The sequence below is a fragment of the Furipterus horrens genome, unplaced genomic scaffold, assembly GCF_987537825.1.
Source record: "Furipterus horrens unplaced genomic scaffold, mFurHor1.1.pri manual_scaffold_13, whole genome shotgun sequence".
Classification (NCBI taxonomy): Eukaryota; Metazoa; Chordata; class Mammalia; order Chiroptera; family Furipteridae; genus Furipterus; species Furipterus horrens.
Window position 1 is genome coordinate 40163211 of NW_028327183.1, and position 72089 is coordinate 40235299.

General features: G+C 42.7%; 1 protein-coding gene and 3 pseudogenes across 1 annotated transcript; 3 read left to right on the top strand and 1 right to left on the bottom strand.

Annotated features, from left to right (window-relative positions):
* Positions 1 to 20242: 20242 nt before the first annotated feature.
* Positions 20243 to 22649, top strand: LOC149994667 (galectin-10-like). Its single transcript, XM_090259082.1, has 2 exons — positions 20243 to 20719; positions 22410 to 22649. Exons 1-2 carry the CDS (start codon positions 20486 to 20488, stop codon positions 22521 to 22523), a joined length of 348 nt encoding a protein of 115 aa, XP_090115208.1. The 5' UTR covers positions 20243 to 20485; the 3' UTR covers positions 22524 to 22649.
* A 13579-nt stretch (positions 22650 to 36228) lies between these two features.
* LOC149994668 (four and a half LIM domains protein 1 pseudogene) lies at positions 36229 to 37066 on the top strand (annotated as a pseudogene).
* Positions 37067 to 38916: 1850 nt separating this feature from the next.
* On the top strand, positions 38917 to 42420 carry LOC149994669 (axin interactor, dorsalization-associated protein pseudogene; annotated as a pseudogene).
* A 678-nt stretch (positions 42421 to 43098) lies between these two features.
* On the bottom strand, positions 43099 to 43872 carry LOC149994670 (small ribosomal subunit protein eS4, X isoform-like; annotated as a pseudogene).
* Positions 43873 to 72089: the final 28217 nt, after the last annotated feature.

Below are 72089 nucleotides of genomic sequence, written 5' to 3' on the forward strand. Positions count from 1 at the left end.
TAGGAACAGTGTTCTCAGCTCGCTCCTGTTAAGGAGACAATCCAGGAGGAACAAACTCGGGGAGGAATGACTGAGTGAGTGGGAATATCTGATAACGTGAAAGGGGAGGAGATCGTGGGAGCAGCGTGGAGGGGGGTGGAGGGGGTTTATCACAAACTGCAGGCTGAGTCATTCTGAGACTCCGTGCGTTTGCAGTATCAAGCCGGAGAGCTCACTAGCCGGGAGTGAATTCTTGTAGGGAGTTAGGGAGAGGATTTGGCCGAAAAAGCCAGAGGAGGGAGAGAACAGTGAACAACCAGGACTGGGAAAAACTGTGTGACCTGTGTCTAGAGAGAAACATCCTCAGCTGCAACCTCCGACGGAAAGCTCGGCATCCCGGGCGCGCCCAGCACTAGCGCTAGGGCCCTACAGAACAAAGGAGCAGTTTTGGGGCAAAGAGAACAGCAGCACAGAAAAGCTGCTGCGGAACTCCGGACCGGGGGAGAACTGTGTTCTTGAAATCAGTGTTTGCTCTTTAGTCGCGCTAGAATCCCACAGAACAAAAGGCGGGTTTGGGGCTAAGAGAGAAATAGGACGTGCAGGGTGTGTAAGTAGGGAAGAGAGCGGAGGCGGAGGTTCTGGAGGGGAGACGGTTTTAGGGCAAGGAGAAGGGCCCGCAGGGAAGGGCTGCTGCGGAGCTCCAGACCGGCAGAGAGCTCCGGGGAAGGAGAGTGCTGCGCTGACCGACCACACTAGAGTCCCACAGAACAAAGGGACGGTGCTGTGGCGGGAAGAAAGATAGAGCGTGCAGGCCGATAGACAGGGAAGCCAGCGGAAGCGGTACCTCGGAATAGAGAAAGTTTTGGGGCAAGGAGAAGAGCACAGGCAGGAAAGCCACTGCAAAGCTCCAGACTAGGGGAGAGGCCCTGGGCAGGAAAGGGCCACTGGGCCCGGCACTTTGACCGACTGTGCCAGAGTCCTGCAGAACAAAAGGACGATCTTGAGACAGGGAGAGAGGTGGGGTGCGCAGGCATATAGACAGGAAAGAGAGCAGAAGCTGTAGCCTGGGAATAGAGACAGGACTGGAGGCAGGGCGGGGATTGCTGGCAGGCACAGGCTGGACCAACAGAGGAAAGGAGTAGCTGGACAAGCCTGAGGAGGGCTGAGGCTGCCTCGGGAGGGGACAACTAAAGGCAGCTCACAGCAGAGTGGTGGTAGGCCCACGGATAAAAGACTAGCAACCCCAGAATCAAGCAGAACCCTCCCACAGCCAGCCAACCAACCAGAAAAGATTTGAAACTCATGGAATTTTGAATAGGAGCAGACTCAGGAAGGAAGCAAGGAAAAACCAAAAAACAAACAAACCAAAAATACCCAGAGACTGTGCATAAAAGTTGAATTGAGTTAAAATCCTCATTCTTTTATCTCTCACTCTCTCTCTAACTACCCCTACCGTCAGTCCCTTCTTATTCTCGCTCCTTTTCTCCCCTCCCCTTCCCCTCTTCTCTCCCCTTAACATTCTCCCCTGCGTCCTATTCTCAGTTAATTTTATAATTTTAAGTTCTCTCCCTTTCTCACCCTCTCCTTTCTCTGCGCTACACACCTTCAACTTTATTAAATTTCTTTCTTTATTTTGTCCCCCTTCAGTCTACATTCATTTTTCTTTCATCTCTTGTCCTTATTTTCCTTCTCTCCCTATACATAATCTCTCTCCCTCCCTATTACACTTTATATTCTAATCTCTTAATATTCAAATTATAATTCTAATCTATCCCCCTCTCCCTTTACTCTCCCATTCTTACCCCTTCTCTTTTTCTACCCCATCCCCCCACTTCTTTCCCTACCTCTTGTATTTCTCTCCTTCATCCTATCTTTTGCCAACTCTTCAATTTCAATCCTCCCCTCCCTAATATCTCCTCTTCCTCCTGATTCCCTTCCCTCCTCTGAGCTCTTTTCCTCCCAAATCCTCTTGCTTTCCTATCTCCTATTCCTCTCTCTCTATATTCACTTTTTCTCTCTATCTTGCAACTTTATATCATGTTTTAATCTCCTAATTTTTTTATAACATATAATTTAAAAAAGAATTTTAATCCAGTCCCCTCTCTTCTACCTCCCCTTCTTCTTTTGTTCTCTCTCCTACCCTTCTCTTCTCTACTTTCTCTCTTTCTTTCCTCTCTCCCTTCCTGTCTTGCTATTTTCTACTCTGTATTTTTATCCTTAAAAAATTCTCTCTCAATCTATTTCCTACCTTCTAACCTCCCCAGCCCTCTCTTTCAATTTCTGGCTGTCTGTCTACCTGGATGTCTGTTGTGTCTACCCTACCTCCCACGCTAATCATATAGTATATACCGATTATATAATCCTAATACTATACACTTCCACTTTCTCTCTCCACACTGTAACCCTCCCCTCCTTTTCAAACAGACAATGTAAGTGTTAATTGCTCTCTTACATAACCTTGATCCCAATTGCTAATATTAATACTCTATCAACTTCCAGCTCAAAAATTACCCTTCCTTCATTTAAAACAACTCCTTTCTGTTTCTCCTACGAAATAAGAGTCCCAGTATCTCCACAAGTATATTAACACGGGCTCATTTGCAGCCTATAGTGGGATTGTATTTGGGGGAGACATTGGAGGGTGTGGGTTTCTTGCCTGAGTTGTGTAATTATGTTTTAGCAGCACCTTCACAAAAGATCTCAAGACAAGGTGGGCAGAGTGACTCTCAATCAACTAACCAGAGAAAAAGATCCACCAAAAAGTAGCTGAAATACAACCAGACAGATTAAAGAAATATCATCAAGGACAACACAGACGGAGATCCAGGAGGGCGGAGGAGTAAGTGGAAGCTACACTAACCCCCTCCCAGGACCAGCCAGTGCTGACTCAGCCCCAGTACAGCAGACAGACCATCCCCCTCCAAGTGGTGTCATACTAAGGGGAAATAAAAGCCCTGCCTACAGGAATTAAGTTGCCACACCCACGGTCCTTAAGCCTGACGGCTGATCACAGATTGAGTATAGTAACAACTAAAGAAGAGAGACAAAGGCAGTAGATCCCTGGAAGTCTCCAACAGGCTGCCTAGGGCCAGTCTGGTACATGATCTGACGCTACCAGAGGCAGATCCAGGAAGAACTGATCATTCTAAGAAGCACCAACAAAAGGAATCACAAAAATGGGGAGACAGAGAAACAACCCCCCATCAAAAGGAAAGGTAGAATCCCCAGAAAGAGTGCTAAATGAAATAGAGGGGAGCAAAATATCAGATACAGAATTTAAAACATGGATTATGGAGAAGCTAAATGAGCTCAGCGGAAACTACAAAGAACTCCAGAAAAACTACAGTGAACTCCAGAAGAACTATAAGGAACTTACTGAGAATTATACCAGCATCAAAAAGGACATGGAAGCTATCAATAAGAGCCAGGAGGAAATGAAGAATACAATCTCTGAATTGAAGAACACAGTAGAAGGAATTAAAAGCAGGCTAGAGGAAGCAGAAGATCGGATCAGCGAGCTGGAGGACAACGTACACAAAAACTCCCAGACAATGCAACAAAATGAAAAAAGACTGAACAAGACTGAAGAGGTTCTAAGACAGCTGCAGGACAACATGAAATGTAACAATATCCGTATCATTGGAATTCCAGAAGGAGAAGGAGAAGAGCAAGGGATAGAAAACCTCTTTGAAAAACTAATGACAGAAAACTTCCCTCACATGAGGAGAGAAAGAGTCACGCAAATCCAGGAGGCACAGAGGGTCCCAATGAAGATGAACCCCAACAGGCCCACCTCAAGACACATCATAATTAAAATGGCAACATCCAAAGACAAAGAGAGAATCCTAAAAGCAGCAAGAGGGAAACAACTAATAACATACAAGGGAGCTCCAATAAGGCTATCCTCAGATTTCTCAGCAGAAACACTACAAGCAAGAAGGGAATGGCAAAAAATATTCCAAGCAATGAAAAACAAAGGCCTACAACCAAGAATACTCTACCCAGCAAGGCTCTCATTCAAAATGGAAGGCGAAATAAGGAGTTTCTCAGACAAAGGAAGAGTAAAAGAATACATCTCCACCAAACCAGCAATGCAAGAGATGCTAAAGGGTCTGCTCTAAAAAGATAAAGAAACAGAGAGAAACAGAGAAGAACACGAGTACAAAGGGGGAAAATGACAATGAATAAGTACTTATCAGTAATAACCTTAAACGTAAATGGATTAAACGCTCCAATTAAAAGACATAGGGTAGCTGAATGGATTAGAAAGAATGACCCACATATATGCTGTCTACAAGAGACCCACCTTAGAACAAAAGATCTACACAGACTGAAAGTAAAGGGATGGAAAAATGTATTCCAAGCAAATGGACATGAAAAAAAAGCCGGGGTAGCAATACTTATATCAGACAAAACAGATTTCACAGCAAAGTCCATAAAAAGAGACAAAGAAGGGCATTTCATAATACTTAAGGGAAAAATCCATCAAGAAGATATAACCCTTATAAATATATATGCACCCAACTTAGGAGCACCCAAATATGTAAGGAAAATTTTGAAAGACTCCAAGAAAGATATAGGCAGCAACACACTCATCGTAGGGGACTTTAACACCCCATTGTCGACAATGGACAGATCTTCAAAGCAAAGAAACACCAAAGATATTGAGGCACTGAACAACACTTTAGATCAAATGGACTTAGTCGATATATATAGAAGTTTACACCCCAAAGAAGCAAAATATACATATTTCTCAAGTGCACATGGAACATTTTCAAAGATAGACCACATGGTAGGACACAAAACAAGCCTCAATAAATTCAAGAAAATTGAAATTATATCAAGCATCTTCTCAGATCACAATGCCTTAAAATTGGAAATCAACCTCAAGGAAAAAACTCAAAAACATTCAAACTCATGGAGAATGAATAACATGCTATTAAATAATGAACGGGTTAACAATGACATCAAGGAAGAAATCAAAAAGTTCCTGGAAACCAATGATAATGAACACACAACAACCCAAAACCTATGGGATACAGCGAAAGCAGTCTTAAGAGGAAAGTTCATAGCAATACAAGCCTACCTAAAAAAGCTAGAAGAATCTCTAATAAAAAATTTAACCCTACAGCTACAAGAACTAGAGGAAGAACAACAAGCAAAACCCAGATCAAGTAGAAGGAAGGAAATCATCAAGATCAGAGCAGAATTAAATGACATAGAGTCTAAAGTAACAATTCAAAAGATCAACAAGAGTAGAAGCTGGTTCTTTGAAAAGATAAACAAAATTGACAAGCCTTTAGCCAGGCTCATCAAGAAAAAAAGAGAGAGAACCCAAATAAATAAAATCAGAAATGAAAGAGGAGAAATCACAACTGATACCACAGAAATACAAAGAATTATAAGAAATTATTACAAACAACTGTATGGCAAGAAATTTGACAACCTAGAGGAAATGGACAGATTCCTGGAAAACTATAGTCTGCCCAAACTGAATCAAGAAGAAGCAGAAAGTCTGAATAGACCAATAACAGCTAGCGAAATTGAAGCAGTAATCAAAAAACTCCCAGCACACAAAAGCCCAGGACCAGATGGCTTCACAAGTGAATTCTACAAAACATTTAGGAAAGAACTAACTCCTATCCTCCTCAGACTATTCCAAAAGATACAAGAAGAGGGAAGACTCCCAAACTCGTTCTATGAAGCCAGTATAACCCTAATTCCAAAACCAGGTCAAGACACAACAAAGAAAGAAAACTACAGGCCAATATCGCTGATGAACATAGATGCTAAAATCCTCAACAAAATATTGGCAAACCGGATCCAGCAACACATTAGAAAGATCATACACCACGATCAAGTAGGATTCATCCCAGGGATGCAAGGATGGTTTAATATTCGCAAATCAATAAACGTGATACACCACATAAACAAAATGAAAGACAAAAACCACATGATCATATCAATAGATGCGGAAAAAGCATTTGATAAAGTACAACACCCATTTATGATAAAAACTCTCAGCAAAATGGGAATAGAGGGAGCATACCTAAACATAATAAAGGCCATATATGAGAAACCTGAAGCCAACATCATACTCAATGGGCAAAAACTGAGAGCATTCCCCCTGAGATCAGGAACAAGACAAGGATGTCCGCTCTCTCCACTCCTATTCAACATAGTCTTGGAAGTTCTAGCCACAGCAATCAGACAAGAAAGAGAAATAAAAGGCATCCAAATTGGAAAAGAGGAAGTAAAACTGTCATTATTTGCAGATGACATGATAGTGTACATAGAAAATCCTTTAGACTCCACAAAAAAACTACTCAATCTAATAAGTGAATTCGGCAAAATAGCAGGATACAAAGTCGATATTAAGAAATCGAAGGCATTTTTATACACCAACAATAAAAACTCAGAGATAGAAACTGAAAGAAAAACCCCATTTACCATAGCAACAAGAAAAATAAAATACCTAGGAATAAACTTAACCAAAGAGGTAAAAGACCTGTACACAGAAAACTACATAACACTGAAGAAAGAAATTAAAGAAGATACAAATAAATGGAAGTGTATACCATGCTCATGGATGGGAAGAATCAACATCATTAAAATGTCCATACTACCCAAAGCAATTTATAGATTCAATGCAATCCCTATTAAAATACCAGCAACATATCTCACAGACCTAGAACAAATACTTCAAAAATTTATATGGAACCAAAAAAGAGCCCGAATAGACACAGCAATTTTGAGGCAGAACACAGTAGGAGGAATCACAATACCCGATATCAAACTATACTACAAGGCCACGGTAATCAAAACAGTCTGGTACTGGCATAAAAACAGACATATAGATCAATGGAACAGAATAGAGAGCCCAGAAATAAGCCCAGGTTCATATGGTCAACTAATATTTGACAAAGGGGGAAAGAACATCAAATGGAGTGAAAAGAGCCTCTTCAACAAATGGTGTTGGGAGAACTGGACAGGGACATGCAAAAAAATGAAACTAGACCACCAGCTCACACCATACACCAGAATAAACTCAAAATGGATCAAAGACTTAAATGTAAGCCGTGACACCATAAAAGTCCTAGAGGAAAAAATAGGCAGGAAAATTTCAGATATCCCACGTAGCAACATTTTCACTGATATATCTCCTAAGGCAAGGGAAATAAAGGAAAGAATAAACAAATGGGACTACATCAAACTAAAAAGTTTCTGCTCAGCTAAAGAAAACATCAGCAAGATGCAAAGGAAACCAACCATATGGGAAAATATATTCGCCAATGACATCTCAGACAAGGGATTGATCTCCAAAATATATAAAGAACTCATACGACTCGACACCAAGAAGACAGACAACCCAATTAAAAAATGGGCAAAGGACCTGAACAAACACTTCTCCAAAGAAGACATACAGAGGGCCCATAGACATATGAAAGTATGCTCAACATCACTAGCCATCAGAGAGATGCAAATTAAAACCACAATGAGATACCACCTCACACCAGTCAGAATGGCAATCATCAACAAATCAACAAACAACTTGTGCTGGAGAGGATGCGGAGAAACGGGAACCCTGGTGCATTGCTGGTGGGAATGCAGATTGGTGCAGCCACTGTGGAAAACAGTTTGGAATTTCCTTAAAAAACTAAAAATGGAACTGCCTTTTGAACCAGCAATTCCATTGCTAGGATTATATCCAAAAAATCCCGAAACACCAATTCAAAAGAACCTATGCACTCCAATGTTCATAGCAGCACTATTTACAATAGCCAAGTGCTGGAAACAACCTAAGTGCCCATCTGTAGATGAGTGGATCAAAAAACTGTGGTACATTTACACAATGGAATTCTATGTAGCAGAAAGAAAGAAGGAACTTCTACCGTTTGCAACAACATGGATGGAACTAGAGAAAATTATGCTTAGTGAAATAAGCCAGGCAACAAAAGAAAAATACCTTATGCTGTCACCTATTACAGGAAACTAATGAACAACACAAACAAATGAGCAAAATTGAACCAGAGATATGTAAACAAGAAGTAGACTAACAGTAACAAGGGGGGCGGGGGGGAGGAAAAGAAAGGTGTAAGGGGATGGGTCAAGTTAAAAAATATATATATATATGAATGACCCACAGACAGGTGCAACTGAGTGGGGACTAAATGTGGGGGAGGGGAGGGACAGGGTGCAGGGAAACAAGAGGGCTAAAAAAGTGAGACAACTGTAATGGAAAAACAAACCAAAATTTTTTAGTGGGGGAAAAAATGAAAATATGAAGAATGGAAATGCCAGTTCAGTGAATATTAGGACAAAGATTTTCCTTCACGTTGTATATTTTTCTCCCTATTTGATCCCTCCGGAGTTTGGCATTCTAAACAAGTAAGTAATGACATAAGTTCCTTTGCATAGAACTAATAAGACCAGTTGTCAACAGAGGTTCTTTTTTTTTTTTTTTTTTTTTTTTTTTGACCAAGTCTTTGACTGGAATGTCAAGCCTAAAGGAAACATACTTGGGCTCAGATTGTTACCAGAAAGCCCTGAGGAACTGGGAATGACTTTCAAAGGTAATAAAAGCCCGTGAGATAAAAGGCCTGGTACCATGGTTGGTTGTGCGGTCCACAGCAATCTTTCCAGGGAAGGAACGAAGGTTGTTTTCCTGAAAGATGGCTAGAAGGGACCTTAAGGCACAAGGAAAGACCAGAAAGACTTGGAAAAAACAGGTGTGTACAGGCAAGGATGAATGCCAGATATGTAGCACAGCTTCTGTGCCCTGAAGAACAGACTGAAGGTCACCCCAAATATTCCTTGGTTAAGTTCCAGCAAAGCAGAACTAAAGATCATAAGTGATCATTTGCTGCTCTTGTTATGTTTATGCAAAAGAACAGGATAAATTAAAAATGGACTTAATGTAGTCCCTTTAAAGACAAGGAGGGTAACCTTAGGGAGAAAAATTATTATTCAAGGAAAATCACAATATCAGTAGTAGAGTATAAAACAGGGCAACTAACCGTCTTAAAAGTTTCTTCTCCAGATTTAGAGACTTGTTTGCGGGTTATGTTACATAAATTAACACGTGTTTTTTGTTTTCAAAGGACATAAGCCTATGATCGCATTACCTGAGTGATTATCTGTACGCATAAGCCTCACTTAATCCTCTCTGCAGCGCTGCCTCCTGAGACTCAACGGTTTGGCTGAACTAAATGGCTGGGTTGGGGAAGAATGGGGTGGTCTGTGGGCTTCACTTTAAAACGGGTTTCTCTTTTCTATCCTAATGGCTTGGACAGAAAAGGCCCAGAGGTCTGAGAGGGGGAAAAACCTAAACTATTTACCTCAGCCCAAACTAAGTATAATGGGCAAAAGGGTTTTGGACAGGCGAGATGTGCCTAGCACACCTTCTTACAAAGAAGCCTTTTTTTTTTTTTTCCCTAATATGGAACATTGAAAAATTAATCCCTGCCTTTTGTCATCTAGTAGTTATGGATTGAATGGTGTCTTTTAACCCTTTTCGCCAAATCTGTTGCCCTCAGAACACAACAAGGACACCAGCCTGTTAAACCAAGCACGCCGTTGACCGGAGGCAGCCAACTGACCTGGAGTCTGCACGATCCTTCCCCATGTGGGAAGGCCACCCTCCCCTCCACACCCCCACTCTTATTAGGATTTTCTGGACCCAAGGGTAGGTAGGACGACGACCATGTCCAGCTTGAAGCAGCTAGAGGAGCTTGAGACCTTCGCCCATTGTCCTTTACAAGATTACAAAGGGTCCTAATATTTGAGAGGGGGGGGATAGTTAATTTTTACGAACCAGGGGTATGGACTTGGGGGGGATTGCTGGGGGAGGGAGGTGCTGGGTGGAGGGGAACAAGGGGGAGAAAATTGGAACTGTTGTAACAATATAATCAATAAAAAACATTAAAAAAAAGAAAAAAAAAGTTTATGTGATAGAGAAACGCTGGGGTCATTTTTGGATTCAGATGCCAAAAGTTAGTAAAAAGCAAGTGTCAGATCTAACTCAATGAAATTTGTGTTTCCAGTGATAATTGATAGATACAAAACAGACAGGGGAATGTTAAAAATACTATAATAAACAGAGAAGCCAAAAAATTACATGCATGACCCACAGACATGAACTAAGGTGGGAGATTGCTGGAGAGAAGGGGGTACTGAGCGGAGGAGGGCAAAAGTGAAGAAAATTGGGATAACTGTAACAGCATAATCAATAAAATATACTTAAATAAGAAGAGGAAGGAAGAAGGGAAGATGGAGTGAGAAAAGGGAGGAGTAAAATTTACAATTTGAAATGAACTTAAAAAAAGTGAAATACAGGTAAAAGGAAAAAAACTAGAAGAACAAGAAAAATATTAAAAAGCTATGCAGGAGAAAACATAACACAAATAATGAAGAAGACCATGGTGGAATTTGTCTCAGCACAGCCTAGCGTTTGCCACTGTCTTATATGTCTGGATCCACCACCCCAAGTAATGTCACATGGTGTCCTAGTATAACCCTAGGCAGCCTGTTTGAGACTACAAGCGATCCACTGTCTGTGGCTGTCTTCTTCAGGCTTGGCTGGTCCCCACTCTTCTGTCCCACGGGCTTTCCATCGGCACAAGGCCCAGGCGTGTTCATCTAATGCCCAAGAGCACTGCCAGTACCACTTCACCTGCCTCCAGAGGGGGCCTCTGGTGCATTTTCAGGGAAGATGGTAGGAGTGTTTCCCCACCCCTTCGCCACTGGTCTTGGTCTGTCCCAAGATCACTTCCAATAATGTATAGCTCCTGGTGAATTACCTGTCCATTTTCTGTGAGGGGCCAATCTGTGTAAAAGGAGCAGCTTTTTCCTGCTTTGTGCAAACAGCAGCTCTGTATATGAGCTGAGGCTGGGTGGGGCCCTGGTCACCCCTTGTGGCACCTGTCTCTAATCTCTGCTCCACTGGTTTCTCAGGATCAAGGCCCGAGGAACAGTGTAGCTCCTACTATCTGGAGAACAGTGCCCTTTCAGAGATTTTCCTTCTTTCTCCAGTGGATAAGCACCCAGCAGGGGGCTCCTGAACCTGGCCTCACTGGTCTGCAGAGCCTGCAATCCCGCAGGTGGGGGTCGGGCACTCCTGCGTGTGGGGGGAGCTGCCTGGCTGCAGCCAATCTCAGTTGCTCAGCTCCTGGCCGTCCAGTCCCCAGCCTGCCACTCTTACAGGGAGCCAGGCCTGAACTCTGGGCTCTACACAGCCCTCTGCTCATCAGTGATGCCGGGTCAGGACCCACAGTCCCTTCAGTGTGACACTTTTTGTTCTTCCTGTGTAACTGGGCTCTAGTGGGATCATACTGCACTTCTACTCTGGTGTCTTTGTTCGCAGAGCCACTGCACATGTGCACAGGGTCCCTGCCAAGTCTCGCCTCAGCTCCTGTTTTAAGAGTCTCTGTGTGGCACCCACACTGCAGCACCAAGCCCTGGGCCAGTCTTCATGTGCTCCACCTCCTCAGAAAGCACAGAGTCTCTCTCGGTCAGGGCTGACCGCAGCCTGCCCGTGCCTCCCGCAGTTTTAGAGATAGTTTCTCTCTGGCACTCTCCCAGTTGGCGCAGCAGCTATGGACATGCTGCCCCCTGTGTGTGTGGAGCCTAAGTCTCCCAGACTTTGTATATCCTTCCAAGCCTCTCCCAGTCAGTGTTGGGGGGGTTTCCCTGTGTGGGACCAGGGCCCGCTCCAGGAGGGGAGAGAGAGCCACTGAGCTGCATTTTTTGTCTAATCTCTCCCCTGCTGCAGGCACCTCACACAGGGCATTTCCCCAACTTATAAAATCTCTTACCAAACGGTGCAAAGCATCCTCTGTACTCCTTGGCTTCAGAACTGCTATCAGTTGAGATTCCATTGATTGTTCAGGTCACTGGTCAGAAGATCAGTCTAAAACCCGTGCTCGGGGCACAAGCAAGTGGGCTGGGCTTGCACCTACTTGGCAGCCATCTTCCGAATCTCCTGCTCATATATTTGAAAACATGCATTTGTACCATGTGATTAAGATTTTAAGTTAACATGTGAAACAATTTTTGATCTCTTCACCAAAAGTTTTTGTCCCCCTCTATTCATTGTAAATTACTTCTACACAGCTGTTGAAGACATTAAGGCTGCCATTTTTCTGATTTTCTCCCTTACCCATTCTCAGTTCAAATCCAGCAAATAATCCTCTAAGTCTTAATACATATTTGCCCTCCTTCTGCTATTTTTTCTAACTTTCCACATACATTCTTTGCCTCAAAGGTGGTGAGCTATATGATCATTTAAATTTTAATTGTTTCTTCAAAAATACCGCCAAGAAGCCTGTGCTATTTATCACACCCTCCTTGTATGAACAACCTAATAAATATATGTTAAGCATACTCAGAGTAAGTCAGGGAGCTTTGCTTAGAAATAAGCAATAAAGATTTACTCAAGAACCTTAGGACTTGCAGACCAGAAACATAACTAGGCAATACCCAGACTGTTCTGAAAAAGAAAGAAATGCCATGCGTGTTTGTTAATAACAAGTACATTTTTTTAAAAGAATCAACTCTGTGTTTAGGCTATGGATAGGTTTGAGATGGTAATTTTCTAGACGACCGGTGTTTTGGAGAGTGGATGTTACTTGGTCTGGATACTTGAACATTTTTTTCTTACTTTTTCTGGGGGTAATCAGATGGCTACCTGGAGGTTTGATGTATATCTAGGCAATAATGGAGAACTGGAAAGTTCAAAAGTTTAAGTTCCCAGCCTAATGAAAACAAGAATAGAATTATTTGCTCTTTAACAGCTGCCTTTATGTTTGTAATTCAGCAACTTCACTGTAGTGGTTCCATTTTATTTCTTCATCCTAATCCTCACATAACATATTAGTCACTTCTCTAGAAAATGAGGTAATCATCATCACTTATTATTTGCAATTTAGTCTTCCTAGTGAGATTAAGCATAGTTGCACAACTGATAGAATTGTTAATTCTGGGAACTGGTCTACTTATATATTTTGCCAATTTTTCTCTTGCACAATCTTTTTATAATTTTGTTCAAAGCCTTTATGTATTACACATTTTTTATGTGGTTTTAAAAATATTCCCTCCTGGTTTGGCAATACAGCAAGGGTTGTCACAGGTGCTGAGTACAGTTTACATCAAGAACGAAGAAGATATTTACAGCATGTGTTCACCAGAGATTATATTTTCTTATGCTGAGTCAACTTTTAATCAGAACTTGAGATCTTTCTAATTCCTGTTTTCCTTAGGTCATAAAATCACAAAGATTCTGAAGTAATACTTAACTGAGATTTCTTAAGTAGTAAAAACCACTGCTGACTTTGGTAAATGCTATATATTTTTTATTTTTAAAGAAGAGAAGACATTAAACAAATGGTTATAAAATAATTGTGAAGTATATATTATAAGCAAGGCATATTTCTAACAAATGGGAATGCAAAAGTAAATACACTAGGTAAGACTCCTGGCCTGGAATTGATATAATATTATACCTCAATTAATAAGAAAAAAAAAAGAGAAAAGTCATTGGAAATGTAAATATTTTACCTTGTGCGTAGGTCTTGTTAAGGAGCACAGAGAGCTCTGCACATATTTTGCTATGAGCACTCCCCCATCTGTTGGAAGCACCAGGGGAATTTCTCTGATCTCCATAGTGAAAACCCAGTAGCGTTACTGGAAGTGTTACAGGGTGAGGAAACAAAGGGGTCCCCAAAATTCCCCACAGCCCATGGTTTGGGAAGTGGGGGATGGGACTCAATGGAGCACAGCCATTTTCCCTAAAAGATGCCTTCGCATATTTATGGCGGGTAGCTAGCGTCTTAATTATGCAAATGGCCCATGGCCTTCCAAGCTGCCAAAGAGGGGGAAGGGGTTTTGACCAGAGAATGATGACAAAGAAGCTTAGGGAACCTGAGTAAGGTTCTGCAAATGGTCAGAACGGGTTACCATGCCCACTGCATCACAGGCAACAGTGAGAAATTTAAAAATAAGATGGCAGCCATTAGCAGGGGAAGCCATGTGGTTTTGAAAGGGCAAGGAGCCATGCAGTCTGAGAGAAAGAAAGGGAGGCCCAGCGGCCTGGGCTAGTAAAAAAGCCCACCCGCAGCTGGCACGCTGCTGCTTTATCGTGCTGACTTTTGGACTTTGGAACTCGTGACAAGCAGAAAGGACTTTGTTAAACCTGGACCTCACCATAATCCAGTGCAATGTGGCTCATGCTTTCCTGGACTATTATAAGGAGGCTGATGACATTGTAGCCCAGATCCTGAAGGAGAGAGCTGACAGATAAGGAATGGGGCATAACTTTGGCTTCTAACCTTTTGGGGAGCAAGGGAAGTGCTAGGTCCCATGGGAGAACAGGGCCCTGAGTTGAAGTGCTCACTGCCCTCCCCAGGTTGGAATATTGTAAATAAAGACCTGTTTTCCTCAACACTAGTTGTTGGGTTTTACACCAAGGCGCCACGTGAAAGAACCCTCTTTTGCTTGGTAACAGAAGTAGAAACACTCCAATAACAAAAAAGTCTAAATCCAGACCTTTCTATTTTCATCTTATTTGACAATCTTCTCCTCTATATTAAAAAGCAAAAGCAACATCATATAGTCATATGGGCAGACCAGCTACTCAATATCATTTATGCTGTAACCCAATTCATTGAGAAATTAAAAGTAATTTTTCTTATTTTACAAATCTTTACAGAATGAGAAATGTAGCTCTAGAAAACATTCATAGTCTACCTATCCTTTTTACCAATCCCAAAGCACCCCTATTTATTTCAAAAGGCTTATGGTGATTAAAATTCTGACCTTAGAAATCAAAAGACCTTCCTGGAGGTACATGCGTTCTTTCTCTGTGCCGTGAGATGTAAATGTCCTGCCTGGTCTTCTTTAGGATCCTCTCTGAAATGCAAGAGGGCAATTCTTATCAGAAGAAAAACTAAAGGGAGAAAGTTGTTTGGGACTTAAGGAAATGAAAAATCTTAAGTACCTTCTCCACAGCTATTAGTAAAATGCTAGCCATCTGAACAAGTAACCTTAACATATTCTATCTGCCAGAAACACAACTGGAATTCAATTTCTTTTATTTTTTATTTTTTCATATGTCAACATGTATTTAATGTGTTTTCTCACACCTTTCACATATTTCTTCAACAAAAAAAAATGTGAAGAAAAGAAAAGATGGAGAGGGAACTTATTATAGTTTAAAAGCAACTGAACAAACTTAAAATTGTTATGACACTTGTTTGAGACCATTGGAAATGTGAATACTGATTGAAGTTGTTTTTTTTTAATTTAATTTTATTTTATTTTATTTTTTAATGTTTTTTATTGATTATATTGTTACAACAGTTCCAATTTTGTCCCCCTTGCTCCCCTCCACCCAGCACCCCCCTCCCCCAGCAATCCCCCCCAAGTCCATACCCCTGGTTCGTAAAAATTAACTATCCCCCCCCTCTCAAATATTAGGACCCTTTGTAATCTTGTAAAGGACAATTGAAGTTGTTGATATAAAGAAATCATCTTTAATTCTTCAGCGCAATAAAGATGCTGTAGTTGTGGATTTTTTAAAAAGGCCATCCTAATCCTTCAGAGATACATATTGAAATATTTGTGGAAATTATTGGGTATCTGGGACTTCATGTAAAATAATGACGTGACATGGGGGGTGAGTTTTATAGGATTATGTCTGTTTATACTTATTATACTTTAAGTTTTTTATGATACTACCTGAACTTTGAAACCCAGCTGACAACATGCTTTTGTTTCATTTTGCCTTGGAGTCATTAAACCGTGAGTAGATGCAGAGGACACACACAGTCTATAGATACTTCTTTGGTAAAATCACTGCTGATTTCTGAGAAGTGCTGTGTTTATATTCCAGAAGGAGTTGTAGAAAAATGCATTTACTTATTAAATAAAGAGTTAGTAGCAAACACAACAGACAAAATGTCTACCCTCATGGACTAGCAGGTCATGAGAAGTGGTCAACTCAGGTTCTTATAGTAAAGTTGAACCACTAGATTCTCTGGAAGGAAGAAATGAAGGAGAGAAGGACGAGCAGTCTCAAATGATTTGATGTCTCTATGCTAGAAGCAAAACTTTCAGAAACAAAATTGATAAGTTATTTAAATTTTTTATCATTCAGAAAATTTTAAATCTATATCTTCTTTTACCCAAAGGAACCATGCTGATAGTTTCACATGTAGTTTTCCAGAGCCATTGTGAGGTTATTTAATCACAAGAAACTATGATAAAGATTGTATTCTATGTATTTTTACAAGTTACTATACCATTTGGGAATCTTAATATTGGAAAACGTTCTGATTTAACTATTTTTTATTTATTCTTTTCTTCCATTTTTTAAAGTATATTTTATTGATTATGTTGTTACAGTTGTCCCAAGAATTGAACCAGCAAACTTTTGCTTTGTGGGTTGATGCTCTACCAACTTAACTATGCTTGTCAGAGCAAGACAAGAATCTTTATATCTTGATGCAGGTCCTACGCTTTGCTTTTTTCTTTGTTCTGGCAGTAGGATGGGGTGAAAAGAAACAATTTTATGGCTTTTCTAGTTAGGTTTTCACTTGGTGCAGGAAAAGCTTTGAGTGACCTCACCTATGAACATGTCCCTGCTGTGACTATAGAATCTGAAACAGGAAAGAATCATCCCCACCCATCCCACCAGTCATGATTTCTTCATGGAAGACTGCAGAAAAAAATCCCAGACTTAATAATAATGAACAATGAACACAATGAATTGCCCAATACAAGAAGGATCTTTCTTACAATCACCTAAAGGCTATATTTACTTAGAGCTATTCTCTCTTTCGGTTATCAAAACCCACACAAATACCACATGAGGCCACATTTTGCAGAGTAAAACTGAAGAACATTTTCAGCTTTTCAGCTTATGACATTATGTTGCTTTCAGAACTTCATTCCCCTATCTAAACAAATAAACCAAGAAAGAATAGAACACACAAAAGCAAGTACCTTATGGCTATCACATAAAGAATAAAACTTCCTAAGAACCCATATAAAAGACTCATGGACATGGACAACGGGGAGGGATATGATTGCGGGAGAGGGGGTGGGTTGGGTGGGGGAGAGAAATTAGGGGAAAAGGGGACAACTGTAATTGAAAAACCAAAAAAAAAAAAAAAAGACATTAAAAAAAAAAAGAATAAAACTTCTTGACAATTTTCAAGGGCATAGGCATCATTGAGAACAACGTTGGAGAGGATGCTCTTGGACAGCTGCTATGCAGAGACCCTGAGTGCCTGAAAATGCACTCCCCCAAGGCTAAAAACCTCTCTTCGTAATCCCTTCAGAGCCACAGAAAAAAAGAAGCCTCAGTGGATGAAATTAATCAATTGTTGAGTGTTCAGGTAATGAAAACATTATTTGTGTCAATAGTGATTACACTGAATATGTTTCAGTTTTGAATTTCTAATTTGGGTTTTGAACTTGAAGAGGGTCCTCAGTCCTCCACTCCAGGTAAAGACTGAAATATGGCTGAAATTCTGTCACCTGTACTTGTACCTGTCCTCAGACAGCCCTGGATCCAAAGAACACACAAATCCAAGAGGAGAATTCAAGGATCTCACATTTCTCCCTGAACCTAGAGGAGAATCAGGGTCTGTGATTTGGATGCATGTAGTAGATACCCAGGGAGACATAAGAAGGTGTAGCTGGAGTCCGGGTGTGTCAGAGAACAATGTGCAGTTGGCATTGACAGGGCAAAGGGTCCTGCTGGGAAATAAAGAAGACACGAAGACTTTCTCTATGTCTGTCTCCAGGTGTGCTGAGAATCAATTTCCATGTTCTCCCAGGAACTCTGGAAGAGAATCCTTACCTCCAGGACCACCAGTTCTTTGCCATTGCTCAAGGTAAAAAATGTGTACCTCTAGGGTGGGTTCAGCACTGGGAGGTAAATACTTGGTGAAAAGCATGTAGGCTGGATTTTAGAGCCACTCACCCACTCACTCCATCACCCTTATTTGTGCACTTTTCCTGCACTTTCCTCACCCAAAATTTCCTCACTGAAGCTTCTACTGCATCACAGATGCCTCCTGCTCAAGGAGAGGTCCAAACGCATCGTGTTGATTGATTCCATTTCTGACACCCCACCCCTGCTTACTTGGTGAAAATCTTGCTAGAAGAGGCTTAGCAACCTGAAAAGAAGCCAGAGGGTGGGGCTACCAGGAATCATTTATAATCTGCAACTTGTGGAGGTCACACACAGAAATAGACGCAATTTGAAAGAGCTGTCCAGCAGAAGACACAACAATGGCAGTAGTACAGGTGAGTGGAAAAGTCACAGCCTTGAATGATCCCAGGTCCCGTAAAGGAAGGAGGAAAGAGTGTGAGGTTGTATAAGATGAAAATATTTGGAATGTTTACTAGGGGTTGTGAAAGGGTGGATGAGAGAGACCCCGGGGTACGACGATGGAATCCTCATGAGGAATCATGCGTTGACCCTGGGCCAGTATAATCCAATGCTAGCATTTGTTGGTGTCAGACTGAGGTGAACTCTGCTGAGACACTGTGCCGTTGTGCAGGAAGAAGACAGTCGGCAGGGGTGAGAATGTATGCATGGTTCCAAGGGATGTGGTTGCACATTTGTCTTCATGACTCTGAATGTGTGTGTGTGAGTGCAGCTGTTGAGTAACTGCATGTGTCACGTGAGTGGGAGTGTTGGGAGGTATTCGTGACACAGTGAGCTCCATGTCTGTGTGTGATTCTATGTGTGTGTATGTGATAATCTATGATTGGGTTTGAACTGTGACTATGTGTGCGGCTCTGTCAGCTCGTGAGGGTTCTCCCCTATATATTGATCATAGTGACTGTTTAAGTAACAGTAGGTCTTTCCATGTCTCTCAGTGTGGATTCTGGTTGGCAGAACTGGCAGTTGAGGATAACGGGTTTCCTAAGACTCCTCTCTGAACATTAATGAGAGCAGAATGAGTGAGTCCTCAGATGCCTCTTCTCAAGAAGGGAAGGGAAAGATAAACTCAGACTGTCGAAGCACTGGATCTCCTGTCTGGGTTGGCACAGAATGAACCCCTACCCCCACGTTCCTGCCTCCGGTCTCCTCCCCCAGCCAGTCCTTCCTTGTTCTACAGGGTGAGAGCGAGCAGACCCTGGCCCTCTGGGGAAGGCTGTTGGGAAGCTCGGTTTCAGAGAATGGATCACCTCAAGTCAGAAGGGACAAAATCAGCTTCGGTTCAGGGAAAGCCCACAGTACATATCGGTGAACAACTTGTAGATTCTATCTAGTTACTTTCCTGTTTCAGGTCCTCTCTGCAGGTACTGACTGTGTCCTCAGGCACTGGTACATGTTTCTGAAATAACATTCATGCCCTTGAGAATCCTGATGCATAGATACCCCACATAGAGGGGTCTCCTTCCCCATTATTTCCCTCTTTAAACAACTTTTATATTGGAGTGAATCTTTATATTTTTTTATTTTTACATCCTAAAGCTTTGTCTTTACAATTTCATATACAAAATGTGTCAGGGAAGTACTCTAGACAGGGCCCTCTTTTTCTGATTGGTCACCCTTGTATACACCTTATACATGCCATTGGCCAGGCTAAAAGTTTTACATCATTGGTTCAGCTATTCCTGAGAACACTTTACAAAGTAGTTGTTTTTTATAATGGTCGTACTGAGGAAACTGAGGCAGGGGCAGTTTAAGATAGGACCTAAGATCTCACTGCTAGTCAGAGGCAGAATAAGCATTAGAATCCAGGACACCTGGCTCTTGAACCCTTGCTGTTACCTACAACCCTCTCGTCTGTTCAAGGACACAGGGACCTGCCTGTGGTGAGGTGGGAGGAAAGGGGTCCTCAGAGTTTGTCCTTTGATGTCTAACCTGCTTACCCACTGGGTGTTGTATGAGGAAACAACACACTTGGCCTTGGTCAGACTCTCATCCACTCTCATCTCCCATGGTAGGTCCCATACACAAAACTTTCTTCCTTGAGTATTGGTTCTTCAGTGACCATCAATGGGGCACCAGCCATGTCTTTCTGGTGAGTACTCTATAGCCCGTGGTGGGGAGGTGAAGGAGAAGTGAGATTATTGAAGCTTCGCGGGTCACTTCATGCATGAGAGATATTCAAATATGCAATTGGCATGATGGCAGCACAATGCAGGTGCAGGCTCTGGAGACTCATATGGTGTCCGGACTTGTAGGCAGGTGTTGGAGTCTGAGGGCTGGGGTCTGTCAGGCATTGGAGCTGTGGCTCATTATCAAGGGGCATAGTATTTTCAGGGCATTAACAAGTAGCTCCAGGTCAGTGACTGCTGCTCACTTCGAGTCATGGTCTAAGAGACAAGGCGTCTCATCACCCTGGGCAGGATGCAATGAAGCAGCCCCACAGGGTTAAGTACTACAATATCCCCCAGGAAGGTCTTCCTTTGACCATGGCTTAGCTGGGAAAAATGTGTATGTGTGTGTCGAATGTGGGCCCCATGAGGAAGGGTTCTGCTCAACATGCTGTGTGCTTTGCCCTTCAGCATGAACCCAGAACTACAGGTGGATTTCCACACTGGAACTCAAGAGAAGTCAGACATCGCCTTATATTTCCGTGTGTACTTTGGCCACTGTGTGGTGATAAACACCCGTCAGTGTGGGGACTGGCAATCTGAGATGAAACACCTTTGTATGCCTTTTGTGGAGGGCCAATCATTTGAACTGCGCATCAAGGTGCTGCAAAATATGTACCAGGTGAGTGTGCCCAGGAACATCCACCACCTGGGTTCTAAGGGCTGTCCGAGGACGATACAGCTCTCCCTGGCCTGTCCCCTAGAGTCATTCAGAGTTCATCTCTTGCCCCTTTAATCTCAGAGCACCCTCTGCTCATACTGCCATGCTCACGTCTTTTCCCAGATCGAACCAGGGTCAAGATGAGCTCACATGCTATTTCCCCTGTGGTAGAGAATTTCCCGTCTTCACTCACAGAGGTCTTTTCTACCTATGCTGCTATTCATTCAATTTTCATGTAGAAAAATTGCTTTAAAATGCACATAAATAATTATAATTAGACAAAAACGAAGTCTTTCCAACACTCCCAAACTCTGGTTCCTCTCTGCAGGGCAAGAGTATTAGTCTCTTTATGTTCCTCCAGAGCAGCACTTCTCAACCTGTGGGTCGCGACCCCTTTGGGGGTCAAATGACCCTTTCACAGGGGTCACCTAAGACCGTCAGAAAACACATACATAATTACATATTGTTTTCGTGATTAATCACTATGCTTTAGTTATGGTTGGGGGTCACCACAACATGAGGAACTGTATTAAAGGGTCGCGGCATTAGGAAGGTTGAGAACCACTGCTCCAGAGACATTGTATGCTTCTATAGGTCTGTCTATCTCTCTTCATCTACCATCTATCCGTATCTGCATTTATTTTTTGTAAACAAATAATGTTATGTTTTTCTACAAATCACACATTGAGGACTAGAGTTTATTTCTATTGCAAGAATGTATTGAGAGAAATTATTCTCTCTGTGATGCCCCTACATTATTTAATGTTTCCATACTATTTCAATTGAGGAATTATGAAAAAGATTTCACTTGACACTGATTCGTACACGTTTCGGTGGTATTTATACTTCGCTCGCACGAATGATGCTGCATTGTCTATCACATTTTTGTCATTATCAACCTCCCAATACTTATTTGCGAGGACAGTTTCAGAGAAATGGAAGAACTGGTCCAAAATTTGTATGCATTTTAATTTTTAAAAATTAAGACCTGAAAATGTTGACTGTTTCTTCAAAGCCATACCAACGAAGTATATGTGTAGACAATCTGAACTTTTCAAACGGAGAAACAAAAATTAATGTCTCATTATGATTGAAGTGATGCATCTTTTATTATACTTTAAGCTGATTTTAAAATCCTCATTTTAAACCACATGCATAATTCCACCTCTTTAAGAACACTCAAGTTTTAATTTTTTCCTCTGTGATTTCAAATCTGGGCTACGGAAAGGAATAATGGGGTCATCAGGAGGAAATGGCAGTAAATTCAGCAGGATTGAAGCTAATGAACTCAATGAAAACTTATCAAACACTTAGCCTGTGATGCTCTGTGCAAGACACAGAGACTCAAGTCTCAGGAGACACAGTTCCTGGCCATGAGAATCTTCTAGGCTCTAGGGAAGGCCATGAAAACATAGACAGTGAAATGGAGAGTGGTATCAGCTCAGTGGGGATGAGAAGAACACAGAAAACAGAGTGAGCAGCTGTCTGAAAGAGTCACAAAAGGTAGGCTATAAAAAGAAGCATATCTACTGGGTTTTAGAGCATGATTAGGAGTTTCTGGGTGGATGGAGTGTGTATAGGGCATAAGTGGAAAGTAAGATGGTAAGTTGTCCAGTGGGATACTGTACTTCTGACACATTTTGCCTTCCAGATATATGTAAATGGCCGTGAATGTTTCGATTTCCCCCATCGACTCCCACCAGAATCTGTGAAGATGATCCAGGTGTGGAGAGATGTCTCCCTGTCCTCAGTGACTGTTGAGTAGAGAAGATGTGAGTGACCAGACTCCCCTTGTCTAGGGGATCCCTGCATCAAAATGGCCACATGATACCCAGAGCTCACTAACATTGTGGGTTCTCCTCAACTTTCCCCCACACTTGGTCATTAAAACTATGGAAAACCTAACAAGATTTGTTTCTTGCTTCAGAGGGGAAAAAAAGAAAGAGTAAACTGTCATCACTAAAACGGGCGTGAGAGTACTGTGAGAGGCATTGAGGAGTCAAAGAGGATAAGTATTTCTCTGGCCCAAGGAGTGAGGGACAGGGTCACTGAAATGTCTGAGATTTCCTGGCTTTGAGTAAGATGGGCTGAAAAGATATGACAAGACCAGCACAACCGATTTTAATCAAGAAATAGTTGAAACACTGAGAAGATTTACCTTAAACAATTTCTTTTTCTTATTATTCAAACAATCGCAAGATTTGTCCAATTTACTGAGCAGAAGCCTGAGGCATGTTTGTTAATGAATTGCTATGCTTTTAAATCAAGGAGAATAAAACTTATTGTTGGACCAAGAACAATTTCTACACATGGATGCAGTGATGAGACTCTGACTTTGACACTGTCTCAGAGAAACATGGCAGAATACCAGTTTCCCCAAAGTATGCTGGGTTTTTTACACAATAATTTATCTTTATCTCTCCCAGCTTTTCAGGTTTATGGCACTCGTACGGGTACCATATCATGAAGCCTTAATGAGATTGTGGTGGGAAGTTGAATTTTCTGATGGATGCTTTTCTCATGGCTGACACTTTGCTTGAGCTGGCTGAAATAACTGGGGGATTGCTGGTTACTTCTCCTTACATGGCCTTCATGGCTGTCTTCGACCTCTTCAAATCACAGAGGTCTCATGGTTTTTTGACTTAATGAATGGTGACTGGTTTTCACCATAGTGAGCCCTTGTAAAGAATCAAGCAGCAGGTGCAAGGTGTAATAAGACCTAGCTCTTGAAGCCATGCAATGTCACTCTCATCACATCCTATTGTTCAAAAGTGGGTCAGACAGATTGCCATAGTCATGTGGAGGAGACTACACCAGGGCATGAGACTGTTGACTTGTGGTTTATAGGAAGTCATCCCAGGAGACTGGCTACTCTCAGATCCCAGAGACTTTCACACTTCCCACATACCCAACACACTATGCACTCTCTAAGGAATTCCCAAGGGTAATACAATTATAGCACCAAGCTCAGGACTGAAGTCCAGGATCTTGCCAACTAAACCAGGAACTGGTGCACGTAAGTGAACAGAGTATAACTTCTCAGGTGCAGTTCATCTCAGTAAGTGTATTATAGGTGGAAAATACCTGCTTCATACATGCCAAACATACATGATGAAACACAGAAAAATGCACTCCCCAACTTTATTTTAAGAAAGGGAAACAGGAGGTGTATAGTAGTCACTTGTTCATATCATATCTGGAAACCAGCCAAGCTCGTACCTACCATTCTCTCCAGAACTGTTTTCGAAGGAACAGAGTCCACCCTCCACTCTCAGTTTCTTTGAGTCCTTGCCAAGGTGGCAGAATGTTAACTCTAGGGACTCTGATAAGCAGCTTCTTAGCAAATCTGAAGAGCCATGTAAACCACACACTACTTAGAAGGCACTCTTCCTAAAGACAGAATAAGGCAGATTTAAGAAAGTCTTCCGGAAGTAGTCTCTTTGTCCACAAACATTATCTCAGGCATCAATCACATCATCTCTCACCATGTCCATGGCCACAGTCGCTGCTTCAAGTCCAACCTTACTAACTGAACGATACTTTCCTTAGCCTTCCAACAACCCAACATCCAGAAACCTTGAGGTGGCAACACAGTGCTAATGGTACTCTTCAGACTTTTCTTCTGGGCTTCATGTTATACTGGAATGAAATGTACCCCTCATTATCTGTAAACTCTTGAGTTTTGATTACACACAATCTTCTTCTTTCATTTACTCTGTCTTCATCTTGGTTATGTCTGCATTTTGATAATGGATCATAGGACCCCATCACTAGCCTGTAATTTATTTTTAGGGGATCAGCCAATTCTTGGTCTACATCAATGAAAACTATCCTGGGGTCCCTGGCTTGCTGAGTAGAGTGTGAGTCAGATTTTACCTCTACCTTTTGCTTGATTAGTGGTAATTTTATTTGAATAAATTAGACAACTTTACCTGGTGGCCCTGCTATCACAATAATTGCCCTTCTTTGAATGATATTCTTCAACTCAGTTCACTTCACGTGACTTATTACATTCATCTTTATCTGAGATATTGCTTTGTGCCCATGGTGACCAGTAATAATGTCTCAGATGCTAAGATATGACATAGAGAGTTCAACAAGAAATATTTTTTATTTTTTACGTCTCTAGTCACTTGTCATTTTATTTTATTTTATTTTATTGGTTTTTCAATTACAGTTGTCCCATTTTCCCCCCATTTCTCTCCCCCACCCAGCCCACTCCTTCTCCCACAATCATATCCCTCCCCATTGTCCATGTCCATGAGTCATTTATACCCGTTCCTTGACTAGACCCTTCCTTTACTTATCCCCCTTCTCTCCCTCCCCCCGCCTCCCTATTGACTGCTATTCTGCTCTTTGTCCTATTTAGCTCATTTGTTTATGTTTTTCTTTAGTTTCCTGTATTGGGTGATATCATATGGTATTTTTCTTTCTTTGCCTGGCTTATTTCACTAAGCATAATTCTCTCTAGTTCCATCCATGTTATTGCAAATGGCAGGAGTTCCTTCTTTCTTTCTGCTACATATATTCCATTGTGTAAATGTACCACAGTTTTTTGATCCACTCATCTACAGATGGGCACTTAGGCTGTTTCCAGCACTTAGCTATTGTAAACAGTGCTGCTATGAACATAGGGGTGCATAAGTTCTTTTGAATTAGTGTTTTAGGATTTTTTGGGTATAATCTTAGCAGTGGAATCTCTGGTTCAAAAGGCAGTTCCATTTTTAGTTTTTTGAGGTAATTCCATACTGTTTTCCATAGTGGCTGCACCAGTCTGCATTCCCACCAACAGTGCAGTAGGGTTCCCGTTTCTCCACATCCTCGCCAGCACTCGTTGTTTGTTGATTTGTTGATGATGGCCATTCTGACAGGTGTAAAGTGGTATCTCATTGTGGTTTTTATTTGCATCTCCCTGATGGCTAATGATGTTGAGCATTTTTTCATGTGTCTATGGACCTTATGTACATCCTCTTCGGAGAAGTGTTTGTTCAGGTCCTTTGCCCATTTTTTAATTGGGTTGTTTGTTTTCTTGATGTTGAGTCGTATAAGCTCTTTATATATTTTAGAGATCAGTCCCCTGTCTGTGATGTCATTGGCAAATATGTTTTCCCATGTGGTTGGTTTCCTTTTCATCTTGCTGATGTTTTCTTTTGCTGAGCAGAAACTCTTTAGTTTGATGTAGTTCCATTTGTTTATTTTTTCCTTTATTCCCCTTGCCTTAGGAGATGTATCAGTGAAACTATTGTTATGTGGGATATCTGAAATTTTCCTGCCTATGTTTTCCTCTAGGACATTTATGGTGTCATGGCTTACATTTAAGTCTTTTTTTTTTTTTTAATGATTTAATGTGTTTTATTGATTAAATTATTACATTTGTGCCAATTTCCCTTCCCTCTGCTCCCCTCCACCCGGTGGCCCCCCTCCCTCCAGTTGTCCCCCCCTTTTAGATTATGTCCATTAGTTGTGCATACAGTTCCTCCCAATCTCTCTCCGTCTATTCCATTCCCTCCTACCTTGATCCCCAATTCCTATATCATCTCCCTCCCTTTCCCCATTCCCCCTCCCTGTTGACCTCCCCCCAATATGCTTCCCGTACCCACAGTTCCTCTTTCCCTCTCGTTGCCTATTTAGTTTGCCTTTGTTTCATCTCCCTAGCTTCTGTTTTTTTTTTTTAAACCAGTCCCTTTAACATCTCATATAACAGTGGTTTGGATCTAATGAACTCTTTCAGTTTTATTTTGTCCTGGAAACACTTTCTCTGTCCTTCTATTCTGAATGACAATTTCGCTGGATAGAGTATTCGTGGTTGTAGGTTTTGGATTTTCATTACTTTGAATATTTCTTGCCAGTCTCTTCTTGCCTGTAGGGTTTCCCTTGAGAAGTCAGCTGATAGTCTAATTGGGACCCCTTTGTACATAATTCTTTTCTTCTCTCTTGCTGCTTTTAAGATTCTCTCTTTATCTTTAATTTTTGACATTTTGATTATAATGTGTCTTGGAGTGGTTCTCCCTGGGTCCAGTCTCTTGGGAACTCTCCTTGCTTCCTGGACCTGCAGGTCTATTCCCTTTCCCAAGTCTGGGAAGTTCTCCTTTATTATATTTTCACTCAATTTTTCAAGTTCTAGTTCATCTTCCTCGTTCTCTGGCAAACCAATGATTCTTATGTTGGGCCTTTTATAGCTGTCCCAGAGGTTTCTGATCCTTTCGTTGTTGCTTCCTATTTCCTCTCGCTGCATTGGTTGACTGCTTGTTCCTTCTCCATATTCCAGTTTGTTGAAATGAACTCTGGATTCCTCACCTTCTGTCTCGTATGTGGTTTTGTTCCTTTCGTTATGAAAGTTTTTCCCTTCTTTCATATCTTTTTCCTGCTCTTTTGTGAATTCTGTAAGCCACCTGATAACAATGGCCCAGAACTGAGCTTCTGACAGGTTTCTTATCTGTTCATCTGTCAAGTTCTCTATCTGCTGCCTGGTGAGTTGTGTTACCGGTATTTCTAAAGTTGCCTGCCTCATTTTGACAGATGCTTTTTGTTTTCTTGGGCTGGCTGTGGGGGCAGTGCCTGTGTACGCGTCACAAATTAGCGACCGGCGCCTGCTTGTCCGCGACCTATTTCGCAGCCCTGTGGTGCTTTCTTTGGGGGCGGGGGTCCAAGATGGATTCACACAGTTATTCAGGTAGGAGACCGGGATCCGTCCTCCCGCCCCCCTGGGCCTCACTGTTCAAGGCGATGCGGCGGCCGCTCTCCCCAGCTCTGGAGTCGCGCACCGCCGGGGACTTGGCCACCGGGACTCCTCTCCGGGGTCGCGCACCGCCAGGGACTTGGCCACCGGGACTCCTCGCTGGGGTCGCGCACGGCCAGGGGCTTGCGTAGCCACTCTCCCCAGCTCCGGAGTCGCGCACCGCCAGGGGCTTGGCCACCGGGACTCCTCGCCGGGGTCGCGCACCACCAGGGGCTTGCGTAGCCACTCTCCCTAGCTCCGGAGTCGCGCACCGCCAGGGGCTTGGCCACCGGGACTCCTCGCCGCCCGCCGCTCCGGGTGCAACCGCAAACAGCACTGCCCACTTTAACTCTTACCTGCCCAAATGGCACCGTTGGTTTATAACTTCATATGTTGGACTTCCGTGTAGTTTTATTTTCTGGAATTTCTAGTTATCCTTTGTTTTGAAGTAGTTGTATTCCTCTATAGTTGAAGAGGGAGACCTAGCGTGTCCGTCTAAGCCTCCATCTTGGCCGGAAGTCCACATTTAAGTCTTTGATCAATCTTGAGTTCATTCTCGTGTGTGGTGTAAGTTGGTGATCTAGTTTCATTTTTTTGCAGGTCCCTGCCCAGTTCTCCCAGCACCATTTGTTAAAGAGGCTCTTCTCACTCCATTTTATGTTCCTTCCTCCTTTATCAAATATTAGGCGAGCATAGAGGCCTGGGTTTATTTCTGGACTCTCTATTCTGTTCCACTGATCTATATGCCTGTTCTTAAGCCAGTACCAGACTGTTTTGATCACAATGGCTTTGTAGTATTGTTTGATGTCTGGTATTGTGATTCCTCCTGCTGTGCTCTTCTGTCTCAAGATTGCTTTTGCTATTTGGGGTCTTTTTTCATTCCATATGAATTTTTGGAGTATTTGTTCTAGGTCTGTGAAAGATGTCATTGGTATTTTATTAGGGATTGCATTGAATCTGTAAATTCCTTTGGGTAGTATGGCCATTTTGATAATGTTGATTCTTCCCACCCAAGAACATGGTATTTGCTTTCATTTATTTGTATCTTCCTTAATTTCTTTCTTCAATGTTACGTAATTTTCAGAGTACAGGTCTTTTATCTCTTTGGTTAAGTTTACTCCTAGGTACTTTATTCTTGTTGCTATAGTAAATGGTATTTTCTTTTTTGTCTCTGTCTCTGATATTTTATTGTTGGTGTACAGACATGCCTTAGATTTCTGTATATTTATTCTGTACCCTGCTATTTTGCCAAATTCACTTATTATATCGAGTAGTCTTTTAGTCTTTTAGGGTTTTCTAGGTATACTATCATGTCATCTGCATATAATGATAGTTTTACTTCTTCGTTCCCAATTTGGATGCCTTTTATTTATTTTTCTTGTCTGATTGCTGCAGCTAGGACTTCCAACACTATGTTGAATAGGAGTGGAGAGAGTGGACAGCCTTGTCTAGTTCCTGATTTCAGGGGGAATGTTTTCAGTTTTTGTTTATTGAGTATAATGTTGGCTTCAGGTTTTTCATATATAGCCTTAATTATGTTAAAGTAGGCTCCCTCTATTACCATTTTGCTGAGTGTTTTCATCATAAATGGGTGTTGTACTTTATCAAATGCTTTTTCTGCATCTATTGATATGATCATGTGATTTTTGTCTTTCATTTTGTTTAGGTGATGTATTATATTTATTGATTTGCGAATATTAAACCAACCTTGCAACCCTGGGATGAATCCCACTTGATCGTGGTGTATGACCTTTTTGATGTATTGCTGGATCCTGTTTGCCAATATTGTTGGGGATTTTAGCATCTATGTTCATCAGTGATATTGTCCTGTAATTTTCTTTCTTTGTTGTGTCTTGACCTGGTTTTGGAATTAGGGTAATACTGGCTTCATAGAAAGAGTTTGGGATTTTTCCCTCTTCTTGGATTTTTTGGAATAGTTTGAGGAGAGTAGGAGGTAGTTCTCTTCCCTAAATGTTTTGTAAAATTCGCCTGTGAAGCTTTTGTGTGCAGGGAGGTTTTTGATTACTGTTTCCATTTCCTTCTTTGTTATTGATCTGTTGAGGCTTTCTACTTCTTCTTGATTCAGTTTTGGAAGGTTATATGTTTCTAGAAATTTGTCCATTTCTTCTAGGTTGTCAGATTTCTTGCCATACAGTTGTTTGTAGTAATTTCTTATAATTGTTTGTATTTCTGAGGTATCAGTCTTGATTTCTCCTGTTTCATTTCTGATTTTGTTTATTTGGGTCTTCTCTCTTTTTTTCTTGATGAGTCTGGCTAGAGGCTTGTCAGTTTTGTTTATTTTTGCAAAGAACCAGCTCCTAGCTTTGTTGATCTTTTGGATTGTTTGTTTAGTCTCTATGTCATTTAATTCTGCTCTGATCTTGATGATTTCCTTCCTTCTACTTGCCCTAGGCTTTGTTTGTTGTTGTTGTTGTAGTTCTTGTAGCTTTAGGGTTAGATTTTTTATTTGAGATTCTTCTAGTCTTTTCAGATATGCCTGTATTGCTATGAACTTCCCTCTTAGGAATGCTTTTGCTGTGTCCCATAGGTTTTGGGCTGTTGTATGTTCATTATCATTAGTTTCTAGAAATTTCTTGATTTCTTCTTTGATGTTATTGTTAACCCATTCATTATTTAATAGCATGTTATTCATTCTCCATGAGTTTGGGTGTCTTTGATTTTTTTCTCTGAGGTTGATTTTTAGTTTCAAGGCATTGCGATCTGAAAAGATGCTTGATATGATTTCAATTTTCTTCAACAAGAAATCTTTGAAGTGCCTCTGGAGACTTCCCCACATCCTATTTTTCTCAGTCCTCCTCAATGCAAGTTCCTGATGTCCTCCTATAAGATTAGGCATGTCTCAAAAAAAAAGGAAGAAAGAAAGAAAGCCATTCCTAAATCTAAAAGTCTTCTTTCTCAGTGACTTTTGCTGTTTTCAGATTGATCTGACACTTTCAAAACAATGTCTGTTCAAATATTATTCTTTTTCCATTTTTGATGCTTAATTGTTTATGTTATTACAAATGTCCCATTTCCCCCCCTTTGGCCCCCCTCTACCAAGCCCACACCCCACTTTCACAGTCAATCTCCACACCGTTGTCCCATGTCCATGGGTCCTTCATGTATGTTCTTTGACAAATCCCTTCACCTTCTTTCAATCAGTTACACCCTACGGCCTTCCTTCCTACAGCTTTCAGTCTATTGCAATTCCATGCCTCTGGTCCTATTTTCTTCATTAGTTTATTTTGTTCACTAGATTCCTCTTATAAGTGAGCTGATATGATATTTGTCTTTCACAGACTGACTTATTTCACTTAGCCTAATAGCATCTACTTCTATCCAAGTCGTCGCAAATGGCAAAAATTCATTGTTTTTTCTGCTGTGTCATATTCCATTGTGTAAATATATCACAATTTTTAAATCCAATTATCTACTGATAGGCACCTAGGCTGTTTCCAAGTCTTGGCTATTGTAAATGGTGCTACCATAAGAATAGGGGTGCATAAGTTTTTCTGAATTGGTGTTTTGTGATTCTTAGGGTATATTCCCAGCAGTGGAATCACTGGCCAAAAGGAAGTTTCATTTTTAGCTTTTTGAGGTAATTCCATACTGTTTTCCACAGTGGCTACACCAGTCTGCATTCCCACCAACAGTGCACTAGGATTCTTTTTTCTCCGCGTCCTTGCCAGCACTTGGTGTTTGTTGATTTATTAATGATAACCATTTTGGTAGGTGCGAGACGATATCTCACTGTGGTTTTAATTTGCATCTCTCTGATGGCTAGTGATGTTGAGCATCTTTCCATATATCTATGGGCCATCTGTATGTCCTCCTTGGAGAAATATATATTTAGGTCCTTTGCCCATTTTTAATTGCATTGGTTGCTTTCCTGGTGTTGAGTTGTATGAGTTCTTTATATATTTTAACAATGAAATCCTTGCCCAATAGAGGGAGAATATTTCAACACAAAAAGGCCATATACAAAAAACCTACTGCCAACATCATACTCAATGGGCAAAAACTAGAAGCATTTCCTTTTAGATCAAGAACAAGACAAGTGTGTCCACTTTCACCACTCTTATTCAACATAATACTGGAAGTGTTAGCCACAGCGATCAAACTATAAGATATAAAAGGCATTCAAATTGGAAAGGAGGAAGTGAAATGGTCATTATTTGCAGACAACATGATAGTGTACATAGAAATTCCTATAGGCTCCACCAAAAACCTACTGGTCCTTTAAATGAATTCAGCAAAGTAACAGGATACAAAATCAATAGTCTTAAATCAGTTACACTTTTACCAACAATGTACTATCAGAAAGAGGAACTAAGAAAAAAAATCCCAATCCCATTTACTATAGCAACAACAGCAAAAGAAAGTAAAGTACCTAGGCAGAAATTTAACCAAGGAGGTAAAAGACCTGTACTTGAAAAAGCAGAGAATACTGAAGAAAGAAATTGAAGAAGATAGAAATAAATGGAGGCGTAGATCCTGTTCATGGATTGGAAGAATTAACATCATTAAAATGTCCATACTACCCAGAGCAATGTATAGATTCAATGAAATCCTACTAAATTACCAAACGAGTACTTCATATATCTAGAAAAAAAAATCCAAAAATTTATATGGAACCAAAATGACCCTGAATCGCCTCAGAAATCTTCAGGAAAAAGAACAAAGTAAGAGAGATCACAATACCTGATGTCAAACTCTATTACAAGGCCACTGTAATCAAAATAGTCTGGTACTAGAATAAGAACAGACCCATAGGTCAATGAAACAGAATAAAGAACCCAGTGATAAACCCAAACCTCTATGGTCAATTAATATTTGACAAATGGGGCTGGAGCATAAACTGGAGTAAAGATAGCCTTTTCAATAAATGGTTTTGGGATAACTGGACTGGTACATACACAAAACTAAATCTAGACCATCGACTTATCCATGCATCCGGATAAACGTAAAATGGGTAAAAAGCTTAAATATAAGTTGGGATACTGTAAAAATTATAGTGGAAAACATAAGCAGTAAGGTTTTGGATATCTCACGTAGCAATATTTTTGCTGCTATATCTCCTAGGGCAAGGGAAATAAAGGAAAGAATAAACAAATGGAGCTACATCCAATTAAAAAGCTTCTGCACAGATAAAGAAACTATCATCAAAATGAAAAGGGAATTGGCTGCATGGGAGAACATATTTGACAACGATACATCTACTATATTTTCTTTTCTTTTTTGGTTTTTCAATTACAGTTGTCCCATTTTCCCCCCATTGCTCCCCCCCACCCAGCCCTCCCCTTCTCCCACAATCATATCCCTACCCGTTGTCCATGTCCATGAGTCATTTATACACGTTCCTTGACTAGACCCTTCCCTTACTTATCCCCCTTCTCTCCCTCCCCCCTATTGACTGCTATTCTGCTCTTTGTTCTATTTAGTACATTTGTTTATGTTGTTCTTTAGTTTCCTGTATTAGGTGATATCATATGGTATTTTTCTTTCTTTGCCTGGCTTATTTCACTAAGCATAATTCTCTCTAGTTCCATCCATGTTGTCGCAAATGGCAGGAGTTCCTTCTTTCTCTCTGCTACATAGAATTTCACAGCCTAAGTGTCCATCTATAGATGTCGTCGTCGTCGGCAGCCGTCCGTTTCGAGAGACGATGGTGTAGCTTCTTAAGAGTCTATCTGCACCGCCGAGAATGGCTGTGCAGTCCGACTCGGGAGTGACACGGTATCTGTCTCCTCCCGTGTTGAATCGACATCTTGCGATGACGCTGGAGTGTCCTTTCCAGTGGAGCTGAAGCTACAGAGCCTGGGCAGGGTGATATGGAGGGTCTGCTGTTGCCCATGCAGCAGACCCCCCCTCTCTTCGCAGCTGAAGGGTCCAAGGGAAAGACGGAGTCAATACAGCTTGGTTTCAGGTGCGCCGCAGGAGTTGCCGGTGTTGACTACAACGTCAAACCGCCTTAGGGACTCCGGCTCCGGATTTTCTGTCGGGGTTTACTCCCTTAGCCTTTCCCCTGAAGAGGTATGCCGCAAGGCAGCGGAGGTTTTTTGGAGTCAGAGTTTTCCTTCTCTGATGTGCCCTGACTGGAAGATCGAACCAGCGACACTTAGCTCACAGGCCGACGCTCAATCCACTGAGCCAAACCAGCCAGGGACATCTATAGATGAGTGGATCAAAAAACTGTGGTACATCTACTATTATTATCCTTCAAACCCAAGTTCGCAAAAGCTGTCTCTGTGGTGCTGTCCGTGGTGCTGACTCATGTGAGCCTAATGGAGGTTAGAACCCTGTCTCAAAGTGAAGGGCAGAACAGACAGAATAAGAGGCCTTTTAAAAAAATTAACATACTAGTCGTAGTTCAAAATTCCTATGATCGATGAAGTGCACTTTGGATTTTCTCACCAAACTTTCTGAATTGTTTCAGAATTTTCTAACAGGAGTCCTTGTGCAACAGAGTTTATTTAAGCCTGGAGAAGTCCTCAATTTTCATCAGTATTTTGTATACAGATTATGTGACAATTACTAAAATATTTTACCTGTTTTTTCCCAAAGAACCAAGATGCTGTACAAGTTGCTCAAAAATTGCATAAATATTATTTTCATTTTTATAAAACTGAAATTGTAAAACAGACCTACACTCCACACAATGGTCTCATAAACCGTATATTAAGATGTATGGAATTTTCTTACTCTCCCTCACAAAATAGGCAAAACGTTACTATTAGGATAATTGAACAAGAGTTAGCAATTATTCTAAACCTTATATACTAATATTTTTATTAACAAAGGGTCAATGTAAAAACTAATCAGGAGTTAAAACATAATTAAAGCAAAAAGAAAAGATACCCACAGAATGTTTATGGTTCTACAGCAACATTTTATATTTAGGGCCCACAAGATGAGTTCAGTAAATATCTGGTAAATATCAAAGAAGCAGGATCTTTATGGCAGAGGCTTTGAGAGCCAAAAGAAGAGGCTTGTACTTTGAGGACGTTTGTGAGCCTCACAAAGCTATAAAACAGGAAAGCAACAAGGTCATTATCTGGTATCAAAAACTATTTAATAAGTAGAACAATGAATGAAAAACAAGTGTCTACCACACCTGCAGATTTCCCTTTCCCAGGGCCCGACCCGCGATAGCCATCACATGGGGAGAAAACTTGGTCTGGGAATCAAGGGTGCTAGTTTTGTGGGGCTTGACACAGAGAAGCTACTTAAAATAGATGTGAGAATGGGTTGCAGAATGTCTGTCCAGGGGTATCATTTAATTTTCATAGCAATATCATCTGTATAACCCCAAACTAGAAATAACCCAAATATCAAAAATAGGTGTCCCTTCCCATTGTCTCCCATATCCTCACCTTCCCAAGCACACCACATTGTGAATTTGTTTATCTTCATTGTCTGTACTTACAATTTTACTATTTCCGCAAAACAATGATCAAGAAAACTACAAAACAGAGACTTTCGGTCAAGATGAGGGCATAGGAAAACACGTCTCACCTCCTCGTGCAACCACATCAAAATTACGACTAAACTATAAAACAATCATCACTCAGAACCATCAGAAATGGAGTTGAATGAAATTATGACAACTATGGAATAAAGAAACCACATCCCTTAGTGTAATATTCTCCAGTTCCATTGGGGGATGGGGTGAGCAGAGGAGGGCAAAGGGGGAAAAATTGGGACAACTGTTAAAAAATAGCAATTTAAAAAATGATTTAATAAGAAAGAAACCACATCTATCCAGACTAGTAGGAGATGCAGAGATGTGAAACGGGCTGGTCTCACACCCACATGTGGTAGATAAAAACTTGGGAGGGATATCTCAAGAGTGAGGGGTACCAGCCCCACACCAGAATCACAGCCAAGGGTTCCAGTGCCAGGAAGATAAGCCCCCATAATTTCTGGCTATTAAAACCAGCTGGGTAAATCACAAGCAGTTACTCTTAAAAACTCACACACAGACTTCTCATAGACACTCCCTCTGAGCTTCAGCACTGGCGGACTAGCTTGAAAGGCACGGGTGGCATATGGGGAGGATCTGAAGTACCTGGCATCAGGGAAGGAGCTAGAAGACAGCTTTCTCCAAGACAGAAAGGCGGGCGGAGGCCATTGTTCCTTTTCTAACGCATCCCTCCACAGAACCACAGAGCTGGCAGGTGGGGGCCATATATGAGACTTCATTAACCTGGCTCACACAGTATCCTCTGCCCCACCCAACTTATGGGCTAGCCCAAGCTGTTAACAGTGACTTTTCTATATGAATGTCTGGTCTCGACTCAGGCTTCATATCTTTCTAAATGCTCTCAAACAAGCAACAACAAGCCTCAGTGAGCACCCAGCCCCTGTACCTCTGCTAAGCAGCCCCAGACACAGCACTAGCAGCAGCCACCTTCAGATTGCTTTGTGGCTCATGCTAGGCTACATGGCCCCAGGCAGAACACAGGTTGGGGCTGACCCTGTTCTCCACCACCCAGGAAACCAGAGAGCCTGTGCACCCAGTAGACAACCACAGACCACATCAGAGCACCACCACCCTGCCCATTCACAGCTGATCCTCTATGGAGGGTGGAGGGTGGTGATCAGTGGTCACAGCCCATCCTTGCAGCTGACTGGCCTGGGTAAATCTCTCCCGTTGACCTGTCTACAGCAACCAAGGCTCAACTACAAGAGGAGAGTGTACTCAGCCCACAAAAAGAGTATATTGTCCACACATCCAGTGTGAGGTCCCTCCAGGTACAAGGTGGGCACCATGGCAAAGAAGTTTGACTGTCACTACTTCAGGGACCCCCTGCAGGGGAAGAAGTACATGGAGGATGGCCACTACTGCTGCCTTAAGTGCTTTGACAACTTCTGTGCCAACCCTTGTGTGGAATGCTGCAAGCCCATTGGTATGGACTCCAAGGAAGTGCACTATGAGAACCACTAGTGGCATGACACCTATTTCTGCTGTGCCAAGTGACTGCATCCCTTGGCAAACAAGACTTTTGTGTCCAAGGACCACAAGATCCTGTGCAACAAGTGCACCACACGGGAGGACTCCCCAAGTGCAAGGACTGCTTCAAGCCAATTGTAGCAGGAGATCAGAACATGGAGACTGTCCAGCACAAAGACTGCTTCACCTGCAGCAACCCCAAGCAAGTCACTGGGACTGGAAGCTTCTTCCTGAAAGGGGAGGACTTCTACTGCATGACTTGCCATGAAGCCAAATGTGCCAAGCATTGCATGAAGTGCCACAAGGCCATCCTATCTGGAAGAATCACATACCAGGATAAGCCCTGGCATGTCAAGAGCTTTGTGTGTGTTACCTGCTCATAGAAGCTGGCTGGGCAGCATTTCACCACTGTGGAGGATCAGTATTGCTGTGTAGATTGATACAAGAACTTTGTGGCCAAGAAGTGTGCTGGATGCAAGAACCTCATCACTGGGTTTGGTAAAGACTCCAGTGTGGTGACCTATGAAGGACAATCCTGGCACAACTACCACTTCCACTGCGAAAAGTACTTCATAAATCTGGCCAACAAGCTGTTTGTTTTCCTGTGTATTGTCCTGACTGTGCCAAAAAGCTGTAAAGTGACAGGAGCTCCTGTCCTGTAAAATGAAATTCAAATCTTGTTCTTTGTTTCTTCACCCTCTGCCCTACACCATCCATAGGGAAAGAGCAACCTTTTACTTCTTCAAAGTTGTTCCTTATGTCTTTTCTCCCATTTTGAATTATTACTCAAGTAAGGGCACACAGTGATCATACTAGGATTTAGCAAAAAGTAACTCCTCAGCAAAGTTGAATTTGCAATGGCTGCAGTAAGAAAACAAATGCTTAGATCAACTCTTCTGCATGTTTATCCTAGAGCAGAAAAGTGCTAACCATTTAGCTGCTTAGTGATGTAAGCAAGAAGCCTAAGAGATAAAGCCCCTACTGAGTGCCCTTCATGACTCAGCTGGGACCCACAATCATCACACAACACAGAAGAGTTGCAGCAGCTGCTGCTACTTGCTTCTCACCCTGTTCTGTGAGAAGAAAGAGAACTTACTGAAATGCACGGTTTAACTTCCTCATCAAAACCTTCTGTTCTTTTGTGCTTTTTATCAACTAATACAAATGTCTAGGAAGTTCACATTTAAACATAGCTGTGATTCTAAACTGACCTTTTATCCACACTAATATTTGAGATCCCAGTGTGTCATGTTTTCCGAATGTTCCTACTGTCAAGCATGGAATGTGCAGGTGATTTGGAAAGCGTAGGCAGATCTGAGGAAACGAGCCTGTTTCAGAGGAACATCGTCACCGTGAGTACTTCTGGCAACGTAACAAAACTAACCCACATGTTGTTTTACTCCTTTTAATTAATACTTTTGTTTTAATATTAATAGCAACAGAGTTTATGGGTTTGGTGACTTGCATGAAAATAGTTTAGCCTGCTCAATGGTCCTGCAGTTTTGAAGTCATCCCACAGAAGTGACCATAAAACTCTAGAGTAGCTGAGCAGGCGCCAGGACTGTCATTGACACATGGATGTGACATTTCCAAACAATGCCAAGTTGAACTCTTGTGACATAGTAGTTGTCTGGTCTTTGTCTCTGTGTTACAGAGACTCACCAATGGCCCGTCTCTGGTGACTCTTAAGGCTGTTCCTCAAGAGCTTAGCTGGGTCTCTGAGGGAGTGAGGAGATCACCATCCTCACAGGCAGGTGTCCACGTAGTGCTTACTGGAGAGGCAGAATCATCTACTTACTGTTACTCGACCTACACTGTTATATTACATAGTAGAATGAGACAATATCAAAAGTGGACTTGTAATGACAATACATATTAACATTCCCATAGCAGTGGTTAGAGAAGCCAATGCCTCGTTTCTAAATTTTGTCATTAGCTATTATTATCTAATGTTTCCGTGTATCCTTACAGAAATAAAGCAACGTATAAATAAATAAATAAATAAATAAATAAAAAGTAAAAGCATTAGCTCTGGCCAGGTGGCTCAGTTGGTTGAAGCCTCATCCTATACACCAAAAGGTTGTGGGTTTGATTCCCGTTCAGGGCGCATATCTAGGTTGTGCATTCAATCCGCAGTCAAGGCATGTACGGGAGGCAACTCATCGATGTTTCTCAGATTGATCTTCCTCTCTCTCTGTCTGTCTCTTGAGTGAAGATTAAAAAGTAAAATGAATGGATAAACTGATCCAATCAAAAGGAAGGAATGGATTGCCAACTACAGAGCCATAGTAATGAACACAGTATGGTACTAGCACAAAAACAGATACATAGACCAATGGACATAAGAGAGCCCAGAAATGGGCTTGGGTGGCTCTTCAGCAGGTGGCGGTAGTGGCCTTAGCAGTTTCTCCAGGCCTGGGAAGGATGGCGCCGTAGAGAAAGGCCTCACTGCAGTAGGGGCAGGAGGGGTTGGGGTGCGGATTGGCCATGTAGGAGCTAACCCGGGGTCTGCGGCAGTGCTGGGGCACAAGTTTTAGGAGAAGCACCAGCTTCAACTCTTGGGGCCAGCTGGTAGAAGCGATAGATGAGTATCAGACATTAGCAAGATATCTACCAAAAAAGGTCGAAGTTCAACACAATAATTCTGAATTTACAGAAGAACAAAAGAAAACCATAGGCAAAATTGTAACCTGCTTGGAATTACAAAGTGCAGCTTTATAGTCCACAGTTTCAAGAAAAATTTAAACTGGAGGACCTAAAGAAGCTGGAGCATTGAATCCTAAAGAATATTCCTACATATAATAAAGAATTCCCAAGCCCTGGCTGCTGTGGCTCAGTGGATTGAGCGTCGGACTGCGAGCCAAGTGTCACTGGTTTGATTCCCAGTCAGGGCACATTACTAGGTTGCACGTCAGGTCCCCAGTTGGGGGCGTGAGTGAGAGGTAACCACACAGTGATGTTTCTCTCCCTATCTTTCTCATTTCCCCTCTCTCTAAAAACTAAACTAAAATAAAATAAAATAAAAAAATAAATAATTAATTAAAAAAAATTCTCATTTCATGTTCAGCCTGTTCCCTTAAAAAGAATTTTAGCACCTGGTGAAGAAGAGGATTTGGAATTTGAACAAGATGAAGAAGAGGATTGTGCTGGAGCATGGTCTCCTGATTCCTTTCCTGCTTGAGTCCCCTGTACTTTATTACCAAGGTTGCCATCAAAACCAGAAATGACTTCACTCACTACCAGAACTGAGAAAATCAATCTGCAAGATTCCGGGAGTGCACTGATACTTATATTGCAGTTAGTGTAAAGGACCTGAATGGCACAGATTTAACTCCTGTGGCTTCAAAAAAAGAGGATACATATATATGCTCATTTTAATGTGGACATTGAGATCTGAACATGTTGAAAAATTAACCAAAGGTGCAGCTATGTTCTTTGAATTCAAACACTACAAGCCTAAAAAGAGATTTACCAGTACCAAGTGTTTCACTTTCATGGAGGTGGATAAAATTAAACCTGGGGCCGTTGTAATAGAACTATATACTGGAAACCCACTCACTTTAAAAGAAATAAATTGCAATTATTGACAAAGAAATCATTTTTGGACTTCCAGCCAAGATGGAGGTATAGGTAGACACACTGCATCTCCCTCCACAGCTAAGAAGGAACACAACTACCTCAAAACTAGAAACAACCACAAGTCCCAGAAAATGAAACTGCATGGAAGTCCAACAGACAAAGATATAAAGAAGAAATACTCATCTAGACAAGTGCAACAGCTCTACCTAAGACACAGAGGCAAACAAACACAGGAAACTGTCAAGATGAGGAGGCAGAGAAGCATGGCCCCAAAGAGAGAATGGATCAAGGTTTCTGTGGGAGAACTAAGTGATGAGGAGATAGCCAACCTAACAGATACAGAATTCCAAATGCTGGTGATAAAGATGCTCACAGGCTTGACAGATATGCTTGGGTATGGCAAATGCATAAGAGAAGAAGTGAAGGTTATGCTAAGTGAAACAAAGGAAAATCCACACAAGACCAATGGTGAAGGGAAGAAAATCAGGGTTGAAATTAATGATTTGGAATATAAGGAAGAAAAAAAAACAGTCAACCAGTACAGAATGAGGAAACAAGAATTGAAAAAAATGAGGAGAGGCTTGAGAACCTCTGGCACAACTTTCAACATGTCAACATCTGAATCATGGGGGTGCCAGAAGGAGAAGAGGAAGAGCAAGAAGTTGAGAACTTATGTGAAAAAATAATGGAGGAAAACTTCCCAAATTTTGCGAAGGAAATAGACATCCAAGTCCAGGAAGCACAGAGAGTCCCAAACAAGCTAGACCCAAAGAGGACCACACCAAGACGCATTATTAAATGCCAAAGGTTCAAGATAAAGAGAGAATTGTAAAAGCAGCAAGAGAAAAGAAGAGAGTTACCTACAAAGGGGTGCCTATCAGACTATCAGCTGATTTCTCAAAAGAAACTTTTCAGGCAAGAAGAGAGTGGCAAGACATAATCAATGTGATGAAAAGCAAGGACCTACAACCAAGACTACTCTATCCAGCAAAGTTATCATTTAGAATGGAAGGACAGATAAAGTGCTTCCCAGACAAGGTAAAGCTGAAGGAGTTCATCATCACCAAGCCATTATTATATGAAATGTTAAAGGGACTTATTTAAGAAAAAGGTCAAAACTATGAACATTAAAATGACAACAAACTCACAACTATCAACAACTGAATCTAAAAAATAAAAACAAAGTCCAACTAAGCAAACCAGAATAGGAGCAGAATCATAGGTATGGGGATCATTTGAAGGGTTACCAGCTGGGAGGGGGAAAAGGGAGAAATGGGGAAATGGTGCAGGGATCAAGAAGTATAATTGATAGGTACTACACAAACAGGAGGAAGTTAAGAATAATATAGAAAAGGGTGAAGCCAAAGAACTTATATGCACGACTCATGGACATGAACTAAGGGGGGTGGAATTGCTGGAAGGAAGGGGGGTACTTGGTGGAGGGAAGCAAAGGGAAAAGAAATTGGGACTACTGTAACAACATAATCAATAAAATATACTTAAAAAAAAGAAGTACAAATAGGTAGTTATAGAACAACCATGGGGATGTAAAGTACAATAGGAAATAGTATAGCCAAATAACTTACATGGATGACCCATGGACATGGACAATGGTGTGGGGATTACATGAGGGAGTGGGGAGTGCTGGATGGAGGGGGCAAAGGGGGGAAAGTTGAGATAACTGTAAGCATAATCAGTAAATTATAAGTTTTTTCAAAAGGCCTCTCAGAACCCCCAGACACAGAGAAGGGCTCTTACTCAATCCATGCCTGCCACCTGGTAAGGTGGGGAACAAGGGCTGCAACCCTTTCCGTATGCCTTCCCTCTGAGGTGCTTTAACCACAGCTCTTCAAGAAGAGGAGAGAAAATGAGCATGTATCCCATTGTGGGCCTCTTATTTTGTCTTGTAAGTGACCTGAGTGTGGGCTAATGGTGATTCCCTCTTCCTCAGTCACTGGGTTGGGATGAACATGTCTGTGGCATCTCATGCCTTCCCCATGTCCCAGTCTGCACCAGACCAGTTTCCCTTTTCCTTGTGTTGTCTGTGGGATCATACCAGCCTTCAGGAGAAAAGTGAGTGGCCCCATTCCCAGCGCCAACATCAGCTGCACCTACACAACCTGAGGAGAAACTGAATGTAAAGAGATGGTACCCAATCATTAAGCCAGAATAATAGTAGTAGTTGTAGCAGCAGCAGCAGCAGCAGCAGTCATAGAAGTAGTAGTAGTAGTAGTAGTAGTAGTAGTAGTAGTAGTAGTAAATATGCAACATTTATGTAGAGCTTAATATGTTCCAGACACTATTACAGGAATGTTACAAAGGTTAACTTACTTGTTCCTCACAACAACTCTATGAGCTAAGTACTATTATCTCCATTCGATACATGAGGAAACTGAGTCACAGAGCAATTAAGTCACTGTAGGAGGTTACATATGTGTGTAACACACCCCTGATTCACCAGAATATTCACCATGGAAAGGATGAGTTGTACCACAGTAGAAAGGATTGTACTTTCCAGTTAAGAGATACAAGCGGAGGAAAGATTTTCAAGGCTGATTAAGTAGCATATTCAGAGTTCTCTTTCCACTTCCTCCATACCCTGGTGAATTTCCACTGTGGCTCTCCAGGTGACCCCATCATCCCTTTTTATCCCCATGAGTCCTTGAATAGGGAGGTACAAGAGGGATAGGACACTCAACTGTTTGACCTTGAGTGACTGGAAGTCTTTTGAGCAGCTCTTCCTGAGCTTGGAGCCATCACATAGCTTAGGGGATGTAGGGACAGGGAGGCCATTAGAAGATAAATAGGTGAGCTGTATTAGTCTAGGAGAGATGTCATAACAATACCACAGACCGTGGCTTAAACAATAGATATTTATTTTTGTACAGCTCTGAAGGCTGGATACCCAAGATCAAGGAGCCAGAATGGTAGGTTTCTGGTGAGACCTCTCTCTTTGGCTTGCAGATGGCTGACTTCTCTGTGTGTCCCTACAGGGTCTTTTTTTCTGTGCACACACATCCCTGGTATCTCTTCCTCTTTTTCCCCATGCCATATTATCTTTAATTATATACAAAGACTTTTCCAATCATGTCACCGAGAGCTCATTTCTCCACTGCTCTGTTTGGTTGCCAGTCTCTTGCCCCTCTCTTCAGCAATGGTGAGGTAGATACCCTGTCCACAGGGAGGCAAAACCCATGGCTTTTTGCCTTTGCCAACAACAAAAATGTTGGAGAGCCAGGTGTCAAAGCCATTGCCATTGGAATCGTTCACATGAACTACACCAAATGAACCAGGGTGTCTTTCTCTGTTGGGTATCACACCAATTCTTCCCAGGTTAGCTCCTCTAGTCACCATACACAGGTTACCAATGTCATACTTGATGAAATCAGTAATTTTTCCAATCTCCAGATCAATCTGAATGGTGTCATTCACCTCAATGAGGGGATCGGGGTAGCAGATGGTGTGAGCATTATGGGTTGCCAGATGTGGGATTCCTTTTGTGCCCACAAAGATCTTCCTGACTTTGCACAACTTGGACCTGGCCCCCTCAGGTGTAATCCGATGAACAGCAAAGCGACCCTTGGTGTCGTAAATCGGAAGGAAATTCCCTCTGGTCTTGTTAATGCTGATCACATCCATAAAACCAGCAGGGTAGGTTATATCAGTTCGGACCTTGCCACCAATCTTAATAAGCTGCTGCATGCAGATCTTCTTTACTTCATATTCTGTTAGGACATAATTCTGTTCTCTCAGCTCCTGGGGACTGGGAGATGGCCCAAGAGCAAACACACCAGTCAGTTCATCCAGCATCCAGTGCTATGGAGCTGCTACATGCTTCAGATGCTCCTTGGAACCACGAGCCATGGTGGCACTAGGCACAGAAAAGGACCTTCTCTTTCTGGTGCATCCAGAAAAAAAGAGTAGGAGGCTGTGCATTGGTGTTTCTTTCTCTTATTAGAACACCAGTTCCATTGGATTACGGCCTTACCCTTATGACCTCATTCAACCTTGATTGCCTCCTTAAAGTCCCTATCTTTAAACATGGTCACACTGGAGGTAAGGGTCTCAACATAAGAATTTGGTGGAGACACAATTCATTCTATAACATGAACTAAAAAGTGTATGGTATATTAGCTGATGTCTAGTAAGTGCTCAAAAACTGGGAGCAATGGTAATAATAATGAGATTCATGGGAAGAGAATTAGCACCACAAACCATGGTAACAGGGTTAGTGTTGCTCTTCGTCTGTCAGTAATTGTGGGTGGTCAATTAACTAAATACTTAACTACAGGATTGGGTTATGTGGAGAGAGTACTGTGATATTTCACAACATCCTATAGTCTGCACCTGGGAAAAGCAGGCATCCCCCCCCCCCCCCAACGGAAACTCTTGTTGACTTGGGGCTGAAGCTTAGAAAACTTGCAGAAAGGTGCTTGGACCCAGATCTGAATGACCCAAAGTTCAAGTTCCCAAATATTTCAGCTTGATTTCTGAGTGTACCTATAATACAAACTACTGTATGTATTTCCTTGGAACATGGAAGACACTAGGTAATATTTCTCCCCCTTGTTATTATATGTGGCAGCTGTAGCTATCAGCTGGGAGATGGAAGAGCTAGTTGCTCAAGCATTTAGAAGACAACATCAGCCTCTGCTAGGGGAGCGGTCTCCATGGCTTGGCACCAGGACTCCCGGGAAACTGTCCTTTCTGTGGAGAGAAAGTTCCCAAGGGTTGATCTAGTCAGGAAGCCCAGGCACTGTAACTTGAGAAAGGACTTATTTAAGGAGGAAAATGTCTCTGCACTTTTTTGTCACACGGGGTAGAGGTTGCAATGACTCAGCCTGAATTACTTATGAGATCTGTCCCGGAAGCCATTAGCCAAGAAGATGAAAACTAGAGACATTTATTGAAGAAGATACAAGCTACAAGGAAATGTACATAAGACAATGACACCTCAGTCCCCTTCAAAGTAGGCGCCTTGGGACCTCACACAGCTCTCCCAATAACCATTAGGTGCCCCATTGTATTTTCCAGATCTCATGGATGGTCTGAAATCTCTTCCCTTTCAAAGGTCATTTTAGTTCTGGGGAAAGCCGGAAGTCGCAGGGCACCACGTCTGGGCTGTAGGGAGACTGAGCTCGACATTCGCAGGTGTTCTGCTTGTTGCAGGCCTTCCAGTACATGGATCACTTTCAACAGATTCTGACCATCTTTGAAGTGTTTGTGCCACACTTTTGCTTGTGCTGCACTCATTGCATCGTCCCTGAAGTCTTGTGACTCATCCGAATAGTTTCCGCAGAAGAACATTCAAACTTAATGCAAAACTTGATGCAGGTTTTTTGCTCTTCTTGCTCAGTGATTTTGAATGCGATGGCCCCATGGTACACATGCTCACTCAGCGACATCTACCACCCCCACTGACTAGTACGTGAAATCATCATTGTTCACGCATGTGCATTACAGTCCACTCTCCTTGGCTGCCAGGTTACATCAATGTCATGCAAACCGCTCTCGTTATGCTAACAATGGCTGGACTTTTTCTGGACAGACCTCATATAACGCAATGGTTAGCAAATATCGTCACTCATTATTGGCTGTATTCACTAATATTTATAAAGAAAAGTGTTTGTGAAACTGCTAGGTCTGGGAAACATGAGGACGTCTCTCCTGGAAGTGGAGAACAATCATTTCTCTGCAAGAGTATGCTGTCCCGGAGAGTGGAGGTCTGTCAGACACAACCACAGTTTCCTTTGTAAGCTTTGTGGCTCTACAGTTTAGACAGGGAAGCAAAATATCCATCTTTAATACACCTTCTCCTGGTGAAGGAGGCACAAGTAAGAAACAGAGCATTAACTGAGTAATGATTTGCCAGGAAAGACAATGTCACTTACATTTTAAATTTAAATGAAAAGAAAATGACTCTGAGTATGTTGAAGACCTTGGTATTGTGAAAAAATATGTCCCAAGAATGTGAGCTTGTTTATTCAGTCAACACATACTTTTGTCAGAACTGTTATTGGTGCTAAAATAAACAAGGTGTGGGGGTACAGAAGTATTAAAAGTGAAATATTTTATGGTATTTCAGTTGGCCAGTATTATGTATAGGTTTAGAATAATCAGAAATGAAGGCACTATAACTGAGTTAACAGTGTGATATAGAACAAGTGATATTCTCATTAACTTCCAAACCATAATTACGGTATTATTGTAAGAGTTTGGTTAGAACTGTGAGTCTAGTGTTGGCTACACGTTAAAATGATCTGGAGAGCTGGAAGGTCTTGGGGCTCAATGGTAGTGCATCTGACTCCAGATCAGCAGGTTGCATGTTCAAAATTACCTGGGGAGCTTTTAAGAACCCCAATTTTAGGCTACCTCTGATGATAATCAAGTCAGAATCTCTGGGAGAGGGATTCTGGCATCAGCAGTTTGTAAAGCTTCCCAGTGATTCAAACATGCCCGACATCTGGTCAGTGAGGTAGAAAAATTATTCGTTGCAGTATTGATGTTATGATGTGAGACGCAGTAATATCCTTCACTAGAGATATTTAAGGAGGTTTTGGAAAACACTTATCTGAGTGTAACCTAATTTTAACTGCCCCGGCAGGATGAATAAGACCAACCCCCCCTTCCTATTCTTTAGTGAAACATAAAGGGAAAAAAGGTACAGACACAAGAATGCTTCACCAAATGTTTTGTGTATTAAAAGTCATGGCACCAGAGGATTTTAAATGGGGAACCTCAGTTCTACTTCTGAGGGGACTTCCGGAAACAGCCCACCTCAAAATACATATGAAATTTCAGAGGAGACCCCCACTCAACAAGCTAATGGTAGAGGGTGCACTAAATAACCTGACATGAACCTAAACACTCACAGGAAGAAATGAACCACGCGTGACAGCTTGCATAGAATTTTCTTGCCTCATCAATAGTCTCAGAAGCCAGGAGATCTGGGAAAGTCTCCTGGAACGGTGTTCTATCAAGCCCTTGTATCTATGAAGAATTTGACTTGGCTGCCCTCTAGTGGTCAGAACACTGACCAGGGTGACAATCGAGAAAAATGATGGGCTCAGCTATCGATACTCTGCACAGTGGTCCTAACTGCAGTGTGGATTCTGGACAACCATCCCCAGGATCCTCTGAGGACTAAACTCTGTTTAGAGGTTTATGAGGAAAGTTCTCTTTCCGAGGTCTGTTTATAGTAGTGAGTTAGGTGGGAGGACAGCAAGAAAAATATTAAACTCAGACAACAGAAGAATGCTACCAAAAATTTGAACTGGCCTTTGTATGCTAAAGATTGAAGCAAAATTGCTGTCTTTTTCTAAATAGCTTTTTTGAAGAAGAACCAAGAGGATGTCATGGATCTAGTAAATGATTATTAATCTGTCAGAAGCTCAATGTAACACAAATTATTTCTTTAAGACTTGGGAAGAGTTGTTGTGCCATGCTGGAAATATTTGGTCTGTGGGGAAAAAAAGTTATTTTATTTTAAAAATATGTACTAAACATTTCATATGTACCAGACACTGTTAGCTGCGTTCAAGACAAAGGGTGGCCCAAAGTATCATTACGGTGAAATATTTACCAATAATTAGTAAGTTGGCCTTTATCATGGTGCGTTAGGAAGAACAAAGACTAAAGATTATACAACAGAATGAACATCACAGAGATCTTGGTCATATCACTGTTCATCTTATTAGTCATCAGAGAATAAGACTGTGCCTTTTGCAAGGGTTTGGTTAGAAGATAACTTGTCGCAGGAGAGATGTTATTATAAGGTTGATACCCTCCTTTTTTCAAAATCCAACAGGATATTGGGGAAATGTTTCACCTATAAACTAATATTAAGTGGACTAGAAGAATTCACGAGGAAAATCCCCCAACACATTGAGACCAAAGGGAAAATGTACAGAGGCAAGTATTTTTCATTGAATTTCTTGCCAACCAGAAGTCAGTGAAACAGTGAACTTAGGATATGGAATCTCAGTCAAGGTGCACGGGTTATGTACTGAAATTTACAAAGAAGATCACTCATCAGAGCTGGGTCTCATAACCACATTTGTCTGATTTATAACCACTGAAAAAGAATATGAATCCCTTAGAATAATAATTATATAATTAAAAAATAATATTTTGCTACTGGCATAACTTTTACCCCCAAATAGAATCATAAACCCACTTCCAACTTGAGATCCAGAGTCTGGAGAAATCATGCTGGCAGCTCCTGAAAGCATTCTGAGTTTTCTGTGCTTCTGTCTTGGCTCCAATGATAAGCAAAATTCAACCTGCATTCTGGAGTTCTCCAGTCCTGCTGAAAGCTAATTACAAACCATTAAAATTCCTGAGAACAAGGGGTGGCTTGATAGAAAATATGTTTAAGAAAACAGCATTATACTTCTATATGTATAGGAAGTTCTTGCATTAGACATCAAGTTTTTGTTTCTAGATGAACTGAAACTCATGAGTACAAACCTGCCTTTGTCTTGACTACATCTTGATTGTCTTGGTCTTAGCTGCCTCTGAAGTGAATCCAAATAGAAGAAAGAATCTTCTATCAAAACTGGTAAGTTAGTAATCTTTATTGACAGGAACTAACTTGGCCATTTTCATTCTGAGGAATGAGTATCTTATGCAAAAAGATTAAACAGAACACCTAATCTTCTACCTCCCTTCTGAAAAAGATTAGTTACTATGGTGGGATGTCCACATCATAATTCACAGAACCTCTGAATATTATCTTATTTAGAAAAAAGGTCCTTGCATATTTAATTAAGTTAAGGATATCAATATGAGATATCCAATGACAAGTGTCCTTAGAAGAGACACACAGGGGATATTTATAGGCAGAAGAGAAGAAAGCAATGCGACCATAGATGCAGAGATTGAAGCGATGTGGTCATCAATGAAGAAATACCAACAGCCACCAGAAGCTAGAATAGGTCAAGAATGACTTCTCCCCTAACATTTGGAGAGAGTACAGTCTGATTTCAAACTCTGGCCTCCAGACAGTGTTTTAAGCCACCCAGTTTGTGATAATTTGTATGACAGCCTCAGGACACTAATACAATCACCAACCACTACTCGAGTCAACCATGTGGTGGCAGAGAGCAAGTTCTGTGATGGTTTTAGGCCATTGCACTGGTAATACTAAACTTTTCTGTGCTTGTCACTGAGCCTGAGTTTTAAAGTAAGGACTGGGTAAGACTGAAGTCCCTTTTAGCATATGGGACTTTACTGTGTAGACACCCCTTCCTCTGATAATAGCAGATGTGGCAAGACTGCAAGGAGTTGGAACAGCAACTTCTGCCCTTAATAGAAAAATATAGTAGCAACTACAGTAGCCTACATAAGAGGTTTGTCCCTGTGGTTTTCTATCACTCTCACCACCACAATGCCAATATCTTGGAGGGAAAAGAATATAATTCTGATGTAATTGGGAAGAACAAGTTGTTGGGCGCATGTTTGGTTTTGCTATGGGGCAGTGGTTGGGAAGGGAGTCACGTCACCTTTTTGTGACAAAGAAAAGTTCTGAGATGCCAGCCTGGGGTCATTTTATTAGTGTTTTGTGATCAATATCCTTAATTCATTGTTGGCAATAATAAATCACAATAAGAGATGCATTTGTGAAACTCAAACAGGTTGAGTTTCTCTAGGTCCTGACAACAGCTGTCATGGTTGGAGAGCTGCCATACTTTCTGCAGAGATACAGTGTCCTAGGCAGTAGATTAACAGCCTGGGTTATTTTCTGCGGTTATTCTCAGCACTTTTTACAAGATAACAGATGAATAAAAAGCAAAAAGAGGAATGAAAACCAAGCAAAATGATGGGTATTTCTGCACGTGTTGAATAAAAGGTAATATATTTTAAATCGATTCAATGAATATCTATTGGTTTCATGTCATCCATACAGTGTTTGGAATCTGAAAGAGAAGCTTGAAAAACACTGGAGACCTTGGTATGTAAAGCCATTTGAGGGGAAGGAAGAGCTTAAAGTCCTGAGTGGGTTTCACTCTGATTCAACAAATATTTCTTGAGTACCCACTACATAAGAGATAAGAGACTCTGTTTTCATGGGCTAGAATAGACATATAATGATATTTGGCACTTTTTACTACATTACGGGTAACTTTTGAACACCATCCTCTGCTTCTGGTACAAAGGGATATTGGGGCCGTTTGAGAAGAATCTCCTTGGTTTTCAACCTGGTTTGATTTTATTTAAAGAGGCTGCTCACTTACATTCCAGGATGAATGAACCACTATTCACTATACATGTTGACATAACTGTACAGAGGCAAATATTTTTATTGTTTTTCTTGTGACAAGGAGTCACTGAAACAGAAGTTTCAGACTATATTACAAAGCTGTAACAGTCAAAACAGTATGGTATTTGCATTAAAAACAAACAAACACATAGACCAATAGAACAGAATCAAGAGCCCAGAAATAAACCCTCCCATGTGCAGTCAACTAATATTTGACAAGGTAGCTAAAAACACTTAGTGGGGAAAAGACTGTATCTTGTAAATGGTGTTAGGAAAACTGTATAATCACATGGAGAGAATAAAATTCAACCCCTATTTTAATGACCTCAAAATGGATTAAAGACCTAAATATAAAACCCCAAACTGTAAAACTCCCAGAAGAAAACAGTGAAAAAGCACCTTGGCATTGGTCTTGGTAATAATTTTTTGGAAAACACCAAAAGCACAAGCAACAAAAGCAAAAATAAATTCATGTGGTACTACATCAAACTAAAAAACTTCAAAAAGAAACAAAGAAACAATCAACAAAATGAAAACACAACCTACAGAATACAACAAAATATTTGCAAACCATCTATCTGATAAGGAGTTAAAATACATAAGGAACTCATACAACTCTGTTGCAACAAAACTAATAATCTGATTAGCAAGTGGGCAGGGGACCTGAACAGACACTTCTTCCAAGACTTACAAGTGGTTAACATGTACATGAAAAGATTCTCAACTTCACTAGCTAATTGGGAAATTCAAATTAAAACTACAATGAGAAATCACCTCACACTTGTTAAAATTGCTATTATCAACAAGACAAGTAATAACAACTGTTGGAGAGGTTGTAGAAAAAAACAAGAACCCTCATTCACTGCTGGTAGGAATGGGAACTGGTTCAGCTGCTATAGAACACATCACAGAGGCTCCTCAAAAACTTAAAAATAGTGCTACCATATGACCCAGTAATTCCTCTCCTGGGTGTCTATCCAAAACATTTGAAAACATTTATTTGCAAAGATGTTTGCACCACTATGTTTATTGCAGCATTATTCACTGTGGCCAAGACATCAAAACAATCCAAATGTTCTTCAATAAATGATTGGATAACGATTATGTCACACACACACACACACACACACACACACACACACACACACAAATGAAAGACTACTCAGCATAAGAAAAGGTGAAATACTGCCATCTGTGACAACATGGATACACCTTGAGAATAAGGTGCTAAGTGCAATAAGTCAGAAAGAAAAGTCAAGAACCATATGCTTTCACTAATATGTGAGATATGAAACTAAAAGTAACAAATGTCCAGAAACTCATAGACACAGATAAGAGCATGTTGGTTGCCAAAAGGAAGGGGGTTGGGGAATAGTAAAGGGTAACAGGGGTAAAATATATGGTGATGGAGAGAGATTTGACTTTGGGTGGTAAACAAAAATGCAATATATAGATGATGTATCATAGAATTGTACACTTGACACATATAATTTTATTAACCAATGTCGCTCCATTATATTAAATTTAAAAATAAATAATAACAAAAGGTGGGTAGAGGACTTGAATAGACATTTTTCCAAAGAAGAAATAAAAATGGCCATCTGGTAAATAAAAAATGTTCAGAACTTCCAGCTAAGATGGAGCTGTAGGTAGACAGACACACTGCATCTCCCTCTACAACTCAGAAGGAATACAGCTACCTCAAAACTGGAGACAACCAAAAGTTCCAGAAAATAGAGCTGCACAGAAGTCCAGTAAACAAAGATATAAAGAAGAAATACTCATCCAGACAGAAATCATTCTAAAATTAAGCACTGGAGACAACCAAAAGTTTCAGAAAATAGAGCTGCACAGAAGTCCAGTAAACAAAGATATAAAGAAGAAATACTCTTCCAGACAGAAATCATTCTAAAATTAGGCACTATTGATTTCCAGCCAAGATGGAGGCGTAGACTGAAACGCTCCATCTCCCTCCACAACTAAGAAGGAATACAACTACTGCAAAACCAGAAATAACCAGAAGTTCCAGAAAATAAAGCTACATGGAAGTCTAACATATGAAGTTATAAAGAAGTGATGCTCGTCCAGACGGGTAGGAGGGGCCAAGCCGGGGTGGAGAGGTCAAGCTGTGCTGGCGGCGGCAGCTGCAGTGATGGCGGTGGGATGGCGGTAAGCACAGACACCTGTACTTAAGGGGAGGCGAGAAGCACCTTGGGAGCACCCCCGGCTGCAGACCAAACCTGTCAGCTCATGATTCCAACGCTGAGGAAGGCAGACCCCCATGGCTTTGGACTGTGAGGGCGAGAGGGCATGGGGACAGAGGAGGAGGCTCCCAGTCTCTCAATAGAGAGTGAACAGCAGGAATCCATCTTGGACCCCTGCTTCACCCCCCAAAATGCCACAGCATGGTGAGAAGGGTAGTGACGAATGCACAGGGCTCCCCCCCACCCCCATAACATAGTAGGTGTGACAGCCCCACCCAGGAAGCAAAGGTAAACACAAAACTCTCAGGATGGCACAGATCATGATAGAGATCCCAGTAACGCAGCTGACCAACCAGCAAATATCTAATCTAATGGCTCAGCAGATAGGAAATCTTTCAGAGGCACATTTCAGAGCTTTGGTTATAAGAATGCTTACAGACCTAACAACAGATCTTAAACAAGATGGGGAAGGAATGAAAGCTAGTCCTGCTGAAATGAATGAAAACACATACAAAACTAGTGGTGAGGGGAAGAAAACCACGGATCAAATCAACAAACTGAAACATAGGGAAGGAACAAACAGTCAACCAGAACAGAAAGAGGAAACAAAAAGTGAGGAAAATGAGGGGAGGCATCCAAATTCTAGGGTTGCCAGAAGGTGAAGAAGAACTAGAAATTAAAAATTTATGTGAAAAAATAATGAAGCAGAACTTCCCTAACTTGGGGAAGGAAATAGACTTACAGGTCCAGGAAGCACAGAGAGTTCCAGAAAAACTGGACCTGGGGAGAACCACACCAAGACACATTATAATCAGAATGTCAAAAATTAAGAATAAAGAGAGAATCTTAAAAGCATCAAGAGAGAAGAAGAGAAGTATGTACAAAGGGGTCCCAATAAGACTATCAGCTGATTTCTCAAAAGAAACTCTGCAGGCAAGAAGGGACTGGCAAGAAATATTCAAAGTAATGAAAAGCAAAAACCTACAACCATGATTATTTTATCCAGAGAAGCTGTAATTCAAAATAGAAGGGCAGAGAAAGTGTTTCCAGGGCAAAGTAAAACTGAAGGAGTTCATCAGATCCAAACCACTGTTATACGAAATGTTAAAGAGACTTGTTTAGGAGAAAGAGGATCAAAACTATGAACATTAAAATGAAAACTGTATCACAACAACCAACAACAGAAGCTAGGGAATCAAAACAAAGGCAAACTAAGTAGGCAATGAGAGTGGAAAAAGAATGATAGATATGGGGAACATTTGTGGGGGAGGTCAGTGGGGATGGGGAAGGGGAGAAAGGGAGGGAGATGGTACAGGAGTTAAGAAGCATAGTAGGAGGGAGTGGAGTAGAAAGGAATATGTTGAGAAGGACCATATGCACAACCAGTGGGCATGGACTAAGGTGGGGGGACAACTGGAGTGAGGGGGGTCACTGGGTGGAGGGCAACAAAGGGAAAAGAAATTGGGACAACTGTAACACCATAATCAATAAAGCATATGGTTTTTAAAAAGGATGAAAATCTGAAAAGAAAAAAAAAGAACTACCCATCCAGAGATGTAGGAGGGGTGGAGCTGGGGTGGATGCAAGGTGGTGTGGCAGCGGCGGCAGTAACAGTGGCTGTGGCTGGCGGTAAGCACGGTCACACATTAAAAAAAGTAAGGAGGGACAGCTAGGGATCACTCCTAGCACCACATCAGACCCTGCAGCTCACACAGCATTGGGAAAAATAAAGCCTCATTGCTTCTAACTGTGAAAACCAGTGGGGGTTAGGGTGGAGGAAGAAACTGCGAGTCTCTCAGCAGACTCTGTTGGTTTAGAGGGCCCCCATGGTTCTAGAATATCCGCAGACCCACCCACTCTGGGAACCATCACCAGGACAATAGCTAGAGGGGCACCAGTCCCATATGGGAAGTGGGAGAAGTGCCTGGAAAAGGGGTGATTGCTGAACAGTCAACATTGTTCCCTCTCAGACCTCTCCCCCACATACAGCGCCACAATACGGTGAAATGTGTTGCCCCATACAACATAACACGTGTGACAGCTCTACCTAAGACACAGAGACAAACACAGGAGCCTATCAAGATGAGGAGACAGAGAAGTATGGCCCAGAAGAGGGAACAGACCAAGGTTACAGTGGGAGAACTTAGTGATGAGGAGACAGCCAACTTAACAGACAAGGAGATAGCCAACCTAACAGATGCAGAATTCTAAACACTGGTGATAAAGATGCTCACAGGCTTGATAGATATGCTTGAGTATGGCAAACGCATAAGAGAAGAAGTGAAGGTTATGCTAAGTGAAATGAAGGAAAATTCACATGAAACCAATAGTGAAGGGAAGGAAACTGAGGTTCCAATTAATTATATGGAACATAAGGAAGAAATAAACAGTCAACCAGTACAGAATGAAGAAATAAAAATTGAAAAAAATAAGGAGAGGCTTAGGAACCGCTGGGACAACTTTAAATGTGCCAAAATCCAAATCATAGGGGTGCCAGAAGGAGAAGAGGAAGAGCAAGAAATTGAAAGCTTATGTGAAAAAATAATGAAGAAAAATTCCCCAAATCTGGCGAAGGAAATAGACACACAAGTCCAGGAAGCACAGAGAGTCCCAAACAAGCTAGACCCAAAAAGGACCACTCCAAGATACATCATCAGTAAAATGTCAAAGGTTAAAGAGAGAATCTTAAAAGCAGTAAAAGAAAAGAAGAGGTTTACCTGCAAAGGGGTACCTATGACTATGAGCTAATTTTTCAGAAGAAACTTTGCAGGCAAGAAGAGACTGGCAAGAAGTATGCAATGTGATGAAAAGCAAGGACCTACAACCTAGATTACTCTATCCAGCAAAGTTATCATTTAGAATGGAAGGGCAGATAAAGTGCTTCTCAGACAAGGTAAAGCTAAAGGAGTTCGCCATCACCAAGCCATTATTATTTGAAATGTTAAAGGGGCTTATTTAAGAAAAAGAGGATCAAAACTATGAACAGTAAAATGACAACAAACTCCCAATTATCAATAAATGAATCTAAAAAAAAAAAAAAAAGCAAAACAAAGACAAAACTAAGCAAACAACTAGAACAGGAATAGACCCATAGATATGGAGGTCATACAGGGAGCTATCAGTGGGGAGGTGGAAGGGGAGAATGGGGGAAAAAGTGCAGAGATCAAGAAGCACAACTGGTAGGTACAAAATAAACAGGAGGATGTTAAGAACAGTTAAGTAAATGGAGAACCCAAAGAACCTATATGCATGACCCATGGACGTGAACTAAGAGATGTGGGATTGCTTGAGAGAAGGGAGGTACTGGACAGTGGGGCAGAGGGGAAAAATTGGGACAACTGTAATAGCTTAATCAATAAAATATACTTTTAAAAAAGGGAGAAACTGCAGGATTTTCGCTGCTTTAGAACATACGTAAACCCCAGGGCAGCAACTGGAAGGGCACCAATTGCATAAATGAAATGGATGAAGTTAATGGAAATGAGACCAGTGCTGGGCAAATCATGAGAAGACAGGCAGCAGTACTGTCCCCTCTCCAAGCCTCCACCACAGATAGAGACAGAGAGCAGTGAAGCAGGTGGTCCTGCCCTGGCAATTATCTAAGTCTCCACCTCATACAATATATAGGTGCCTTTGTTATATAGGTTGTGCTACTAAGACAGGGAGTAAAAGCAGCTCTACCTAATACACAGAAACAAACACAGGGTGGCTGCCAAATAGAGGAGGTAAAGAAATATGGCCCAAATGAAACAACAGAATAAAACCCTAGAAAAAGAACTAAATGAAACAGAGATAGCCAACCTATTATATGCAGAATTCAAAACACTGGTGATAAGGATGCTCAGAGAACTCATAGAGTACAGCAAAAAAATAAATAAAGAAATAAAGTGAAATAAAGAAAAATACACAGGGAACCTACAGTGAATGGAAGAAATCAGGATTCAAATAAGCGATTTGGAACGAAAGTAAGAAATAAACATTCACCCAGAATAAAAAGAAGAAACAAGAATACAAAAACAAAACAAACGAACAAAAAACAAAACAAAACGAGGAGAGGCTTAGGAACCTCTGGGACAACTTCTAACATACCAACATCTGAATCATAGGGATGCCAGAAGGAGAAGAGGAAGAGCAAGAAATCAAAAACTTATTGAAATAATAATGAAGGAAAACTTCCCTAATTTGGTGAAGGAAATAGACATACAAGTCCAGGAAGCACAAAGAGCCCCCAAAAAGTTGGACCCAAAGAGAACCACACCAAGACACATCATAATTAAAATGCCAAAGGTTAAAAACAAAGAGAGAATATGAAAAACAGCAAGAGAAAAGAAGAGAGTTACTTTAAAGGAGTTCCCATAAGACTGTCAGCTGATTTCACAAAAGAAATTTTGCAGGCAAGGAGTGGCAAGAGGTAGTCAAAGTGATGAAAATCAAGGGCCTAAAACCTCCGCTGCCTTGCGGCATACCTCTTCAGGGGAAAGGCTAAGGGAGTAAACCCCGACAGAAAATCCGGAGCCGGAGTCCCTAAGGCGGTTCGACGTTGCAGTCAACACCGGCAACTCCTGCGGCGCACCTGAAGCCAAGCTGTATTGACTCTGTCTTTCCCTTGGACCCTTCAGCTGCGAAGAGAGGGGGGGTCTGCTGCATGGGCAACAGCAGACCCTCCATATCACCCTGCCCGGGCTCTGTAGCTTCAGCTTCACTGGAGAGGACACTCCAGCGTCATCGCAAGATGTCGATTCAACATGGGAGGAGACAGATACCGTGTCACTCCCGAGTCGGACTGCACAGCCATTCTCGGCGGTGCAGAAAGACTCTTAAGAAGCTACACCATCGTCTCTCGAGACGGACGGCTGCCGACGACGACAACCAAGATTACTCTATCCAGCAAAGCTATCATTAAGAATGGAAGGGCAGATAAAGTGCTTCCCAGACAAGGTAAAGCTAAAGGGATTCACTATTGCCAAGCCATTATTATATGAAATATTAAAGGGACTTCTTTAAGAAAAAGAAGATTAAAACTATGAACACTAAAATGACAACAAAGTCATGACTATCAACAACTGAATCTAAGAAACAAAGCCAAGAACAACATTCAGCAAACAACTAGAACAGGAAGAGATCATCATTATAGAAATCATTTGGAGGGTTATCAGCTGGGAGGAGGAAGGAGGAGAAATGGGGAAATCGTGCAGGGATTAAGAAGCATAACTTGTTGGTACAAAATAGACAAGGGGAAGTTAAGAACAATATAGGAAAGGGAGAAGCCAAAGAACTTACAGGCACGACCCATGGACATAAACTAAGGGGTGGGGGTTGCTGGAGGGAAGCAGGGTACAGGGCAGAGAGGGCTCAAAGGGGGAAAATTGGGACAACTGTAACAGCATAATCAATAAAATATACTTTTATTTTTAAAAAAGCTAGGGAAAGTTCTAAAGGTTGTGATTGAAGGGGCCATCAATCAGGTGTCCTGAACAGGTGGAGGCTAGGGCTACTTTCTGAGGAAGGCTGTGTGCAGAGCTCCAGTTACCAGCACAGAGAATTTATCTATCCGAACTGATGCCAGGAGGGAGGGAGAGAAGACAGAGGCCTGAGTCAGTGGAAAAAGCAATTCCAGAGCACCTGAGGTGACTGCAGAGTTACCCGAAAGGAAGCTGGAGACCAGTAACAATAACATCTAACTTAGTGGTTCTCTAAGTGAGGTTCCCTGGACCAGTAGCAAGGGGGTTGATAGAAAAGAAGATTCCAAGCTCCCCTTCATGAGAATCAGGAATTCTGAGGGGAGGGCCTAGAGGTGATTCTAATATGACAAAGTTTGAGAGCCATGGATCTAAACTTCAATGAACAAAGACTGTGTGCCACACATTATTCTGAATGATTTACCTCAACTCATTGGTCCATAAACTGCACCATAGGAAATACATAATTTTACAGATGGGAAATGTAAAGCAGGATGTTATAAGCAACTTACCTAAAATGAGAGAGCCAGAGAGAGGCAGAGATGAAAACTGAACCTCATTTGTGTTCTTATCTATTGCATGATTCTCTCACTTTAGCACACAGCCCCAGAGTCACTTCTTAAAACCCTCCTGCTGGAACCCGTTCTTAATTTCTGATTCACTAAAGTTGGGTCAAAGAGTTTACATTTCTCACAAGCTCCCAGCTGGTCCTGATGTTCTTGATCCAGATTCCACATATGAGAACAGCTGTACTATGTTATACTGCCTTTTCCACATGAGAATTTAGACCAGCAAATGGAAATGTTGATGGGTTGCTTTTGCGGGGGGAAAGGGGGATGTTTTTTGTTTGTTTGTTTGTTTGTTTGAGAAGGTCTACGTGTATAGATACCTGCCGACTGCAAATGACAGAAAACCCCTTTTAAACTGACTTAAGGACAGAGGTAGTTATAAGCTCATCTATTGAAACAGGTAAGCTTCTCTTCAGGCACTGCTGGACTCAGGGTCGAGGAGGCAGGACTTCTCTTTCTCTCTCCATCTCTCATCTCTGCCTTCCTTTCTGTGTTGTCTTCATTCTCAGGCAAGCTCTGGCCTTAGATTCTACAGCTGGGAAACCACATTATTAGAGGAGATCCCCTGCCCCACTCTCTCAGCATAAGCCTACCCTGCTCTCATTGGCCAGGCTAAGGTCACAGGCCCATTTCTGAACAATCATTGTGGTCAGTGAGATGGAAGATTCTCATCAGTCGAACCTGGGTTAAGGGCTCATCCCTAGAGAGTCATCAGGGGGACTCAGACCAACAGCCAGACCAAGAGTGAGGGGGGATTTGGGGTAACCAGAAAGGAAATGGATGTTGGACAGGCCAATGTAACCTATGTCCACTACGCCACCTCAAAGGACAAGGGGCTGGAGGCCAAAATGTGTTCTTAGTCAATCTTTCATAAGATGGGCCCAAGCACAGAGATTATTTTAACCGAGAAAACCCAGGGGTTGGTGTATTTTATTATTTCATTTACATAAAGAATTGGGCAAAAATAATGCAAGGTGTTATAAGTCAGCTTGGTGGTTGCCCTTGGGGAGAGTGGGTATATCAGTTACATGTGGTGGCTTAACAAACCTCCCTAAACTTAGGGACATAAAACAATGATAACTGGTCACTATTATCACTCATGTTTCTGGACGTTGGCTGAGCTCAGCCAGGTGGTTTCCTCTTGGGGTTTCTCATATGCTTAGATGGTGGCTGCGGCTGGGGTCATCTTGAAGGCTTCCTGACTCACACATCGGGCAGCTGATGCTGGCTATTGGCCAGAATGCTCACCCATTAACTATCCATGTGGCCTCGGCTTGCTCACGGCACAGCAGCTGGGTTCCAAAGGTGAGCAGAAGCCATATTGTCTCTTATAATGTCACATGGTGTCATTTCTGTCACACTCTCTTTGTTGTCCTAGTCATAAAGGTCTGCCCAGCATCAAGAGTGTTCAAAGACTCCATCTTTTAAAAAAAGATTTTACTTATTTGAGAGAGAGAGGGAGGGAGGGAGAAAGTGAGGGAGCGAAACATCAATGTGTGGTTGCCTCTGGCATGCCCCCAACTGGGGACCTGGCCCACGACCCAGGCATGTGCCCTGACTGGGAATTGAACTGGCGACCCTTTGGTTCACGGGCTGGTGCTCAATCCACTGAGTCCCACCAGCCAGGGCCAAAGACTCCATTTTTTGATGTGGAAGTGGCACATTGAAAGAAGAGCACGTGGAACATTGTTACTGTCATTTTTTGAAAATATGTCACAGGGAGGTAATGACTAGCAGGGGGCATGAGGGGTACTTGGGGGCTACTAATGCTGTTTCTTGATCTGGATGTTGCTTATAGCCAGTTGCATACTTCTAAAAATTATTTAACAATGTCATGCAGCTCTAGACTTGACTAATCCTTCACATCTTAGCTTTATTGTCCTCTCCTCCAGAAAACCACTCATGATGCCCTACACTCCCTCCCGACCTTAGTCCTTATAAATGGTCCTGTTTATGTCTTATCCCCAATCTGGACCAGAAGTCCTCAAACATTTTTGACTATATACACCATGCAAGAATATGAGCATGCATCTCCGGGATATGCAGATCTGAGTGTAACTGATGAGCTGTACTGTATTAATATGTACAGTAGAAAAATACACTAAAACAGAAATGCTTAAAGAACGATAGAAAAGTGGTTACACATTGACTTTCTGATATTTCCCTACACCTAAAAATTTTGCCTTGAAAACCTTAGAGAACCAGAACCCTCTTCAGAGACCACAGTGACGGTGAGTTTTCAAGGACAGGTGACAATCTGTCTTTCTCACCTCAATATCCTTGGCCACTGAGCTGGATATGGAAATTTATTCACCTAAACTTAGGATTTGTATACTTTACAGTATGTATTATTATACTCCAGTAAGAAAGTTTACTTAACAAAAAAGGTGAAATTTTCAAAGCTGAAGGACATCAGAGAAAAGTCAGGATAGAGTGAAGGGGCATGAAACTTAAGCCACCTCTGGCCCTTCCAACAGAAGGCTTGATGCCAGATGAAGGTTCCAGCTGAGAGCCCTGAAGAGTGGGTGGCACCAGGAAGAGAAGGGGAAGCAAGAAGGGCTGTGAAGCCAGGCAGTTCTTGGTGATGAGGCATAACTGACTGCAAAAAGTTAATATAAATAGACACCTGGAATGGCACACATGCTGCTCTGGCCATTAAGGGACGCTTGGTGTGCCCTCTCCTTGAATCTAAGTTTGCCTTAGGGATTGACCCTACCAAAAGAATACAGAAAAGGTGGCATTCTGGGACTTCTGAAGCTAGATTATAAGCTTTACAGCTTCTGATTGGGTCTTTTGGAAAGCTCACTCTTGGACGCTGCCTCTCAAAACCCAGGAAAGTCTTTTTTGTTGTTATCAGACAGTGCTATTACAAACTTTCTTGGACCTACCACCTGGAGGGCGTGTTCATTTCTTCCCGAGCAAGAATCTAGGAATGGAGATGTTGAGTATAAGGGACTCAAATCTACAACTGAAATTTTCACTATCATTCCAAACTATTCTCCAGAGGGTGCTAATTTGCATGCACACCAGCAATATATATGTCTTGCTAGTAATTCCCATCCTCACCTATAGTCATTTTAAGTTTTGTCCATTTGAGGGTGTAAAATAGAATCTCAATGTTGCCTTTTCCCCCCTCTTTAGATAAGAGCTGGCTTTTCATCAGATGAGTGGGATCAAAAGATATGGGAAGGAAATTTAGAGAATGACTGTAATTACAAATCTTTGCTGGATAGGGCAGTGGGCAGAGTGGTTGATAAAAAGGAAGTGATGGATAGGGAGAGAGAGTGGGAACGAAGGCATGATCAAGCTGAAGCATACTGCCGCCGGGGCACCTGGGCAAGCCTATCTCAGCGCAGTCTTAATTTGTCTCTCCCTGGTTACTGATGAGGTTGAGCATCTTTTCAGGTCAAATTAATTACAAAATCACGGAAGCAATAGAAGAATCGCAAAGGAAAAGACCAACAGACTATTTCTTAATGACTCTTTTTAAAGGTAATGTTTCTATGCAATTAAGAAAAAAGAAAGATTGAAACTACTATAACAACAAAATCAATAAAATATACTTTAAAAAAAAATTAAAGAAAAAGGAAAAGGAATTAGGGAAACCTCAGAGTGGGAAAAATATCGAAATCTGTGTTGGACTAACAGCTGATGCAAATTAACAAATGAAAGTCCCCATTCAGAAATGTGCCATTGGCAGAGGAGCTTCAGGGTAGCTCATAGACAGAGGCAGAAGAGTAATTCTACTCAGAGGCTGGTAAGATCCACATGTGTGCTGTGCACCCAGTAAAACGGCGAGAGCAGCTCCCAGTGCTGCGATGGGAACATCCAAACAAGACTAGAGGGGTAGCTGGCTTCACTGTCTAGGTCAAGAGTGTAAAGTGTGCATGACCCACAACTTCCTTGTCATTTCTTCATTCAGTTAACACTGACTCTGTGCCAAGTTCTAGAGAGAAAGTGATGTCCTCATTCTCCTGGATTATGTCTAAAGAGGGAGACAGATATATAGATGCTGAACTCACAAATGGTCAGGGCTGAGATGGGGGAATCCCAAAGGCTCTCAGAAGCCCAGGACAGCCACCTGACCCTACCCTGGGGCACCAAAGAGGGCTTCCTGGAGAATGAGACATCTTGAGACTGAAAGATGTATGGAATTATTTGTGAGGAGGAAAAAGAGGGAAAGCATGTACGAATGCTTAGAGGTGAGAGGGAGTCTGGAGTGTTCTAGACAGCATAATCCAATAGAAACATACGGAGAGCAACAAGTGTAATTTTGAATTTTCTAGTAGCCATGTCAAAAAAACAGCTTAATTTTAATAATATATTTTATTTAATTTGATATATCCAAAATATTACCATATTAACACGTGATCAATATAAAAATTGGGATATTTTACATTCTTTCTTGTAGTAGTCTTTGAAATCTGATGGGTATGTCACAATAAAGTACATCTCAATTCACACTAGCCACATTTCAAGTGCTCCACAGCCACAGCATTGCAAGATCCTTGACGCTCAAAACACTGGCATCACTTGGGAACTTATTAGAAATGCAGAATCTCAGGCCCCTCACCAGACCCACTAACTCAGAATCTGCATTTTAACAAGACCCCAGGCAATTTGTATGCACATTCACTTGAAAAAAAAAAAGAGTCCAGTTCTGCCTAAAACACTTCCAATGGCTTCCTATTGCCCCATGATAAATGCCCAACTATTGACCTTGGCAACCACTCGTTCATTCATCACTGTTACTGAGCACCTACTGAGTGCCCCGGACTTACTGCAGACCTTCCGTGGATCAAGGGTGCCAGGAAAACCGCTGTCATCGATAGGGAACTGGCACGACTAAACATCGACATTGCGGCTCTACAGGAGACCCGGTTGGCCGACAACGGAACTATCAGAGAAACCAACTACACCTTCTACTGGCAAGGGAAGTCTCCGGACCAACCAAGACAGCACGGTGTTGGGTTCGCTGTGAAGAACACGCTTGTTAACTCCATAGAGCCACCCACAGGAGGCACAGAGAGATTACTTACCCTCCGATTGTCAACAACTTTCGGCCCAGTCAGCATTCTTAGCGCGTATGCCCCAACCCTCTGCGCCACCACCGAAGAGAAAGAACAGTTCTACCATGCACTGGACGAAGCGTTATCCAAGATTCCCAGAAGTAACGCTCTCTATCTCCTTGGAGACTTCAACGCAAGAGTAGGAGCCGACCACATGGCCTGGCCCACCTGCCTCGGAAACTTTGGGAGAGGAAAGATCAATGAGAATGGTCAGCGACTGCTTGAGCTTTTGTGTCACCACGGCCTGTGCGTGACAAACACATTCTTCAAGTGCAAAGAGATCCACCAGGTGTCATGGAGGCACCCCCGCTCCCGTCATTGGCACCAGCTTGACCTCGTCATCACCAGAAGAACGGATATTGGCAGCACCCTCCTCACCCGCAGCTACCACAGTGCAGACTGCGACACGGACCATGCCCTCGTGGTAAGCAAGGTGCGCATAATGCCGAAGAGGTTGCACCACTCCAAGATGAAGGGTCGCCCACGCATCAACACCAGTTGTGCCAGCAACCCAGTTAAGACCCAGCAATTCATCAACAAGATGGAAGATGCACTCGGCGAGGGAGTGGCGGCAGATGACATTATCGAATCCAATTGGCCACGTCTCCGCGATGCCATATACAACTCCGCCATTATTGCTTACGGGAAGAAAGAGCGGAAGAATGCTGACTGGTACGAGGCTCACTGGGAAGAAATGGAACCCGTGATCGAGGCTAAGAGGAGGGCCCTGCTGGCTTACAAGGTCACGCCCACTCCCAGTACACTTCAAGCTCTACGGGCTGCCAGGAACAAAGTCCAGAAGACCGCCCGCCACTGTGCCAACACCTATTGGCTAAACCTGTGCAGAAGCATTCAGGAAGCCGCCGATATAGGCAATGCACGAGGAATGTATGAGGGTATCAAGAAGGCAACAGGCCCAATCCCCTCCAAGATCGCCCCCCTTAAGTCCAAGACAGGTGAGGTCATCACTGACCAGGAACAGCAAATGCGGCGGTGGACCGAGCACTACCTCGAGCTGTACGCAACGAGGAACACCGTAACAGACACTGCTCTTAACGCCATCCCAGACCTACCAGTCATGGAGGAGCTAGACACCCCACCTACTGCGGCAGAGCTCGGCAAAGCCATCGACCGCCTCGCTTGCGGGAAAGCACCAGGAAGCGACGGAATCCCTCCAGAAATCCTAAAGAGCGGGAAACCAGTCCTGCTACAGCCGCTCCACCGTCTACTCTGTCTCTGCTGGAAGGAGGGTTACATCCCCCAGGATATGAGAGACGCCAACATTATCACCATGTACAAGAACAAAGGAGACCGCAGCGACTGCAACAACTACCGGGGCATCTCTCTCCTCAGCGTCGTCGGCAAAGTATTCGCCCGGGTCGCTCTTGCCCGCCTGCAGACCCTTGCTTCCCGCGTCTACCCAGAGTCCCAGTGTGGCTTCAGAGCTGGCCGCTCAACAGTGGACATGATCTTCTCCCTACGCCAGCTGCAGGAGAAGTGTCACGAGCAGCATAAACCACTCTACCTCGCCTTTATCGACCTCACGAAGGCGTTTGATCTGGTCAGTCGAAGCGGACTCTTCAGCTTGCTACGGAAGATTGGCTGTCCACCACATCTGCTTGCTGTGGTCATGTCCTTTCACGACAACATGCACAGCACGGTGTCCTACAACGGCGCAACCTCTGAGGCCTTCCCAGTCAGCAGCGGAGTAAAGCAGGGCTGCGTCCTCGCGCCTACGCTGTTCGGAATCTTCTTCTCCATGCTCCTCCAATACGCCTTTAAGGACTGCAGCGAGGGTGTCTTCATTCACACCAGATCCGATGGCAAGCTCTACAACCTGGCCCGTCTACGAGCCAAGACCAAAGTCAAAGAGGTGCTCATCCGTGAGATGCTCTTCGCCGACGACGCAGCTTTGACATCACACTCCGAAGAGGGACTCCAACAGCTAGTCACTTGCCTTTCCCATGCATGCAAGGAGTTCGGACTAGCCATCAGCCTGACGAAGACGAATGTTATGGCTCAAGGCACGGGGACTCCCCCATGCATCACCATCGACGGATACACCCTGGAGGTTGTCAACGACTTCACTTACCTCGGGTCCACCATCTCGAGCTCTCTGTCAGTCGACTTGGAGGTCAACCGGAGAATCGCCAGGGCAGCCACAGTTATGGCCAGACTGAACCGGCGAGCGTGGAACAATTCCAGCCTCACTGAGAAAACCAGACTGCGCATCTACCAAGCCTGCGTACTCAGCACTCTCCTCTATGGCAGCGAGACGTGGACCACCTACGCAAGGCACGAAAGGAAACTCAACAGCTTCCACATGAGGTGCCTGCGACGCGTCCTGCATGTCGCCTGGCAGGATAAGGTCCCCAACACCGAGGTGCTGAAGCGAGCCAATATGTGCAGTTTGCATGCAGTTCTTAGCGAGAGACGCCTCAGGTGGCTCGGCCATGTCAAAAGAATGGATGCAGGCCGTATCCCCAAAGACCTCCTCTACGGCGAGCTAGCAGAAGGCAAGAGGATGACAGGGCGCCCAAAACTGCGGTTCAAAGACATCTGCAAAAAGGACATGACACAATGCTCCATCAATCTCAACACATGGGAAGTACAAGCAGACGACCGCCTAGCCTGGAGGCTCGCGGTCAGGCAAGGTACGTCACGCGCGGAGGCTGCGCGCAACGAGGAGGCGGTCCAGAAAAGATCGAGGCGGAAGCAGCGTCAGCAGCAGCAACAACAGCCATCTGCCTTCACCTGTAACATGTGTGGCAGGGATTGTCACTCCCGAATCGGACTGCACAGTCATTCTCGGCGGTGCAGATAGACTCTCAGGAAGCTACGCCATCGTCTCTCGAGACGGACGGCTGCCGACGACTGAGTGCCAGGCTCCACATTGGGTAATGCTGGGGACACAGGAAGGATGAAGACAGACCTGATACCTGCCTTCATGAAGCTCCCAGGCAATTAATAGGCAAGTAACCTGTTTCATTCTGACCGTGCTAAACATAACATGAAGTGTGCGAGGAGTGTTACAGGTGGCCTGACCTGGTTTTGAGTGGAGAGGGCATCCCGAAAATAACCCAAATACGGTTAGAGAACATGATCAGGGCAAAAAGCCACGAGCAGATTAAATGTCCCACTGCAGGGGAGGAGCCTGCCAAGCAACACTGGCCTGTCCATGGTCACTAAGGAGGATCGTTTTCAGGCTTCAGAGTAACAGGAATAAACGCCTGGAGGATAGGCTTCCCAGAAACAAGCCAGGGACAGAGCCAGGTGATGGTATCACACGCACCATGCACAGATATGTCGGCATTTGGAAAAGGAGGGGAGAGGGAGCAGAGGATCAGGAAGGTACTCAATTTGCCAGCAGGGGGGGGACTTGGGGCAAGGTATTGTAGGTTCCCTTTCCTTTAAAGAAAAGGCCTTTTAATAAAACGTATGTGGATTTTTATGAAAATAATTGAGCAGGGGAGAAAAATGGGCAAAAAATGGATGGAACAAGAATGACCGTGTGCTGGTAACTGCTGAAGCTGGGTGACTTTAGACTTTTCTCTCTGCTTTTTTGTAGGTTTGAAGTTTTCCCTAAAAAAAATAAAAATTAAAGTGTTTTTCTTTAATTTTGGGATGTTGAGAAAAGATTTTTTAGCAGCTGGAGAAGTAAGCACTTCTTCTGAAAAAAAGAAGCTGCAGTATCAGAAATGTGAACATCTCCTTTAAGAATGGAATCTAGGCAGACAATGGAACCAACCAGGACTCGGGTCCCAGTCCTTGTGCTGCTGCTTGCTAGTTATGGACCCTGAAGCATTTGATTTAAACTAAATGCCTCTCACTGAGACACTGGAATAAGAACAGTGGCTGCCTCCTGAGGCCTGTGCAAGGATTACCGAATTAATTCACGGAAAGGACTTAGAACGGGCCTAGCATGAAGAAGGTGCCAGGTACATGTTGGCACTTACCATTAAAGCACATGCTGGCCCGACTCAAAACCACGAAATGTCTCAAAGTAGATGCACTCAACAAATTCAGTCCCAGCAGTCACCGACATCACAGAAGCATCCGCCCACTGCCAACATACTTTAGTAACCTTCCTCTACACATGCCAGATCCTTTTATGTAATTCAGCTGTTCCAAATGCTAGTAAGACACCATGTAGACAAATTACATAAGTCACGTTTATAGTGACCATTGTGAAAATCCACAGTTGAAAATTCCCTCAGCTGATGAGACTCAAAAGGAAGCTTACAAACACTCCTTCGAAGTGCGTTCTGGCAGTTTTACACCTGGCTCTCTGTTGCAGTGTACAGAGAAATACACCTCTATTCTCTTCTTCCTGCTGTAGAATTTTTTAAGTAAAATGATTCCTAAAAGATTTTTTCTCTTAAACACAATGTGACTTGTTTTCTTAAATTTTTCTCCTTCAACAGCTATGGTGCTATTAGTATTCAATGAAAACATGTTCATTGCAAAACTTGTTTTCAAGTAAAGCTCCCTGCACCCCTCCTCCCCCGACTTCCAACACTCAGCAGTAACCACTGGTGACCATGTGCTCATCATCCTCGCAGATGATAGAGGATGTCTGGGGCTGTTTCAAAATAACGTGAGTGGGAAGAGAGTGGGTGTGGGGCATGGATCGAGTGGGGCTGGCCTGGGCTGAAGAGTGTGGGGGCTGGGGGAAGATCTAGGGCCAGGCCCAGGTGAGCATACTGGCCACGTTCCAGGACACAGAAGTTCAGTGTGTCTGGAGCTTAAGCAGTCGGGGAGACAGGCTGAGGTGATGGTCAGGGACCAGACCACAGCAAACCTTCAATACTAAAAGGAGTTAGGACCTTATTATGTGGACACTGGAGAAACATGGAAAGTCATGATCAATTTGTGTTTCTCAAATCTCTCTCTCACTGCCAGGTGGGGGTGGGTTAAAGAAAGAGATGGGAGGCCAGAGGCCCAGGAGGAGGCCAGGCAGGAACAAGGTGGGGGAGGACAGGGTTGCACCAAGGTAGGGCCACGAAGGCGAGAAGGGGGCAGATGGGAGACATCCCGGAGTCCTAATGGACAAGCTATGGAGGTTGATGGGTTGGGCTCGGGGTAGGGAAGGGGAAGGAGGCATGGAAGGTGAGGCCCAGTGCTGAGAGCCTGGGACAACCCCTGAGATAGAGATGGAGAGGAGGAGGTTTGCAATTTGGGACACAGTGCCTACTAGGGACCCAGGGATGACCTAGGGCTGGGGGTGGGGGTGGGAGAGTGGTGGCCTCTGTGAGGCCTTGGGACCCATCTGGGGCCCAGGGAAGAGGCAGGGGCTCAGGGCAGAGTAGGAGTCATCAGCACAGAGAGAGCAAGCAAACCATAGAAGAGGATAAGATGGCTTGTGGTGGGGGTTGGTGAGAATTGAGACAAGCTCCCCCCACATTTAAGGGATCGCTGAAAACAGGGACTTCTTGCAAAGAAGCAAGATGTAGGAAAAAACCTCGGGGACAGCAGCATCAGAGAAATCAAAGGGAAAGTTTTTTTTGTAGAAGGAACGGCTAATACTGACACTTTTTGCCAAAATGGTCAATAAGATGAGCCCTAAAAAGTGCCCACTGAGCCAGGTTTCCCACTGTTAGAGAAAGGAGGGAAGGTGAGAATGAACCTTCTGGGGCTGGAAGAGTCAGAAATATCAGTATGGACTCATGTTTATTTTTATACACAAATATCTATATCTACCTATATACGTACACACAGAGAAATGCAGAGATGTTTGTATACATATGTATATTCCCTAGCTCTCAGCTGAGAGGCACTAGAAACAGTGACACCCCAGTAGCAATGACCATACTCAGTGCCCAGACCTGGGTTTCTAATACCTTTCTCCAATAGAAGGAACCCGGGCTCCCTGGAGAAACGGCCGACTCCGGGGCCGGGGCAGGGAAAATGCAAGAGAAGCCTGGAGCATCTTACAATGACAGTGAGGAGCTGCTCAAGAAAAAAAAAAAAAAAGCCCCAGCTGGTGTGGCTCAGTGGACTGAGTGCTGGCCTGCAAACCAAAAGGTCACTGGTTCAGTTCCGTCAGGGCACATATCTGGGTTGCCTGCCAGGTCCCGAGTTGGGGGCATATGAGAGGCAACCAGTCGATGTATCTCTCACACGTTGTTTCTCTCCCTCTTCCTCCCTCCCTTCCCCTTTCTCTAAAAATAAATTAAAAAAATATTCTACAAAAAATAAAAAGAAGTAGATAACACAGGAGCCAGAACAGGAATAACTGGAGTGAAAAAATTAATCATGATAATATTGGATTATACCCAAAGAATAAAATAACCACAAGTCCATACTGGTATAAATTAATGATTGTACAAAACAAATAAATAAATGGGGTAGAAGAGACAAATCTACCTACAGAAGAATCCCAAATAATAAGCGTAGAAGAAACGAGGAAAATAGAAAGTCAACACTAGAACACCACAGTATGAAATGTCACAGGGAAGATCCACAATGAATGTGAAAATCTGTGGGTGGAACTTCGAGGAGAAACAGAACATTTGCACAGCCTCAAAGTACCTTCCCATATTTATTAATTACTGTGGCGATTTTACATGTGAAAACAAATTCTTTGATATTTTTCCCTACAGGAACTGGACCTTAATTCTCCTCCCTTTGAGTGTGGGCTGGATTTCGTGACTTGCTTCTAACAAATAGAGGAAAGGGAAACATGGTAACGTTATAGTTGAGAAACCTGGCAGACACTACCTTAATGTAGTGATCCAGGTTAATATCACCTGAGTGGTATTATTCCCCAAACCTATCCTCCCAGTCTAACAACAAGAAAAATATTAGACAAACCCAGACTGGAGGGCAGTCTACAAAATATCTGATCAGTATACCTCAAAACTGTCAAGGTCATGAAAGACAAGGGAAGACCAAGAAACTGTCACAGATTGGAGGAGACCAAGGAGACATGACGAATAAAGGCAACATGGTATCCTGGATGGGCTCCTGGAACAGAAAGAGAACATTAGTGGGAAGACGGGTAGGATATGAATAAAGTCTGGAGTTTAGTTAGAATACTAATCAACATTAATTTTCTACTTTTGAAAAATGTACCATAAACATGTAAGATGTTAACTTCAGGGGAAGGTGGGTGTAGGGTATATGGGAAGTCTCTTGTACTATCTTTGCAATTTTTCTGTAAATCTAAAATTATTAAATAAAATTTTTTCTTAATGTATCTACTGACTTGTAGTCACCTGTACAGACCCTAACTCCCTTCATCTAACTCCTCAGCTCTCACTTCATGTGTTCTCTTCTCCAGGAAGTTCTTCCTGATACTTGCCCCCAATATGCCAACTGTCAGAAACACTTTGTGACTATCTGAGTTGCCCAGTCCACAGCCCTTCCCAGCAGAGAGACATCTGGGCAGGACTCCCTCCCGCTACCCGCCCCCCGCCCCCCCACCTCCAGCTACAGCAGGTTGAGCAGAGCTCAACACCCAACCCCAGAGATCTGATTCCTGACTGTGGACATTGGGATGTGGACAGAGGAGCTGTGGGGCACTGCACTGGAAGATCACATGGAGTCGGGGCAAGAGTGACCCAGCTGCCTGCAAACAGAGGAAGCAGCAGATGCAGAGAGGTGAGACCACAAGGTCCAGGGATGGTAGGAAAGCAGGGTGCCCTTGTCCATTTCTTTCTGTCATCACCTACAACCAATTCTGTCAGTTCTGCCTTCAAAATGTATCCAGATGCCTGCTCACTATTGCCCCTGCCCTCATCCATGCCAAACATCATCTCTCACCTAGATTATGGCAGCAATGTCCTCATGGGCCTCCCTGCCCTCCGTTTCCATCTATATCCTGCCTTAGTGATCTCATCCCAGGCCTTCATACTACAGAGATGCAATGACTTCCCAGTGTCTGTCTCCAGCCCAGACCTCACCTCTGAATGCCAGACTCCTCTATCCCACTGCTTGCTCAGCAAGTCCACTGGGATGCTTCACATACCCGCATTCACGGACTCTCTGAGTCTTCCCCGTATAGTTACTGGCACTCCCCTTCTGCTCGGGCTAAAACCCTTAAGAGCTGTTGACTCCTTTTTCTCACCCCACATGTATACCCCAAATCCTGCCCACTCTTACTTCAAACTGTATCCAAAATCCAACCACATCTCCCCGCCTCCAGTACTACTACTTGGGCCAAGCCACCACTGTCTCTGGCTGGATTAGTGCAGTAGCCTCCTCACTGGAGTCCTGCTTGCACCCTGGTGTCCACATGGCAGCCAGAGAAATCCTATTAACATGTCACATCCCATCACTCTTCACTCAAAATGCTCTGATTTCATGCCATTTCACTGAGAATCCAATTCAAGTCCTTACCACAGCCCATCAAGCCCTGCACGCCTAATTATAATGATCATCCCTGCCATATATTAGGTACAGGTCACCCTTGAACAATGTGGGGGTTAAGGGTGCCAACCTTCCCCACAGTTGAAGACCTGCATATAACTACAGTTGGGCCTCTGCATATGCGGATTCCCAACAGGTTTGAACTGTGT

Coding starts and splice junctions, on each gene's coding strand:
- LOC149994667 (XM_090259082.1), top strand. CDS start 20,486: ATGCTGTGTGCTTTGCCCTTCAGCATGAACCCAGAACTACAGGTGGAT. Junction 20,720..22,409: donor TGCTGCAAAATATGTACCAG/GTGAGTGTGCCC, acceptor TTTGCCTTCCAG/ATATATGTAAATGGCCGTGA.